This window comes from Parambassis ranga, chromosome 7, assembly GCF_900634625.1.
Source record: "Parambassis ranga chromosome 7, fParRan2.1, whole genome shotgun sequence".
Taxonomy (NCBI): Eukaryota; Metazoa; Chordata; class Actinopteri; family Ambassidae; genus Parambassis; species Parambassis ranga.
Window position 1 is genome coordinate 198,649 of NC_041028.1, and position 71,861 is coordinate 270,509.

A 71,861-nucleotide genomic window follows, 5' to 3' on the forward strand; every position below is an offset into this window, starting at 1 on the left:
CCTGAAGCCGTCAGGGCAAAATGTCCAGCTAGCTGTAACTTGTAATGTAAGCTGAGGAGTCATTTATAAATGACAGAAAATAATTTATAATAATTGTGGCTAATAATTTATTAGCCACATCAGTTATGAGAGATTTGGTAGCTACAGTAGCTCCGGGCTCTCAGGTCTCACTCACTGAGCATGAGACACACACATTTCAGCAAGGCCACATGCCACAGAGAAGTTATTAACTTCACTGCGCACACATTCCTATAGACTATCCTGATATAATATAATCACTGTTTCATCTTGCTGCATGTTTGTTCCTCTCTCTCTCCTTCATCCTCTCTGTCCTGTCTCCCTCTTCTTCTCTCTCTCTCTCCTTCATCCTCTCTGTCCTGTCTCCCCCTCTTCCTCTCCTCTCTCTCCTTCATCCTCTGTCCTGTCTCCCTCTTCTTCTCTCTCTCTCTCCTTCATCCTCTCTGTCCTGTCTCCCTCTTCTCTCCTCTCTCTCCTTCATCCTCTCTGTCCTGTCTCCCTCTTCCTCTCCTCTCTCTCCTTCATGCCTCTCTGTCCTGTCTCCCTCTTCTCTCTCTCTCTCCTTCATCCTCTCTGTCCTGTCTCCCTCTTCTTCTCTCTCTCTCTCTCTCTTCATCCTCTCTGTCCTGTCTCCCTCTTCTCCTCTCTCTCTCCTTCATCCGGCTCTGGTCCTCATCCTCTGTCCTGTCTCCCTCTTTTCTCTCTCTCTCTCCTTCATCCTCTCTGTCCTGTCTCCCTCTTCTTCTCCTCTCTCTCCCTTCATCCTCTCTGTCCTGTCTCCCTCTTATCCTCTCTCTCTCCCTTCATCCTCTCTGTCCTGTCTCCCTCTTCTCTCTCCTCTCTCTCTCCTTCATCCTCTCTGTCCTGTCTCCCTTCTTCTCCTCTCTCTCTCTCCTTCATCCTCTCTGTCCTGTCTCCCTCTTCTTCTCCTCTCTCTCTTCCTCATCCCTCTGTCCTGTCTCCCTCCTCTACTTCATCCTCTCTGTCCTGTCTCCCTCTTCTTCTCCTCTCTCTCTCTCCTTCATCCTCTCTGTCCTGTCTCCCTCTTCTTCTCCTCTCTCTCTCTCCTTCATCCTCTCTGTCCTGTCTCCCTCTTCTTCTCCTCTCTCTCCTTCATCCTCTCTGTCCTGTCTCCCTCTTCCTCTCGTCCGACTAGCAGCAGGAAGGTTCTCCTTTAAGACACGGATCCTGCTCAAGGTTTCTTCCTGTTAAAGGGAGTTTTTCCTTGCCACAGAGCTCTTAGGGGGTTCAGGTGCTGGGTTTCTGTGAAGCGCTTTGAGACAACTTCTGATTGTAAAATGCGCTATATAAATAAAACTGAATTGAATTGAAATTAATAAAGGAGTCAAAGGCAGACTGCTGTGCGCTGGTACAGCTGTCTGGTGTTAGCGACCTATCGGCCAATCAGAAAATTCAGAAAAAGAATTTGGATTTTAGCAACAACCTACACCTGTGCTTCCCTCAGTGTGACAAGATGTCCGCCCTAAAAAAGGATCCACTCTGCACAGTGATGGTCAAACACGTTTTAGATAGGAAGTGGAACGTTTCCACTACAAAATGTACAAACACACACACACACAAAACAGTTGCTGTGTTGTGTTTCATAATGCAGTTGGACAAGTGGTGTGTGTAGCTGCTCAGACCTCCACGGACAGTGTTCAGTTTGCTGGCATGTCATTGTGCAATACATAAGGAATCTGATTTCCTTCCTGCAACAACTGGAGATCCGTGGAAAAGACTTTCTGCCTTTTTCCAAATTGTAGAAATGAACTAATATGTTCCATCAACATGGAAACTATAGGCTGCATCCACACTGGATGGAAGCGCCTGATTATGTAACAGGATTTGGATCAATACTCGAATGTTTGTAGAAAGAATTCAAGTGTCTTACGTTCAGTGGAAAAGTGGCAGACAAGCTCAGGGATTTTTCCTCTTTTCAGCACCACATTATGAAATCCCATGAAACTGTACCCCCCCACCTATGTTGACACTATTTTCTGCCTCGTCCAGGTTTCCTGCAGGATCTCATAACATCAGCATCTGTCTGTATTTGTTATCAGTGCAGCATCGATGCACAGAAGTCAAACTCTGGTAGTCAAAACAAAGTGGGAGAAACTTATTCAGCATCTCACTCCTCCTTCAGTCACAACAATCAGTTTGGGTACTTTTACTCATGCTGAGAGGAAACAGGCTCAGAGTGATTTGGGCGGTTTGGTTTCGTTGGCTTTTGAGGCATTAGCTGCTGTCATTAGAGATGAGATGATGGGGAGCGGCAGGGAAACACACAGGCGGCACTTCGTTAACAGTCACGGCTGTTAAGACAAAAATCAAAGCATTCCAGGCTCACTGTACGCTACAGCTACAGCTATAAATAGTAGCAGAGGAGGGTGTGTTTTCATGCTCTGCAGTGTTTCTATGAGGGGCCTGTCAGTGCTAAAATCCTGTGTTTACACAGAGCATTAGCAGCATGTAGTAAACAGTTCATCTGCAGGAGATGGTTATTATTGTTTTCCTGTCGCTCCAAGTCATGCATCAAATGTTTCTGTTATTTCAAAACAGTTTCACCTGCCCGATTCATCACAGGTTAATAAAAGTTTAAAACAGTGAAGCATTAACATTACTCGGCCTGTGTCAAGCAGGAAAAGCCTCAAAGTAGGAGCTTGTCAGCCAGACAAATGAAGCCCATGCTTAAGAACCAAAAACTGCAGCTCTCTGTGCGGCCTTCGGGATACAGCCTGGTACAAAAACCTTTATTTTTTAATGACAAATGTACAGGGGAAATTTTAAATGGCTTGTCATATTGAGCTCCCTGCTCCTGCACTCCACCTCTTTGCCTGTATTTGGATTAAGTAGGAGTTTAGGCAGATGCTTCCGACATAGTGAGTAGTGGGAGCCTCCTACGCAAACTATGGTGAATATCCCATATTTATTTGCCGTCTCTGCTCTGAGCTCTACGTTTTGTGTAACTAACCTACCAAGTTAGCTTAGTACCACATGTAATACCAGTTTTTACCAGAAGGTGGTCTAGTGAGAGTCAATGTAACATCTAGCCTGCCCCTCAGACCAGCAGGTGAGAAAGAAGTATGTCAGAGTTGTCCATGAAATAGAAATAAAAATCCTCCAACAACCAACCTTTATGATGAGTGACACATCCTCACACATGAGCGGCATGTTCAGCTGAACAACACATTACCTACAACAAAATGTAACAAACAGCTAGTTAAAAAATATCATGGTTTGTATTAAAACTACATTAAAAGTATTTAAAGAAATTCCATTATCTTTCTGCCTCCCTGAACAACAGTATGCACTATATAGAAATGACCACAAGGGGCACCAGTTACAGTGGTGTTTCCATAGCCTGGCATAGTAAATAAATCATCCAAAGACCAGCTGGACACAGCTGGTACTGTACGTCAGCTGCAGCTCTGCACAGTAATACTCACAGTGGTGGCAGCTGTGTTTACATCAGCTCCAGTTTCTAGTTATTTCCTACTGCTGGTACATATACACATACATCGTACATAATTGTATGATATGAAAACACAAATATGCGTAATTGAAGGGAAATGTACTACAAAACACTACTTTAACCAATCAGGTGGGACCTGGTGCAGACACAGTGACCTCGTCAATGTGGTGGCTTTGGCCTGAAGTTTGGGTGTAGGTCCCACATGGGACTGCTGGTGTGTTCCTCCATCATGCACCAGATTCATCATAGTCTGGTCTCTCCCTCTTCCACTGCATCTAAGCTGTTTCCTAGCTGGAAACTACCTCCTGCCTCAAAGTGCCAAAGATAAAATGTGACAATTAGCCTGGATATGTTATGTAAGAACCTTTAAAAAAATCAAACCTTGCAACATGCAAAGTAAAAGTGGATTGTGCAGTTGGCAGAGAACCGGCAGGGGCTTCACCACGGGGCGTAGGAGGAGGCAGATGTTGAGGTTAGCAGGCAGCTCTGTTGATTCTGGAGTGGAATTTCAGTTTACATGGGAATGATTAAGTTAAATGCTTTCTCTAAACGGTATAACTTACGCATTTTGGGAAGTGGAACAAGAAAAAAAAAAGTTGGACCCAAGCTGTAGTTTTAATCTGAACATGCAGCAACGAGGGGTTCAGCTGAGTTTGAACCTTCTCTGGGCTGAGAATGTATATTCACTACATCACTGTTAAAAACTAAAGTTGATTTAAAATGAAACAAACTCAAAGCTGTTAACCTGAAACATGAGTGGAAAACACAGCAGCGTCTCCGTCGGGGGAATCAGGGACTCCCTCCTCTGGTGAGAGCGAGCCAAACAGCTCACACCTCATCAGGAAGCCGAGCGGCGCCGAGCCAGAAGGACCGGGACGGCTTCAACAAACAAACTGGATGATTTTTTTTTTTGTGAAAACACAGCTGGAATCTGCTGAGAAAATGAAAAGATTAGTTTCATTCATAAAAAACATGTTTCCTCTGATTAGTGTGTCTTTAAGACCACTTACTGTATTATAACTATAACTGTGTTTAAGAAGCCCGTTCCTTCCCCTATAAGTAGGTACTCATGTATATGTGTCAACAAATCCCCCTGAACAGCAAATTCAGTAATTTACTGATAAAAAAAAACAATTAATTTTTGAATCAATTCAAATAAATAGGTCAAATTAATAAAACAAAATATGGATAGATTTACATCCTCTTACATCCTGCTAACTTTACAGGGTTAAAGATTTTCTTATATTGAAAAAAAGAATAAATCAAAAATATTAGTACAAACAACAGACTATAATTATGGATCATATTTACTGGACTGCTTTACTGACCTGACAGATATAAAGTCCAACCAGCCATGAAAAGAAAAATATTTATTAATCACAACATTGACATCATCACCATTCTCCCTTTTTGTTCTGCTCCTTTGAGTGCAATCATTAAATAAAACATGTTAATAAATACAAAACAAAGTTATTTACAGGCAAACAGATCACTTTAGCATCATTTATGCACCCCACCTACAACATAAGAAAAATAATGTGCAAAACAAGTTGCTGAAATGTTCCAGAAGGGGATTTAAACCTTATTTTAACAGATAGGATTCATTATGGCACCCTGGATGCTTCTGCTCGAGTTCCCTTAACACATTATTGAAACCAAAAAGTGACAGTGTGGTTATTTACAGTCCGTCAGCACACCACTGGTGAGATCAAACAGTGTAGAATCAGCAACACTTATTGTTTTTAATGTCACAGCTGAACTGTGGATGTTAGTAGCAGTGAGAAGTGAGGGGGCTCCGGCCCAGCCACCGTCTCCAGGGTGTGTATTTTTAGTTATGGCTTTAAGGTCACTGTTACAACAGTGAGTCATCATGCAATGCTGAAGCGTGGCCACATTAGAGGCTCCGCATTCCCCCTCGTGGACGCACGGCCAGTCGGCGGAGGAAGGCTTCTGCTGCAAATAACCGACGCTCCGTTGTGGCTGTTTTGACCGCACGCTCCACAAACAACTAAACAACTCAGGGTCCACACAAAGAGACAAGGACGGATTTAACATCAGACACCACGGGTCATGCTAAAATAAACTACCACCACCTCCGCCGTGCTGCACCGCGCCACGCCACGCTGTAGCCTCGGGGTGACGCATAAACAAATACACAAACTCGCAGACGTGTGTTTTATGCAAAGTCAGTAAACTTTTTTTAACCATGTAATTCTCAAACCCCCATTTAGACATGTCTGTTTGAGGAGAAAGTGAATCAGGTCCTGAGCGTCACCATCAGATGAAGGTGGAACTGCAGATTAGTTTGCTTCATAATGAGATTTCTGAGGCTTACTTTTAGGAATGAATGAGATGAATCTGGTGAGTTGATCCCAGCTCACAGCTCACTGCAGGTGGCTTCCACACAGAGATACTGGTCTTAGCATTAAACACAGGAAGCAATCTGAGAGCTTCTTTTTTTCTTTTTAAATTGGGATGAATCCATGTTTACTTCTCTGGTCAGGCTGCGCAGGATGAAGACGGGGACATTCCCCTCTGTAAACTAGGCCGGAGACTCCTCTCGGGTTCTTAAGAGGTCAGCTTGGAGTAGTTGGGTGGAGAGAAGCGTCTGCGCAGGTACTTGAGGATGTACAGCGGGAGACAGCTGACCAGCGTGATGACGGTCACCTTCCACAGGAACGAGACTGTCATGACGAAATGTAGGTCTGGTGTGGATGAACACAGACATCATGTGTTAGTCATTATAACTTGTTATATTTTGTAGGCTAATACAGAAACTGAGACTCAGTGCAGACAATAAGTTCTGTTACAAACATTTATTTATGGTTCTCATGTTTTGTTCAAAAAAGCATCACTTTTATGATTAATGAGGGTAAAAATCACCACTACAAGTGAAAGCTTTGTTTGCTTTTCTCTTCTATGCCAACCCTGGCATGCTATTTATCATCCCAGACAACTTCTCTCTTCCCATTTCACCTCATCTGAACAGTATGCACAGCAGGCAGGGACAAAGATATCTAACCAATGTTATTGTTCTATTATATCGTTGTTATTTTGTGTTATATTACTTGGATAATCTGATTCCAAGAAGGAGTCTGAACCTAAATTAGACAAACTGCCATAATTAATAATTGTTGCATCACAACTTTACCTGATCACCATGTTCCTGTTGTTTTTAGAACCACGACCTGTCCCTGTCACCTCACACCTAACCCTGACCTGAGCTTCCCTCTGACTCACAGACCTACTCTGAATGTAGGAGAACTTGGAAAAAGTCCAATTAGGCGTGTAAAGTGCACATGCAGCAGAACAATAGCCTTTAAAATCTATTCCAGTCCCACTTCAAGAGGGAGAGAATGTGTCCAGAAAGGGTACATTTGACCACACGCCAGTCATGATCCTCAGTGGTGGAGATTGTAGGCTGAAAGTGGAACTCCACACCCCACATAAAGCTGAAAATAAAGCCCTGAAGAGCTCTTGGTCAGAACACTGTATATGTCACAGGTCTTAATATGGCACAACTAAAATAAAGAGGCGCAACTCTGTTTGTCAGCTCCAGTAAATAGATGGAGTGAAAAAAGTGACACCAATGATCCTTTTTAGGCCACTAATGGGTCTAAACTATTTTTGTGGTTGTCAACCTAAACAGACACCTTTGCTGTGATAAACAGAGAAGCCCCAGCAGTCCACAGGAAACTCAGCAGACCGTTGGCATTTCCTCTTTGATACCACAGTGTGCCTGAGCCTCATCCATGCAGGAGCATTTGTCAATACACTCACCTTTAGACTTCCTAATATCCAGCATGCCACAGCTTATTGTACACTGGAGACACAATAAGAATGAAGAGGTCCCCCTTTGCTAAATGCTGACGCACTATTTCAAGGTCGGCCAAAGCAGAACAACATCAATCATTCTGCAGTGAAGTGAAGGCGTTTGTTTTCTTGTCATGGTGAAATATGCTGCTACAGGCTCACCGTCCGCATGCGGCGTGTGTTCACGTACCTATGTACTCAGGCAGGAAGACGAGCGAAGCGACGTAACACGCCAAGCTCAGCAGCTCGCCGACCATCATGAGCCAGTGCCACGTCTGAATGGTCAGGGCCACCATCAGCAGCTCTGTCAGGATGAGCGAGGTGAAGGAAATGGCAACAATATGGACGAACTCGGACTCGAAGAGCAGCAGGGCGCCGTACATGATGATGCTGCCTGTGGAGGGAAAGGAATAACAAGAGACCACAGCCTGAGCAGCACACACACACAAAGCAAACTTTAATCCACCATTACATTAAATCTGAATCTGAGAGGGAAGGATACACACAGAAATTTAATCTCCCTATTTTCATTTCTCCCACATTACATTCCAAGCAAAGGTCAACATGCTGAACATGCTGAAGTTTGATTCCCATGTAAAAGTCACTGCCTATTTAGCCATAAATATAATGTCTCCATTGCCATGGCGACAAATCTCCACCCATATCTAAGATCTGATTTCTGACGTTTGAATATGACAGACACCTTGAAAACGGTCTCATGACATCTATTTGCAACATTCTCTTGAGTTCAGGCTACAGTCAGAATCCAGTTTTAGAATTTCTTTCAGTTAAGTAACTCTATTACTAACTGAGGGGTTTGAATGCATGTTCAGGGCTTAAATCAGAATATAATCAAATCTCCTTGAATGGAGGAGCTAAAGGCCGCTCCTGTTTTGACAGAAATGGTAACAAAAAAACAAAAAAAAGGTTTCGAGGTGTAGCTCGGGTTGACCCTGTAAACAGCTTTTCAGCACAAATGGTCCGTGTCGGAAAAGCTGCTGCAGGTTTAGGTTTAAGGTTCTTACACAGAGAGCGTGTGGGCTGTTGATGAGTGACATGTCAGAAAGCAGAGCAACATATAACTTCTTTGTTTGTCAGCGAGTGATTCATCAGTCGGCCAGATTAAACCACTGCGTCTGATCTGATAAGTGTACAGTCTGAATGATGATTCAGTGTGTGTACTTACCCTGATAGATACTTATTAAGACCCATATTAGAAACGTCTTGAAAGACAGCGGTCGACCCTGTGAGAAGAAATCAGTCAGTCACAGCCTGTATTCTCTGTAAAACAGGGGTCAGTCAGTGTGAACGCCACGTATCAAATACCTTCAGGAGATCTTTATATAATTCTGGGTACAGCATGGCAACCTCCGACTTCACATCTTTGTCCAGTACCAGAGAGAAGACGGGGAACATGGTGTAGATGGTGGAGTAGCTGAAACACATCAAATCAAATGTGGTGATAAGTTTGTCCCAGATTAAAATGGCACATGCAGCAGCAGATGCTTTCATTGTATGATTATACATATTTTCCCCTTCTAGCATTTCAACAGTGCTTTAACACAGAGGAAATGCCAGGGAGACGAGGCAGCCACATGCTCTCTCCATAAGTCATCAGCATTCAGAGCTTGAATCTCACCCAATAACCAGGAATCCTTGGTAGAGTGGGACTGAGGCAAAGTAGAAAACAGAGGAGAATACAGCCTACGAGGGAAACAGAAAGAGGAACACACAAGTTCATGAATCATTTATCAAATGCTAAAGTAATACAACAAAGTAAGCACTTGCTGTTAACTTGGCATACTGCAGTGCTGTGCTGCACACAGTCACACTGACTAGCTCTAACTCGTGGATGATACTCAGTTAGTCAACTAGTCAGCTAACCAAGCAGGCAGCTCTGAACCAGACAGGTCCCAGCTGCAGTGGTGCTGTGGTCGGTGTTAATGTGAGACATGTGGAGGAGGGCCTCCTTGAAACCCCAAAGGTCCACGAAGCAGTGAGTCATGGGCTGTCCCATCCACAGCGAGACTGAGGTTGGACAAGGACATGGGAATTGGACAGTCGGCTGTATGTGTGTGTCCGTGTGTGTGTCTGTGTGTGTTAAGCGGGGGCTTGGCTTAGAAGGGCACCACAGGCTTCCTCCTCTGACTCATCCAGCACCCCACCCTTCTCCCATGATGACCACCCCTGGAACTTATCCCTGCCTCACCCCGCTCACTCCCTCCTCACCCCGCTCACTCCCTCCTCACATGCAGATTGAAGGTGCAGAGACAGATTATCTCCCTGCCAGATATTTGATTGATGGTTTTGGATCTCATTATGAAAATAAAAACCTCCTTAAATTCACAGGGTAAAATACACACCTAAACTTTCTGCATTGTTTCTAACTAAAACAGATGCTTGTCATTATTTCACCTTGTTTCCAAAAACCTAATCATCACTTCTTGTAGCCTTAAAATTTTACCACCAGGAGCAATCGTCAGATTTCCATTCCAATTGTCCTTGAATGCATCATGAGTGACATACAGTCACTAATCTGTTAATCTGCTAATCAAATCTATAGTCGTGCACATTTCAATTTTTTAAATATCTTATATAAACACATCGTTTGCACAACTAAGATACTCTGAATAAATCTGCATGATTACTGTTTTTCTAGCTGTGTAAAACTGCAGAGACATGTTTGAGTTCTGTCTGTGCTGTTTACATAGGGGTGCAGGACTTATTGCATGTACAGTTAATGTTTGAGGCCTTGATGAAGAACAAACTTTGTGCATGCATTATAGATAGATAGATGTACTAATCTCAAACTGGGAAGTTGTACTGTTGCAGGCACTCAGCAAATTATACATAGGTCAATAACAGTAAAGAATGATAAAGACATATAAAAAATATACACAAAATAAAGTTGTGCAAAATACTGCTCTCAGTCTAGTCTGACACATACAGAGGGGGTGTTGTACAGTCCTAGGGCCTGAGGCAGGAAGGATGTAATATTAAATAGATGTTTTCATAATGTAAAATGAGTTCAACAATTTATAGTAACAAGTTTTGCAAATTGAAACTGAAACTTGAGCCAAAGCAAGTAGAAAACATGCAAACATCCAAAGCCAGAATTGCACCATGACTCATGAGCGCAACCTTAAACGGCGGCGCTGTGTCTTAGCCTCCACTGTACCTGCATGGTGCTGATGCATACGCTCCTGTGGATGACAAACTGGCTGAGGGCTGCAGCCCTTTTGTAACTGTTCCGACCGTGGACCATGAGGAGACGGCCCAAATGTTTGAACTGAGTCACTGAGAAGTCGGCGGCCAGAGAGGCCTGTTTTCCTTCCTGTCAAACACACAGCACAGAGGACAGTGAGGACACGCTTCACATTAGAAAACCTGAAAAACACCTAACTTGGACTGACTGTAATAACAGGAACAAACTTAGTATAGTAAGTATAGTGTAACATGGAAACAAAAACTGCCACAGCGGGCCAAGTCTGCTCACTGCTTCCTCTATTAATTAATTATCAAATGCCCTTGTTGACTTGTTGAATTTGCATGCTTGGTCTGACCTACAATCCAAAAGTAGTTAAGCTTAAAATCAGTGAGTGAAAAATGCAACTACTTCTTTTTTATACATATTTAAGAGTGAGCTGGTGTTCTGCCAATCAACTAATAAACCGAGCAGCTGTGCTAAGCGGCCCAGGACTGCTGCAGCATTTGACACTTGCGTGTTCATTCGACTGCTCTGAGCCTTTTGCTGTGCTGCATCCTCTCTAATGAAGGCTAAAGAAGACATGTCAGGGCTGCTGTTTGCTTATTGTACAAACCTTTGTGTGTGTATCCAGATACCTCGTGCACAGTACCAAATAGCCAGATTGAAAACTACTTGTCACTATTTAGATAATGTCCTTAATACCAGCATATATATTTGTCTTCTTGTTGGTTTGCTTTGCTCATAAAAACTGAAAATAGGTGAACAGACTGACTCCAAAAGTACCTTGGCAGGGATTTTAGAGAGAGAACCATTAGAAGTATGTGCGGACATCTATTTAAGCACAAAGGCATCCTGTCATCTTTGTTTCCTCTGCTCTGGACAATGGCTCCTCATAAAGAGGAATCATCTGTGTACCCGTCCCCCTGCAGCTCTCTGAATGTGAGAGAGATCTTGACAGGAAACGCAAAGCAAAAAGCTGTGAGAGCGGCACGTCAATGTGAGGCAATGAGATGGACAGAGTCTTACTTTTCCCTCCACTCCCACGCCACAGTCCGCTTCCTGGATCATGCTGACATCATTTCCTCCATCCCCTATGAGAAAACAAAAAGCAACGGAGGTGTCAGGATTCACATTAGTGACTCACCGATGCAGACTGCGGGCCAGAGTATTGTGTGCATCTGTATTTCATGAGACCCTCCCTTGATTTGGCCTGATTAAGAGAACCGCCGCCTCAGAAAGGAAAATGAAATGTCTATTTAGAAGTTTCCCAGACAGAAGGTTTGATTAGAGGGAGGGGCTGGGCGATACAGCTGCAAATATCGTTCCAATAACACATAAAATTACACAAAATGTTCACGCTGATTACATTCAATTCAGTCAGCTGTATCACACAGTAAAAGCAGCAAAAGAGATCGGGAGACAAAAAAATGAAAAAGCCCCAGTCCATCCATTGTGTGTATACCTCCCGGTGGTTTCTGATCCTGCTCTCCAATGTTTGCTGTTCAGAGTCTAAAGTTCGAACAGTAGAGTACAGTTTTGCATAGTCTTCAGACATATGATCAATACGGCTGATTAACAGCTATAATAACAGCAAAACGCATTATGATGAATGCAGCATCGTCTCAGGACTATTTTAACAGCTTTTGTGACAAGATACCACAACTTTTACAAATCATTCCTTTCCGAGTTAAAACCATGCTAGTAAATATTGATCACTTTTGAACTTAAATATATATTCTTATTGTTGATTTTACATTACTTTTGCACTTTAATATTTAAATATACACTGCTGTTCAAAAGTTGGGAATGTCTTTATTTGAAAAATGACTGTTCTAGTTATAAAAGGCTGATTTTAAATAGAATACATACAAAGGTGTACAGAGGCCCTTTCCCAGCAGCCATCGCTCCTGTGTTCTGATGCTACATTGTGTTAGCTAATCCTGTTAGAAAGGCTAATTGATGATTAGAAGACTCCTGTGAAATGATGTAGAACTGGCCTGGAGACCCCACACTTTTGAACAGTAGTGTACCTACTACCCTTAAGCAACTTGTGTGTGTTAAATATAAAAAAACACCAAAAAGATGAAAAAGCTGTGCAGACTGAATCTGTCCTTGCAGTTAGCAGTTAGGGCTGCTTCTATTTTCCACTCACCTACGGCGCAGGTGAGCTTGCCTGTGCGCTCTTGCAGCAGTCGCACTATCTGAGCCTTCTGAGTTGGGGTACATCGGCAGCAAACCACAGCGGGGCACTGGCATGCAAGCTCCATGAACTCATATTCATAATACTTGAGACAGACCTAAAAGAAACCCAACAGAGGAGACAGGTGAGACGCTCAGGCCGCCACATCTAACTGATTTCTGCTGTGCATCTTACGGTTAAACTACTGTTGTGGTGGTCGAGATAGACTCTAACCACAGACACCACTTCCAGAGGTGCCTCAGTGGAAGTGATACTTATCAGGCTAAAGATGTCAGACTTTCATAAAGAGAGATAAGTAAGTGGAAGGATGGTTCGGCACTCTCAGAGGCGTACTTACCTCGAGCGAGTCCCCTGATATCACCAGAGCGCAGTCATGTTTTCTCCTGAAAGCGTTGAGCTCCAGGTGGGCTTCCCCTCGTGTTGTCACCTAAGGCAATAGCAACCACAATTTCAGATGCATGCACGCAGTGAGAAATTATCAAGGTGACGATCTGTCAGCCTTTGAATGTTTGTTGTTTATCAGACAGAAGAACGGCCGCTCCTTTTAATCTAGCTGTAGTGATGATTATAGAACAAGACAGGAACAATACCAACTGTAGATCCACCAGTCTGCCTGTGAATCTGATTTTATCTCATTATTTAAAATCTAATATTTATGTATGTAAAGCAACAGATGATATTAAGTGAACTCTATATTAGTTGTAATTAGTTGTAGTTAATATGAATGCATGCTGTTCACAATGATACCCAATGAGAGAGCCACCATATGGTGACCTGGGGTCATCACAATAGAAGTTAGAAGTAAAAGAAACATCAACTTAAATCTGCATATAACTAGTTGATAAAGTGTAATACAACATGTATTACATGTGTATCTCATTAAAGCTTCATGCTATAGAGTGGGGTAATCTAATTTGGAAAGGGAAACTGGGAAACAGGAAAATATACTGCATAAAAAATCAACCGGGTTTCCTAACAATTGCGTCAGCGTCAAATATAGACTTAAAAAATCTTCAAAAATGCAGCCCCTGACAAGACATTGTGTTAATCTGTCAACAGGAGCCATGCTCTGGTATGAATATCCTTCAACCGCTGACTATTCATACGTCAATCCAGATCAGGCCATTGGTGGCCACCAGGAAACTAATCCAGATGTATGTGTAGCAGGCCCAGTCAGCACTCCCTCATCCACAGGGACGGACGTTTTCAAGCCCTGCCAACCATTGTTATTCTCTTCCAGTAACCGCAGTTGTACGCAAGTTGTAACCTTCCTACATGGCAGGCGCTCCTTCTGCTCTGGCATGGCTCCAGAGGGGAATGCTGAGGGGGACTATCAAAGCGGCGAGAGAAGCCTGAAAACCTGCAAAACACATCAGGAAGTGAGCCCTCTGCATGTTCCCTCGGGGAGTGGTTCAGCTGGTGTCTCCTCTGCCTTTGAGCGAAGGGCTGTTTGTTCTCTTCGACAGTGGCTTGGATGCTTTCGCTGGTGGGAGGTGATTTATTCAGCTGTGGATGTTGGTCTGGGCTGCAGGCGTAGTTTTCGTGTGGTGATATGACCACTAGCTAATGGGCATTGGTCACACAGTGTGGATGCCCGTGGGCTGACGGAGTCAGGCATTGCACTTTGATGATCTTTATGGTAAAATACACAGCTTTTCATGCACACACAGCAGGACTTACTTGTCTGAAGATGTGGATGTCCTGGTTGCGGGTAATCAGATGGGCATTCTTTGCAGTGCAAGTGGCAGTTTCAAGCTTGTCTCCGGTCAGCATCCAGACCTACACAGACACCAGAAATATCAAATGTTTTTTAAACTGCTGTTTCAAGCTTATGATCAAAAACTACAAGTCATCATACAGACCGAATATTACATTTGTTAACAGTCTTTTAGGCTTGGTTTCTCAGGTTTTAAGATTCTGAGGTTTTAGACTCCACCCAAATTTCAATGGAGATGAATTTAACCAAGCAGTTTCTGTGCATTTTTCACATTTTTACTCACTGTGGACTCATTTGTCACAACAATATAATGTCCTGCACATCTTTAAAGGCAGTAAATCATTGCAAGACGACACATTTTTGTGCAGTGTAACAGTTATTGACATACATTCTAAAAAGACAATTTCTTTCTTCGAGAGCTCCACATGCAATGAAAATTTAATTCTTTGCCTTTTTACTGACAATATAAACCAGTTTTGTTTCACTGACAGTACAAACAGTAGATAGCCTGCACATCAGCCAAAAAGAAACGGTCAAGGGGAACAAGGGGGTGGATCAAGGCCTCCTTTTTGCAAACTCCTTATTTTGAGCAAATGTTTTGAGACAAGCTGTGATGAAATATCATAATACAATTGCTTAAGCTCAATCTCCAGTGTTCCAGCCTGTTTTTATAGTTCTATATTTGGTTACCGGTCACTGTTAATATCTGCTGTTGACACACTGAACATTTTAAAGACTCGGTAGTGACGCGACTTCCCAGAAACAATGATCTGTTCCTGTTGATAATTCCCAAAATGTGCAGTTTTTATTAGAACTTCTTTCTGGGAAGTGTTCTGGCAGCATGCTCTATGGTTTATCAAGAGTTGCAAGAAAACTGCAGAGCTACCGAATTCATTTTTAAACACTTGTCAACAGAGGATATAACAGCAGAGCCAGGCATAAAAAGAAAATAAAAACTATTTTTAACCAAAAAGGAAGGACCCGACTGAAGCTTCCTAATGGGGGTAGATATAAACAACACATGTACGTGTGTTGTTTCCATGTTTTGTTGCTACTGTGAGGTATAACCATCTACACGCCCCCAGACCTTGATGCCTGCATTGCGGAGGATCTCCAGTGTGGGCCTGACATCCGTCTGGAGCTGGTCTTCCACGCCAGTCAGACACAACAGCTCCATCTCCATCTCCAGACTCTCAATCACTGTGGCCACCTTCAGAGAGCGGTCATGGACGCTGAGCTTGGCCTGGACGTACCGTGCCTGGGGATCAGCAATGGGAGGTGGGAGAGTGGGAGGATATGAAAATAGAACAAATAAGGTAAAACCATTGCAAGACACAAACAAGGGAAACAGACGAGGACAGAAGAAGAAAATATCAATCTGGGCACCAGCTGTGGAATCATGACAAACACTGGACGAGAACGATGAACAACTACACCAGGAATGCCTGTAACCATGTGCATGGACAAGTTTTGAAACCTACGTGTGCACACACACCTCACCTCAAACACACTGGACCTGTATCAGACACCACAGTTTGAGTATTGACATACATGCTCAGCCCTGAAAGCCAGTATGTTTCACACAGCTGTAAATACAGAGCAGACATGATCAATTGGTTAACACCCATCTTTAGCTCTCCAGCCTTGGGGCAATTTGCGAGTGAGATAAAGCAAAAACAATCTGAGTGTGACTCATACAGGAACACAAACTCAGTGTGTGACTCAGTTGGTGACTCACTGCTGCCCACCAGCTCTGCTCACTCAATTATGCACTTCAGTAATGGGCCTGGGGGGCTGACAACTGCAGGAGAGACAGTCCTGCCCTGCTCCAACAATGAGAGGGGGCCTGGTCTGTGTGTGTGGGAGGGTGGGGTGGAAGGACTGCATGAGGGTCAGAGGTTAGTCTCATTACCCAAGAACGCACTCTGACATTTAGAAATTCTGCTCAAAATTCAATTTTGGTTGGCTCTGTTTGTCAGTCTGCAGATGTTACACTGAATTTCAGCATTTTGGAGATGTTTACAGATGTTTGATAGCGGCTTTACGAGCCTCAGAACCATGGGCAAATCTCATGAACACAAGTTCCCACCTCAAAATCTTGATATTGCTCCTCGGTCAGTGACTTCTTGGAGACCACAAGGACCCTCAGACCTTCTCTCGCCATATTTCCACACTAGAACAGAGAGAGGACACTCTGATTCAGGAATGTATTAGACCATTTCTAACAAGAATAAAATCACGCATTATATCTGCATTATGTATTGTGAAACGTGGGAAAATACCTCCTCCTCCAGCCAGTCATTGTACTGAACGATGCCTGCCATCACAACATCAGCACCCTTCATGTAGAACGTTATCTCTCCTGTTGATTCATCCTAGAAAAGAAGTTATTTACAGTTTACGAAGTGTAAAAAAGGTAAAACTGATAAGTTTGTGGCCTACTGGAGATATATTTAAAAAATACAATTTTTTGAACATAGCTCCCACATTTACACATTTTATCCAGCAGTCATGGAGCACACACGTCCCTTCTTTTGAGAGGTTCATGCCTTGGACCTCAAATTGCAGAAATGTCAACTACTGAGCTACTTCTTCATCTTGGGGAATCGGCAGTCTGATGGGGCAAATCAGGATGACATGGCAGTGGTTGGTTGAAGGTAAACATATTGATGCAGTGCTCCTCCTCTGAACCACATTGATTTCCTCCTGAAGGTGTCTCAGAGATTAGTGTAGTTGGTGTCTGTGACCCTTTTCCACGTCGTCCACCAGCAGTATTCAGAAAACAGAAGCCATCTCCTTGATGCAGACCTCACTGGAGGACCCCAGTCTCATCCATGGGTACAAACTGCTGCAGACATCTCTCAGGATCCGTCACAAATGGCAGACCGTCTCTTGACATATTGTGAGCTGACACTGTGGCACAGCTCTATGCCAATGTGCTATGTTATGAAATCATGTCATGGATCTTGTCTGCGGTTCCCATGTGGTGGCGGTGAGCGGCCTTCTTCAGTATACTGTCTAGTTGCCATGTCCTTGTGGGCCTTCTGGCTGTGGACCCTGAGGCTGAAGTAGGGGATGACTGTACATACTGGTGATGTACACTCAAACAGTTCAGACCAGAGCTTTAAAATGATCCTAAAAATAAAAACCCAAAGACTGACTGACTTAAAAAATAATTGAAATAGGTCAGCTGCATGTGTACTCCATTGTGTGTGTGTCTATTATTTTATGCCGTTGTGTTGCCTAGATACATGTACCTTATTTTGGAATCCTCAAGTGGTTTCAAACGTGTTTTAAAATTTAAGCATGAGGAAGTTTGAAAATCCCAGGCTTCCTGAGTTCAATCTCCGCCAACAAAAATAAAGTTACTCATCTGACTTAGTCAGAGGTTATAAGTTGGGGTTTTTCTCACATAATAGGCTTTAATACTAAAAAAAATCAGTTTTTCTTTTGTTTTTCTTGTTAAGACCAGCTCCAACTTAGAATCGACATCCTCCAACATTTCCAACTAATCCCTCTGACCTAAACTGATTAAATCAAAAGCAAAAACACATTCAGAAACCAAAGCAACGTATTTGAAGCACATGAAACCTCATGTCGGTATCTGATATCTTGGCACTCACTCGCACTATGATGCCCATCCTCTTGCTCTCATAGGTGAAGGGGAATATCTGCAGGATGGTGAAGTTCAGAATTTGGCCAGTAGGGGTCCGCAGCTGCATGGAGGACTGGTCTCTTCCCACCAGAGTGAGTCCAACACTCTCAGTCCACTGCACCAGCGACACCTATCACCACCACATTGAACAGGGATTAGTGCCGCTGACACTCAATAAAACAATAAGACAAAATAAGAGGCAATATTTATCTAAGATTCCATACACTATGATCATCATTCAGGAACACACAGGAGAACAACATGCACATTTTATTATTCTCATGGAGAAACCATTATTTCAATATGATGCTCGATTACTTTTATTACACAGAACACAGTGAAGGCCACTTTAGAGAGAGTAAGCTGTCAGAGAGCGCAGCCTTAATCAATAGCTCAGGCATTTTCAGCACTTAAGACTATTGATTGATAAGCTGGGAAGATGTCCATTTCTAAACTGAAAACACAGTTTCTGAAGGACGCAAAAGACGACATCCATTAATACAATAGTAACCTGTGTGTGTGTGTGTGTGTGAGGAGATGACATGGCCCAATAACTTCCAGACCCGAAGCCAGATCACATACTCAATTCATCATTCATCTCCTGACAGGACAAATAGCAGAGGAGCCAAATGGACGCAGATGAGAGAAAAACAAGGAAGGCAGCCATTTTCCAACAATAAAAACACTGATTTTGTGGTTGCTTACTTTGGAAATATGTGCCATGTTGTTTGATTAGAAGAACTTTAACGTCAGAGCAGCTCTGACTACTGTCATGTTTGGGAAGTATGTGCACAGGCTAGAAATATTCACTGTGGGGGGGATTCATGGATTTGAGATCTGATAAATCCAGCTGGTTTCACTTCATAGACTGTTTTGTTGAACTGAATTATATGCAATGATGATAAGGATGTTAAGATGTCCGTTATGACTACAGCGGTAAAAGCCGTGCGTTCAACAGTCACAGTCGAAACCAGATCTATATTAAGACTTCCTGAAAGCAACTGAAACTTGTCTTATCAAGTGAATGAAATGCACCTTTCAGGTCCGAGTGACTCAAACAAAAACTCCGGTCTGTTTTCTACCAACAATACAAACCACCAGGACAGATTTTTTATCACGCCGGGCTCTATTATGATGTTCTATCAGAGAGGAAATTCAGAGAGGGGTAAAGTGCAATGGGCTGGGGAGCACATTAAGGAAATCCGTATTTACACCACAGGAAATGGATCAAGTTGAAATCCGCTGCCCTCTTCCTGATGTTCAAAGAATTCATACTGATCAAGGACATAAGTGTGGAATACAGATCTGTGTGACTGTCCCCCCTCTAAGCATTGACAGCACTGTCTAACACGAGAAATAACACTGTGAGTTAGAGAAAACAAGACTTTCTCTCATTCTGTGCTTCTTTTGATGACAAATAACAATAGTGGAAGTGTGGTTCCATCATACCTCATCCGGGCTGGACGCCTGGTAGACTCTGCATGTGTCTTCATAGTGTTGCTCGGCCTCAGCCTGGTCCGTCACGCCATTGGACTCGTACACGGGCGTCACGTTGTGCACCAGGGCGATGGCCTTCACGGCCTCGTGAACTCTGCTGCTGATAGTCTTTCGGACCTTAGTGGCTGCTGGAGCCCTGGAGGCTGGTAGGTCATGGGTGGGCTGAAGACAATTACAGAAGGTACTGTTGTTAAAACAGGAGGCATCTGAGAAAAGTCTTTTCTAACAGGGGTTGTTCGATAATGTCAAGATTTTTCCTCAAAGTGCAGCTTTTGTAGCCAAGAGAACTAATTATCTTTACAAGCATCAAGAGAGAAGACCTGTGGGGTCAAATTAAAAGAGCTGTATTAAAAAAATAAATAATAAAAAGCAACACACAAGCCTGAATTCCAAAATATATCAAAAATACATCTCTGAGACACGAGCTAGTTCCCTCCCCCACTTTCAGTCCTTGCTGTGATAGCGGTCTGTAAACATAACCAGATGTGCAGAGTAAACATGCACAATTAGCTTTTGCATTGTGGCTTTGCTATTTTTAGAAGGCTGTGCGTTCCAGGGGTTAATGGTAGCGTCATTAAAGGAGTGCGGTCAGTTCTTCGCTTGTGGCCTAATCCTGTTTCCTGCTTCAGTAACCTCTGGTGTCAAGGGGGACAAAGAGTGTCATCTGAGGTCAGGAAGCACTCAACCAAACAATAATCACAAACTGATATGTTTCTTAAAACAATGCCCGTGTCTGTTTATGTTCACTTTTCCCAAGCTTCAGGAATTTCAGTCTTTTATTTTCTTCTGAATGTTTTTGCCTCTGGCATGTTTATCTTTTTACCTGTGTGTAGGCACTGAACACGTGACTCTGTACTTCATCCATAGAGTCCATCCCATATGCCACAGTTCCAAGATGGAGCCGTCTGAACACCATCTCATTCAGGGTAAGAGTTCCTGTTCAAAAAACAAACAATACATTGCACACATTTAAATAGTAAAAATAATACATATAATATTTCTAAAACCAGTTTAAGCATGTGCCATGTCTGACACCTTTGCATTAAGACTGACAGCAATTAACTCTCTGAATGAGAAGCATGGTTGAACTCCAGTCACTTTTTTAGTCACTGCAATGTACAGTCCTGCACCTCTATGGAAACATCACAATCATGGCTAGAAGCAGAGAGAACTTAAACAAAGACATAAATCATAAACAAGAAAAGACAAAAGTTGGATTTCTTCAATGATTGACTTTAAAACCAGAACATTTATTAGAATCAACATGTTTTTAGATGTTAGGTGTTATCAATCTATTAAAACGTGAGCTGCACACATCACTGCTGCTGAGTGCATTTCTTAGTTTTCTTACATACATTTGTATAGCAAATATCTTGTTTTGATCCAAATTATATATATATATATATATATATATATATATATATATATATATATATATATAGTTTTTAATAAACACATTGCATGTAACATCTGGTAAATGGAGAAAAAAACCTAGAAGAAGCCTTTGACACTACACACAACCTTTTTCCCCTCACACTTACTCTAGAAGCTTTTTCTGCCTGTATATCAAACAGACTTCAGGGGCCTCGCACTACATTAGCCCGACCTGCAGACCCCACTGGCTTATCGCACTCTGGATGTGGAAATGGCCGATCAGTTTATTGGGCATGAAGGCTGTAAATCTGACGTGTAACACCTCACGCCTGAGGAAGTGCACTGGTGGAGGTGTTACGCTCTAAAGGTGTGTATGGATGAGAGACATTTTTATGATTGAAGGGTCCAATAAGTAGCTGCTCTGTGGGAGCAGAGACCCCACCACAGAGCAAGCCCCCCCCCTCCCCAAGAAAGGAAACAACTGAACTCTGTCTTTCAGAATACTTCCTTGGCAACCCCCTGTTTCAGTGTTCCAGTTGCAGCATGAGAGCTGATTGATAAGCCTGTAGGAGTTTTAGAAAAACTAACAGTTATTTTTTGTCACCTCTGCAGTCGAGGCAGTTTGCCATTTTTCAAACAGAAACACAACAAACAGCAGTGATTTCTGGTAGGTCAGTGGCCTGAGGTGATTACTTAAGTCAAAAAACAAAAGGTATGCAGTGTAACCTGTTTTGTCAGTCAGCAGGTAGGAGATGCGTCCAAGCTGCTCAGGTATGGTGCTCGCCCTCACCACCGTCCCCGGGATCTTGGAGTCTTTCTTAATCATCCAACTGAAAACCATCTTTCCCAGATCAAGATTTACACGCAAACTGCAGCAAATTCAAAGCACAGTTTCCTTCATTTAGCTCCTTAAATATGGACACAAACCAACATAACAATTAAAGAGGGCTTAAGTCGTACCTAATGGGCACAATGCTGGAGAACAGCAGCAGGAAACGAAAGATCTGGAGGTACCACAGGCCAGCGAAGTGCTGCAGGGCCACCATGACCAGTGATAACACCACCAGGGCCACGAACAGGATCTTAGTCAGGCAGTTCACTTCCAGGTCAAACAAACCCACCTATCAGGAGCAGCAGGGAAAAATGCAATGAGTGAGTCTCTTAATCAACTAAATAAATTAATTCAAAGCTGAGCTGGTGGTATTTTCTCAATTAAGCTTAATTTTCACAAACATTACTACAGCACAGAGCACAGCTTTCTGTCATCAACATGATGCTGTCGCCACACATGAACATGTATAGTATGCAACAGGAACAGTTCTATAGAGGGCAGCGTCACAAACTAACGGAAACATGACAGAGTATGTAGACTGTGGTGCAAATCAAGAAGAAAAAGCTGCTTTTAAGGGTTTGATCGGGGATAGAAGAAGGATGCAAGAAGATTGGCAGTTAAAGGCTGCTTACTGCCCAATAAATGGGCTTTTTCTGTCTGATATATATCTGATCACTGATATATGTTTTGAGGTTGGTTAAAAAAAATGCTTTCTGATCTAGCAAGCTACTTTGAGTATGTTTGTAGCTTAGATGTCATTTGGTGTAGCTCACTATACTCCATTTAATCAGTATTTAATCAGATACTGGATAAAAGTCAAATTAATGACTATATATATATATATTTTAAATGCCTTGGTAAGCGATCAGGACTTCAGGCTTTAGGGCCACTCTACTGTACCTTGTGTCTTGGGTTGGAGGTGTTCATGACACTGCGCAGTTCCTTGCCTGTGTAAACCACAACCCCCACCACTGTGCCTGGAGAGAGAGCCTCAGGTCAATACAATAAAGGCACAACATAAAACACAGTATGTCAGGAAGATGTTTCCCAGACTTATAATCTTGACATGAATAGACTTTTTCAAATGAAGAATGTCATTTGGAATATAGGATGCAGATTTCCAATTGCTTAATGGATAACACATGCTGGTGAAGGTTAAAGTGGATTCAGTCTCCTGCAGAAGAAGCGCACGTTCAATTATGTTTAGTTGCCCCACAGCTATTTATAAATGAGCAAACTGTTTGGCTGCCTCATTATTTTTCTTCAGAGTGCATGTGTTCACTTAGACTAGTCCTCAGATCAACGGTTACGAAGGAAGCGACGCTTCAGTGCAGCCGTGACTGGTCCTGGTTATTTCCTGGTTATTAGCTGCTTTATGGTAAAACCGGCAGTTTATTTTTACCAGAAGCAACAACAGTGCTGGCCCAGAGAGTGTTTTCAATGCTGAGACTTTCATTAACCGGTGGGTCCCCGTCCTCCTGTAAAAAACAAATACACAAAAAGTTGGTCAAACAATACGTCTTAAATAGAGGTTAAACAGTTTTATTAGGGTAGAGCGAATCCATTTAATATGAAACATATTCTAGTTCATAATTTTATATTATAGCTATAGACACATAATAATATTAATGCTCTCAGAAGATAGTAAACATGTCTAAAAGAGGAATTTTCATTACTGACCCTGGTGAAAGTTCCAATGAAGTTGTGAATGTCGATGTTCGGTTCTTCTGCGTACACGTACGATCTGATCTGGAGAAGGTCCTGTGAGACAGTGACAACAAGAAAAACAAACATAAAAAAACAACTCCTACCTGGGTATTCGGCTGAAATAACAAAAACAAAAGTCAACCAAATGTTTGCATATAACTCACTCACAGTTTACGCAGCTGCTGGGTTTATTCTGAGGTGTTTAATGTTACATTTTACAGAAACGTTGCTGGAGGCTATAATTAGTAGAAGTGCTGCAACACATTCCAAAAATAAATACTCCCAGACTGGATTGACAAATATGGCGGTTGTATATTGTTTATACTCCAAAAATCACCAGAGACTCAGAGGGTGCACAGATGGGAGCAGTTGCAGTTCAATGTTGTGTTAGACGCAGAGTGGCAGCTAACAGGTGCCTGCCTTTCTAAGTTTTGTTTTTTTATATTGTCTATCGTTTCTGTGAACTTATTATAAAGTTATTAATATCATATGAAATAAAACTGCATCAGACTGAAATCCAAATGATTTTGGACGAAAACTTCTCTAAATCTTAAAATAACTCTGTTTGTATTTGTCTTTGAGACATAAAAAACACAGCAGTTTTCCAACAAATCTCCATGTACACGCTCTGACTCACAGCAGCGGTTGGCAGTCTCTGTGTGCAGGCCACTGGGAGGCGTAATTTCCAGTCCGTCTCACCGTCCAGCTGGTCAGTCCGCAGGAAGCAGGAGCCTGAGAGAAGAGAAGGGAGGACAAAAGCTGCTACTGATGCCAGAATGAAAACACATTCACCCCTAGGGGGCAACAATAGATAGCCTTTTGGTCAAATGAGGGACCTCACAAGATGGCACTGATAGTACAAAACACTGCATTTATATTTGAAATCATACTGACGGTTATAGTGTTTTTGTCGTGCTGGTTTTACAAGTAAATGCATCAATTACTAAAGTATGTATCTAATGTCACAGATAAACTGAGAATGGGACTTCATGTCAGTGTTGGGATAGAATTGGAGACATCCACCAAACGCCCATCCCCCCGCTGGCCTGCATGCGTCACCCTGCCCAAAACTCCCCAATCCTGGTCCATAATTGACCTAATGGCCTCCACATGGACGAGAGATAACCAAGCACTATTTCCAGTAAAACAAGGTTGTTGTTTCCCCTCCCCCAACAGGAAGGCACAGCGACAACTGGCTTTTATTTCAAATTAAACAATGGCTGCCTGTGATGGTTTTTTGTGTGTGTTGGCTTCTGGCTGTTATGTTAATGTAACTTAGTATCATCACTGACAAATGTCCTAATCCAGAATTTGATTATTCAGATGAAGCATCCTCCTCTCACGGATCCTGTCTTGTCTCTTGTTGGATATTTATGCGTCCCTTGATTTTCCTTTTCATTATCTTCTCATTTGAATGACAAAATTCCTGAAAGGCGAAGATGACGAAGGAACAATGCCTTTGTCCAAGTGGAGTAAGCCCACACTTCAAGTGATGACTTTAAGTGGACGCCGTCACAATTTATATACATTGTAAGGCTTCCTGTCCAGGCTCAGGGGCTAATCCCTGCACCTCAGCGCCTTTTTTTTTTTTTAAACAAGGCCCTTCCCTCAGCCGGGCCTGTTGTGGATATCTGGATGAATGACCAGCAGATGTTTACCATTTCTTTCAGAGGTCCTTAAAAAGATCATGTCAGCAGGAACACGCTGGTTCTACAAAGAAAGGCAGAAAGAAAACCATGAGTTCAAAATCACTTCCTGATCCTGCACTTTTCCCTCCTCCCTGCCAGGCTCTTTGACTGTATAAGACTTTTCATGTGCCACATTAGCAGCAGTCAGTCAGTCAAAATAATAAGCCCTCCAGCAAATCATCCTGTCGTGGCCAGGGCAGGACCCCGGCACTGACCTGATCCCTCCACTATGCTGCTGAGCTGTGGACGGAGTTAAAAACAGATCTCCTCCTTCGAATTCAAAAAACTCCAACTACTGGTTTCAACTTGGTTTCTACATTGGAGCCCACATAGCTGTGAATCACTCAGTCATATTAGCAAAATGTGCAGGACAACATGTGTGACCCTTCCCTCAGCTCCCCTGAAATGAGTGATTCAGAAAGAAACCTTCAGCTGGAAACTGAAGCCAGGACTCACTTCTCATATTTCATCTACAAAGACCTCAGAGAATCCGGAGGGGAGCAGCACAACAGATCCCCTGAAAGGCTTTAAACAGAAAAAAATCTTTCCATAATAATAATCGCACTTAACTGAATTTGTTGATCTTATTAAATGTGTTTTAGGTTCACATCTGCTGTGTATGTATTGAGTGTGACAGGCTGAAACTGAGCATTGATCACAAGATTACAAAATCTTTACTAACTCCTTTCACCTCAGTCACCAGCGGAGCACAGAAGATTAACAACCCCCTCATTATTTGCTGTCATATAAAGGGTGACTTGACAGTCCTAAAGAGCAAAACTATTCACAGATGTGGTTTAAAAAAAACTTCAACAAACCTTTTCCACAATAATAAGATCACCAACTTGGATCCCGCTGCTTTTAACCTTCACCGTGCCTGAAACACAGAATGCACATTCAATTATTTTATTATCAAGGTTTATCAAACATCTGTGGGGTAAAGTGTTGTCCCTGCATGCCTGTCTCTGCAGTTACCCCAGAGAATCTGAGAAAGTAATTCTCCGTGCAGATTGGAAGGAATGCAGGGGGAGTTGAGCCTTTTCTCTCATTCCACTTGGAATGAACGGGCAAAATTGTTTGGAAGAGATCACTGACCCTTGAACTCCTGCCGTGACCTCTGGGCTTTGCATATGTAAGACATTAAAGCACATTAATATTGCTCTGCATCAGGATTCTTGAAACTATGCTCCACTAATGCAGCACTATGGTACTTTGAAAGAGACACCAGCTTTCAGAAATGATGATGGTTTAATGTGAAGAATTGTTTTCATTCCCTCACTGAACAAAGCACCCACGACTGTTTTCACACTCGGTTAGAAAAACGTCACACCACGTTCTGACACCATAAAGTTTCCATAAACCACAAAATATGCACAGGGGTCGCTATCATGGAGGCAGCCAGTCATTGTGTTTATGGGTAAAACAAGCTGCCACATCAAAGGGGGAGAAGTGATGGAAACCACAAGAGGTCCCCTGCTTTTTATTGCTGGTAGCACTTTATACCAAAAGCCTCTTATGTACACTTTTACATCTCTGCTTTGAATTACCCGCCATTTCCCCTAGCCCCAATAAGTTTTAATAGGACCAACCTCCTACAGTTAATAGACGCTGATGCTGAGAAATAAGTAACGCAGATAGCAGCCATGTTGTTTACCTCTGGTGGAGAGCTTGCTGTAAATCTGACCGTTGACTTCTTTGTCTCGAAGGTAGCATCTTATTTCTTCAACTGCCTCTCTGATGACAGTGATGAGCAAAACGAGAGCCTGGAGAGTGAAACAATTAAATGAATAAAGGAGGAGGAATGTGTTAAGAAAAAAACAGACCAATGATTAACAGTGAGTGAAACGCCACATACCAAAGGGACCCAGTAGGTGTAGAGGGCGCCTAAACGTAACGCATCAATAAACTGAGAGCAGGCCAACAGCAGAAAGTACAAGTTGAAGAAGTACTTGAACTGATTAAACAGCACCTGCAAACACAAAGCAAAGACAGAGACAACATTTAAATAAGACTTTTAGGAAGGACAGACACACTGTTCCACCACAGGAACTTGTGGGCTGTTTCAGGGTGGCCCAGCGCACGTTTTAGTGTCCTGCTGCAAGCAGCACTTTTTTATGGAGGTAAACAAAAGTCAACAAGTGGCATTTTAAAAAAAATTTACAAGACAATGAACAGCGGAACAAAGGAAGAAGAGATAAAATGAGCTTTGTTGGCTCAACTCAGCACACACAATGGCCATCCAGGTTTCATTCCACTGTGTGTTACTGTGAATCGAGTGTGTCCTCTTCCTATGGGCACCTGGTCCACTCTAATGCAATCATCACTGTTCTTCATCTCAACAATGATCATAAGTGAAATATTTAATATTATATTTTTCACTGTATGCTGACACCTCATGAAAATATATAAATATAAAGTATGACTTAAACTACATAAAGGTTAAGATTGTGGCAGCAGAGGCTCAGTGGTAGAGCAGGGTTGTCCAATAACTGGAAGGTTGGTGGTTCGATCCCAACTCCTCCCTAGTTGTGTGCATGCACTTTACCCGCATTGCCTCCAGGGTGCTCACTGGTGTGTGTGGTTCTGTGATGGGATTATTAAAGTGTTTCAAAATTCAAAATGGCTTTATATTTCTAGAATTACTGTTGCACAAATTGTGTGCAGTAAATACATGAATTTATAGCACGATATATATGACACCTCTGTTCATAAATCAATACATATGGAACCATGTGCAATGCTCCATCAGCGTCATCGTTTAAATTTGACACACATACTGCAGCGTTGCTCAATTTCATTAACACCAGCATGTGAGATTACTACCAGAAGAAACCTTGTGTGTTCCTTACCAACACACACACACTCATAATGCTGTATAGAAATGAACTTCTTGTCATGAAGCAAAGTAAAAAAAACATCCCAATTTGCAATGCAAAAAGCCTTTGCTCTTGTCTTTTGCTTTCCAAACAAATCTGAGCTACTTTCAATATCTGAGGGCCATAAACAAAAAGATCTTAAGACAACCGAATGACTAGAACACAAATGCATATGGAAATCAGTCAAAAAGTGCTGTTTATGTCAGAGAACGCACATCTGTCCCTTATATACTCCAATGACATTTGAATGTGGTCCTCTGAGTCACGCAGGTGTTTGTTACATTATCATTTAAAAATGAACTGTTTATAAGCAGCTGTGTGTGTGTGTGTGTGTGTGTGTGTGTGTTCAATGATAGAGAATGTTGTTTTCTAAAACACACATTAGGATTTGAAGCAACCAGCTGCTCACTGGAAACAATCAAATTAATTTTGTAAATCATTAATGACAATAAATGCTAACCCTTTACGGGTCCCTCTTTTTTTTAACTCATTTTTTTGTTTTCCCAACAAAAAAGTGTTTTATAGTCACCAGTTCTATATCTATAAGCAGCAGCCCTGACCTGCCATGTTGACTTTTATTACAACCAGCAATAAGGGAGGAGCACAAAATCAAGATTAGAGGATTCTTTGTGACAGCCAGGCTGGGTGGTGTGTTTTTTTTTGGTGGGCGGGTTTAACAGAGAAAAAAGGTGAAGTGGTGACCTCTGACTGACACTAACCCCGGGCAGGAAGGTGAAGAAGTTGTACTTCTGGTTGTTAATGACATTCCTAGGGTACCTCTGCTCCCTCTTTTCTGGGTGGCCGAGCCACACGGTGCGGGGACGGAAGTCACCCATGCCACAGCATCTCGACCACGGACACCACCTGAGAGGAAGACAGATTGGAGTGTTAAACCACTTCATGTTATCTCCCTGTTTGGCTCAGATAGTTTTACTTCAGAAGCAGATGAGAAAACTGTTTTTAATGAATTTCCTGTCACAGCTCTCTGTTAATGTGTTGCTTATTGTGCCACAGACAGGGCTGAGCTAAAGGTCCATGACCAAAGAGCCTGAAGAGGTAATAAATATTAACTTTATGTGACAAAGGGAGTACAATTCCTTCACTCCACCAAAACAAAACATTTCATATCAACGATCCAGTGACCCTGGAAGCAGCTGAGCCACTGTGACACTCACTGTAAAGCGACTTTAATGACAGATGACTCAATTTTCTAAATACTAGTAGTCACTGCTCAAACTTTGCTAATGTATGACAGAGTCCCCTTTATGTGCTAGAGTTAAGATTCATATAAGCAAGTTATTCAAAAACAAACAATACAAAGAGGTGAAGCCCAAGAAAAGATCACTTTAATGGGCTGTATTATGATTTAAAAGGCCTCAGAAGCCACAAGGCTTTAAATAGAAATCTTTAATATGTACTTGCTGTTCAGGTTTCACAATCATGTTGACCATGCTGACTCACTGTAAAGCTGCTGCAGCTTATTAAGGGAGCTAGCTTCATAAAGTTAGCCAGCTTGGTAACATGTATTCAGTAGTGTAGATTACTATCTGAGCACATAGGATACTTATGTTTTTATACCTTCATGTGTCCATAAACTATCTTATGTGTGGATTTTACCCAACAAAGAAAATTATTGATGATTTTTCTTCTAGCTAAGTGCACTACAAGGCAAGGCTAGCTGCAACTGAGCTATGTGGCATGGTGGCTATGTAACATTTAATGAAAATGTATTGTCATTATATAAATGTAAAATAGTGCAGACATGTACATGTTTCTCAGCTGCAGCACAACATATACACATATACATCAGGGCAACATTGCAAAAGCTGGATTAATCAAATGCATGTTCAGTGGTGGAGGAAGGACTGAAGCTTGGTACTTAAGTAAAAGTACAAATACCCAGCAAGATACATACTCAAGTAAAAGTAGAAGTGCTGCATCAACAATCCTTCTTAAGTACTTTTAAATGTACTTAAAGTATTCAAAGTAAAAGTACTCACACACTGAATATATATGATTGATTTCCAAAGGATGTGAACAGGTTAAAATAATCAAAGTAAAATGGAGCATGTGTAGTTAATGTCCATGCTCAGTCCAGAAGCAGCTGTGGACAGGTCTGTGTGTCATGAGGCAGGCTGTGGGCATCAAGTGAACAGAGAGGCTGCTGATAACAAACAGGCATTCAGCATGTTTACTGTGTCAGTGTTCCTGCTGTAGATTCATGTGATGATTCATGTTCATCATTCATGGATGGACCTGTGTTAGCAGACAGCAGCTAACTAGTTAGCTCACTGAGCCAGAGCACCGGCATCATGACTGAGGCTCATTATAGAAACACAGCTGCAGCGTGACACCACCTCCATGCAGAGTCTGACCTCACATCAGTCCACACTGTGTTCATCACATGGAACAAGGAACTACAGACACTGGAGACATGTAGTGGAGGAGAAAGGATGAGCTGTGATTTTTACTGAAGTAAAGTAGAAATACGTAGAGAAGATTGAAGCAAGGCGTCTGGACTTGTAGAGTTTTCTAGAAGACGTTTCGCTGCTCATCCAAGCAGCTTCATCAGTTCTAACTGTTTGGTGGGGAAACATGGTTTATATGTGGTTACAGACCTATGTGGGTGGGTCTGGGTAAAACTTTAAAAAACTTACAAACAATAGCACTAAATGTTTCCATACTTACCTGTGATGTTCTGGCTGACTGGGCCAGGTGTGTCTAACGACTGGCTAACGACTATGAAACTGCCGGAGGGGGACTGGTTGACAGCCCTTTGTTCTTACTGTGAGTCTGTGCAAACTTCCTGGGAATGGATGGAATCACTGCATTGTATGTGGTGGAAAGATGATGTCTGAGGCCACCACCTCTGTTAAGGAAAGGTTTTTCCAGCTTAACATAGATGGCTTCCTTGACTCCTCTTTTATACCACCTTTCCTCCCTGTCTAAAATGTGGACATTGTTGTACTCAAAGGAGTGTCCTCTGTCTCTGAGGTGGAGGTGAACAGCTGAGTCTTGTCCTGAGGAGGTGGCTCTCCTGTGCTGAGCCATTCTTCTGTGGAGTGGTTGTTTAGTTTCTCCAATGTACAGATCAGAGCATTCCTCACTGCACTGGACTGCATATATCACATTGCTGTGTTTCTCCCTGGGAATCTTATCCTTCGGGTGAACCAGTCTCTGTCTCAGTGTTGTCATCGGTTTGAAATGGACCGGGATGTCATGGTTGTTGAAGATCCTGCGGAGTTTCTCTGATACTCCTGACACATATGGAATGGAGATGTTCTTTCTCCGCCTGGTGTCGTCCTTCTTGTTGTTGTTGGGGGGTCTTGTTTTTGTGGCTTTGATGAGTGCCCACTTCGGGTAGCCACATGTTTGCAGGGCCTTCCTGATGTGGTGTTGCTCCTTCTTCTTCCCCTCTGAGCTGGTGGGTACAGTTTGTGCTCTGTGCTGCAGGGTCCTGATGACTCCCAGTTTGTGTTCCAGTGGGTGGTGTGAATCAAACAGCAGGTACTGGTCCGTGTGTGTGGGTTTCCTGTACACTTCCACATTGAGGCTCCTGTCCTCCTCAATATGTACTGTGCAGTCCAAGAAGGCGAGATTGTTGTCCTTGGTGTCCTCGCGAGTGAACTTGATGTTGTTGTCCACTGCGTTGATGTGTTCTGTGAACTGTTCCACTTCGTTAGTCTTGATTTTGACCCAGGTGTCATCCACATATCTAAACCAGTGGGTGGGGGTGGTTCCAGGATAGCAACTCAGGGCTCTTCTCTCCACTTCTTCCATGTAGAGGTTGGCCACAATAGTCAAGGAAGCCATCTATGTTAAGCTGGAAAAACCTTTCCTTAACAGAGGTGGTGGCCTCAGACATCATCTTTCCACCACATACAATGCAGTGATTCCATCCATTCCCAGGAAGTTTGCACAGACTCACAGTAAGAACAAAGGGCTGTCAACCAGTCCCCCTCCGGCAGTTTCATAGTCGTTAGCCAGTCGTTAGACACACCTGGCCCAGTCAGCCAGAACATCACAGGTAAGTATGGAAACATTTAGTGCTATTGTTTGTAAGTTTTTTAAGTTTTACCCAGACCCACCCACATAGGTCTGTAACCACATATAAACCATGTTTCCCCACCAAACAGTTAGAACTGATGAAGCTGCTTGGATGAGCAGCGAAACGTCTTCTAGAAAACTCTACAAGTCCAGACGCCTTGCTTCAATCTTTTCTACGTATGATGACCTGGATGACTGAGAATCTTCATCAACATAAAGTAGAAGTACATAAAAACTACTTAAGTACAGTAGCGAGGTACAAATACTCAGTTACTTTCCACCACTGTTCATGATGCTAAAATTTGCAGGAACATGGCTGCAGTTCACTTAACAACCACAGGTGTCACTATAACCAGGGTTTGAACCTTTAAAAGTGTCACAGGACACTATTTCTTTCTCTGTTAGTGCAGTTTATTTTTATTTTATTTGACTGGTGTCTTGTGGTTCTTAAATATCTTCCGTGTCTCATGTCAGGTGAAGGTGATACACAAATAATCTCCCTCTAATGTGCATTCCATCAACTCAGAATGGAGGCTGAAGGATAATAAACACACTGACTCTCATCTGGACTGACTGAATGTTAAACGTGTGTGTCAGCAGCAGTGTTTTTAGCATTCGCATCGCTCCTCTCCATCTGTAGGGTCTTTTAGGGAGGTGACATCACCATGGCAGCCTGGCAGCGCTTCAGCACAGTGTGTCTCCATCATCATTTATGAGGCCTGTCCTCTTTGTGCCGGCTTAAAAACCCTTTTATTCAGCAGCATGTGCGGAGGTTTGACGTCTGCATTCCGTCAGGTTTCTGCTCTTTGACTGAAGGAGCTCACATCATAAAACGAGCAAATATTGACATGGGCGTCAAATGCACTTGCTCCAACTGTACTCTGGAACCAGGGTGTTCCACGGAGCTCCGGCTAATGTTAGCTGTAATAAAGCTACAATGAACGGCCACACGTTTATTGTTGTTAATATTTATACGCGTACAAACGTCTGTTAGGCGTCATTTTATCCCCTGAACGCATTCATTTCCTCCGTGCCTCGGCGCCGTGTGCCCGGGCTTGAATGTCGCCGTAAACAGATGAACAAGCTAACGCTGACGAGCGGAGACAGACGGCTTCACCCTCCGTGTGGTGACGGTCTTACCCATTCCGGTACTTAGCGTCGTGTCTTTTCGGTCGCCTGACGGGTTGTAGCGGGATATTATCGGTCATTCCTGCAGAACCCGGCAGCGGGTGGAAGCTGGAGGTGGTGTCCGCCTGTCTGTAGCTGTTGTGGGCGGAGGCTTCCGCAGCTGTCATCCACAGCACGGTTCAACAGTCAGGGGTCAACTTCGACTCATGAGTCACTGCCGTACGGAATAAAAGCTCACTTTAAGTTATCTTTACATTACTTCCGGGGTTTCTGTCGTTTCTTCTTCTTCTACTGTTATTTAAATGTATATAAATTATGTTTGTTAAAAATGATCATTATTACAGTGGTAGCCTATTAAAGTAAAGATATATTTCACCCTCACATCGATGGAGGTATATATACATATACATATGTATGTATATATGTATATAAATATATTGTATGGGGATAAAATTATGGGAAACCATCAATAAACAAAATGTAAACAAAACTCTATGACTCCAAAAGTTCTGTGTTGCATAACATTCATTTTCCTCTTAAGACACAGACAACCCTCTTAAAATTAAAATACAAATAAAATAAAAGTCGCAAAAAAATATCAGCTTTAATCTTTTCTGATTTCTCGCGACATGGCTGAAATAAATAAATAAATAAATCTGCAAAGCTGCATGAATCTTGGCAGCTAGCTGCTTATACAGCTTTGTCCTTTGGAGAGAAAAAGAACATGAATGAATGAGAAATTAAAAATAGAAACATGTTTTTTTCTTGTAAGTTGGTCAATTGACAGAATAAATGAACCCTCTAGTGTAATATAGTATAACAGTGATAACAGTGACTCTTTTTGAGTACATTTTCTTTATTCAATTCACTTTAACGATGAGTAAAGTTTTACCTGTGAGGTAGTAAAGAGCTGTGAGCAGCTAACTGTTTACTCCACTGGTAGGACACAGTCTACTGGATTTCATGATACTTAATCATTTGATATATGTATTGAATGTGATGCACAATTTTTAATGACTGGTGTGGGTGATGACCTCTACTCACCTTTATAAAAACTAACATCCGGTCTGTGCCTTTAAACAAACACTAAAAGGTTCCATTCTGCATCCGGGTCCTTCAGCCATACTACAATAACAGAAACATGTACACAGACGTTTTTTAAGTTGTTTGTCTACAGACTGGACATCAGGCCATTTACAGGTGTTATTGTGCAGACTGATAAATGGAGATTTCAGCTCACACAACACGATGCAAACATTTAAGTTAATAGAGCAGACAGAAATGTGCATTACTGTAGAAAAGTGCACTGTTTGTTTAATGAGTAATACCTGCGATCACGACCATTTGCATGCCAAAACATCGACCCCAGTCTGTGATATAGGCAGAGGCTCAGCTGTATTTGAGGTGGCCACCATTATGAAAATCAGCGTTAACGTTAATATTTCCTGCATCACGTTTCAACCGGGTGTGGTTTTTAAATTGTCTGGTGCCTTCATGTCCCATAAGAAAGATTATAATAATGTGATGCATCGTGCCAAAATGATCATAGGAAGAGGCTCCTTGGCCTGCAGAGGAATGTCAACACATATACTTCAGTTTGTGGATGCAAATAGTTTTTCCATCGACGATGCAAAAAAGGGGAAAGGCAGAGGATTAATGGCTTCTGATGGCCAAGGAGAGCAAAAAGAAAAATTTTACTATAGTCACATCCAAAGGTGAATCCATGTAAATGAAGGATTCTTATGTACATTCAGACTGGCCCCATATGTGGTAAAGGAATTAACATGGAGGTAAACATACGATACATGTCTGAAGGAACAACAGGACCAATGTTGAAAAAGTCACCCTGATTTTAATTTTTCAAAAATCAGAAAACATTTAGGTGAAGGGAAAACATTTCAGAAGAAAAAAACATTTACATTGTAAACAGATCAAATTGGCTCAACATAACTTGGAACTGTAGAGACAACTTGAAAGCAGTTTTGACATGGTTTGCTAAAGAAAGGCACAATCTGGCAAATGCATATCGATAAGGAATGTACAGCAGGGGCCTACAGAAGTACTCGGACCATTCTGAGTTGTGTAAAGTGTCCAGTGATACATTCATTACTGTTCAACTCAGCAGGCTGAGAGTGAAAAACCTTGTCGACACTCAGAGAAAACAAAGAATGTATCAGGGGAAAAAAAGAAAACGTACGAGCATTGCATTGAGTGTAAGGGGCACCGAGGGAACAACTAAAATCTAAACGAGGTAGAAGCTACCCCCTAAACTCAAGCACATTGTGGATTATAAATAAATTAATGATGCTACAAGTTGATAACCTACAGAAAGAAGAAGAGAACAGCCTGACACCGAGTCTAAATGGTCATTTGTGGCAGGAGGGAAACGTTGACTTGTCGTCTTCTTCAACAATAAAAGCAGTGAAATGTAAATGCAACTAAAACCAGAAATAAAGTGCAGGCCTGTGAACATATTACAGCCTATAGAGCCCCTGATGGGGCTCTGAAGTCGAAAATATGGTCAAAAAACATGAAACGCACGCCAATGCTACACAGCAACTTATCAGTCCAACGGAGCCTTCTTAACAACCTGTTGATGGCATGAAAATGCAACGGTTCAGATTAGGCACTTGGCAGAAATATGAGTTTTCACCTATTCTCTGTTGATTCAAACTGTTGCTCCTGGATTTTAAGAGGTGAGGCAATTCAATAATCTGTCAGTCTGATCCAACACCCCTTTGAGAAAAAAAAAATATAAGACAAGCTAATGACATTTACCACTACAAAAACTGTACAATACCATAAAAATCTATGGCACACAACAGGAGGGAGAGTAGTCATTACAGACAGATACAGTTAACTACACCACTGAACACTGAGACCATGTCCTGACTCGTGTCCCTAAAAAGAGTCGCGCCCTGAAACCTTTATTTTATTTTTTATTTTTTAGTAAAGCTGAAAATCCTTCAAAAAGTTATCAAGGAGACCATCTGAATTAAAGCAGTTTCAAGTAAGTTATACATTCAAACTTCTGGATAAACAGCAAAACAAAAAAAGTCACAGGAAAGAAATACCCGCATATATTCTTATATAAAATAAAACTACAGTAGTTATATCAAGTTCAACTAAAAAAAAAAATTGGGGCCAATGAGGGGAGAGAGCTGCAATGAAGTTCAACCAACCAAAGTGGAATTGTACATACTTTTCTGAGTATTGATTGTACCTCATTAAAAGGAAAAAAAGGGAGACATTCACAAACCGAGGCGATGGCTAAAAAGGTCTAATTGACTGCGATTTTACCCTCCTCCATAAAATGTGGGAACTGTGATTTTGGCACGCTGTCGGCGCTCGTCTTCTCAATTTCAGCCATGGTGGCAGGCAGGCCAGAGTGGGAGCCATCCATCTTCATGAGGCCTCCGGTGGACCCGATCAGAGGCCCACCGGCGGGGCTGCCTGGCAGCGGGATGCCGCCTCCCTGGATGACTGAAATTTCATTGGTCTTCATAGTCAGGCCTCCGCTGAAGGCAGCGGCGGCGTACTGGTTCCACAGAGACGGGTCGAAGTTTAATGGTGAGGAGCCCATCTCTTTGGGAGGCTGCAGCATCTTTGCCTCGGGGCTCATCGCCATCAGTGCCATGGGATTATCCAGAGACAGACGCTGGCCACGCCGTGACGTGGTGTTCCACATGTGAGTGCCAATATGCACCTAAAATAGAAGATGCACATTTAGGTATAATCCTACTAACACAAAAGCTACAGAATCCACTTCATAGGTCAGAAAGAAAGCAGCAACCTACCTTCAGATTTCCCTTCGTGGTGAAAGCCCTGCCACAGATGTGACAGGCGAAAGGCTTCTCTCCTGTGTGAGTGCGCTCGTGGATTTGCAGAGCACTTGCAGAGGAGAAGTTCTTGCCACAGACATTACACATGTGCTGCTTGCTAGATCGGCGTGGCGCTGAGGAGACTGTGGAGGGCATGGCAGTTCCCTGAGGCATGTGGGAGCTGAACAAACCATGAGGGCCCAAAGGATTCTCTGGAGGGATCTTCATCTCCAGACTGGCCAGACTTGATGGTATCCTCATGAAAGACATGTTACCAGGAGCTGTGGAGACAAGAGGCGGAGGATTAGATCTATGCGTTCAGAAAGGAGGCTTTGAAAATGTTTTTTTAAGACTCACCAAAGTCTCCGTTTGTGAAAGGCAGGCCAGGTTCTTCTTTAATCGCTTTGGGGATGAAGCTGCTGGAAGAGGTGAGGTCAAGGGCTCCACTTGACTCTGTGCTGTCTTGAGTGCTGTCAGACTCTCGTTTTGATCCTCCGTGAGGCAGTTCATCAGAGGGGGACTCCGGAGACTTGCTGCTCATGTTGTTTCCTGGGGAGGAGGAGTGAAAAGACATGGCCGAGTCGGAAATGGCAGGACTCCGTCCGTTCTGATACTCCGGCTCTCTGGGAGCTGGCGGCGAGTCTTTGGATGTTCCCTCACTCTCAGAAGCGGTGCTGCTCTGTCGTTTCAGTGCAAGAGCAGAAGTGAGATTTTTCAAAACATCTAGGCTGGAAAACATGGCAGGCGCAGAGTTCTTCTGTGGTTGCTCCTCAGAGGCAGAATTTGAGGTGTCATTTGGCTTCTGGGAGTTCAGCTCTGCACTGTGCTCCTCCATGCTTGCCTCAAACCCATTAGTATCCATAAGCTTCTCCTCTGGGAGAGACGTCTCCATTGCTTCTGCAGCCTCAAACTGGTTTTCAGGCATCAGGGTGTTGGGGATCTGCCCACCCATGTGCATGCGAATGTGCTGCTGCAGGACCACAGCGTTGGTGAACTTCTTCTGGCAGATGGGACATGAGTGCTGCATTTTAAGAGGAGTGTTAGCCCTGTGAACTCCATAATGAGCCTTGAGGTTGCCCTTTGTGGAGAAAGCACGGCCACAGATTTTGCACTTGTAGGGCCTCTCACCAGTGTGTGTGCGGTAATGCATTTTGAGAGAGCTCTGGCAGCTGAGCACCCTGTGGCAGATCACGCACTCATTGGGGTCGTTGGTCCTCTTTTCCAGGCCGTCCACCATCTGCTGAAGTTTTGCGGTTCCAGAGCTTTGTTCTCCATTCATTTGATGCAGCGCTCCGAGCAGGTCTTTGGCATCCTTCTGAGATGGATCCAGTCCCGTTTCTTGGCCAAACACGGAGGAAACGGATGGGGAGCCATCACTCGTTGATGGGGAGGGTCTCTGGGAAAACGAATCCCCACCAAAGCCATCAAATGTTTTGAATCCTGGGATGGATGTTGGGTTGAACCCAGCAGCTGGATGTCCCAGAATAGGCTTCATTTCCGACTCATCCAGGGGCACAGACATGCCAAAGGGAATGCCGCTGCTGGTGGGAATACTATCAAGGTGCTCTGGTACCGGATGAGGATTCATGCTGATGTTAGGATATTTGTCTTTGTGCCTTTGGAAATGCACTTTGAGGTTTCCTTTGGTTGTGAAGCGATTTCCACAGATGTTGCACTTGAAGGGTCTCTCTCCGGTGTGAGAGCGCAGGTGAATCTGGAGCGCGCTGTCATTGCCAAAGTTCTTACCACAGTATTTACACTTGTGCTTGTATAACGACTCTCCGTTCTTGGATTCTGGTGGAAGGCTCAGCATCTTTGTTTTCACTTTTTTGGAGGACTCAATCCCTGCTTGGATGCCACTGAAGGTACCAGGCAAACCCATGACACCCGGGGACTGGGGCAGTAGTGCTGGTAAGCGGCCGGTCAGATCAGGAACTCCCTTCAAAATGTCTGTTTTAGAGCTCAGTCCTGCACTCAGAGAGGTAGGGATCCCTGTGGGCAGAGGTAGTTTACCTTGCTTTATCGTCTCGGTTGAAAGGCTCTGACTGCCAGTCCTTTTCCCGATCAGAGCTGCTGCAGCAGACAGCTGCTGAGAAAGATGTGCACCAAAGGCTTTCAGAGGGTCCATCACTGCACCCACAGAGGCCGGCAGACCCTGTGGTGTCATCATAGCTACCTGTATTCTAATCTGTTCTGTGAGCTGTATTTGCTGCAGCTGCTGCTGCTGGAGGCACACCAGCTGCTCCAAGATCACTGGGAGGGCCTGCACCGCCTCCTGGGATGAAGTCAGAGATGTGTTTGAGTGTTGGGAGACGGCCACTTTGGTGTCCGCCATAGTTTCAAGAGTGACGTTAGTATCTTGCATTTTAGGCGACGGATGGAACACCATATCAGGGCTAGCAGACAGTTCTCCGTCCTCTGCATTCATGCTGGACTCCTCCTCCGCTCGCTCCAGCTGGTCTGCGTTGGCATGCGACAGGGAATGACTGCTGGACTGACTGTCGTCGTGGTCGCTGGTGAGGCCTTCAGGGGAACCTTGTGAAAATTCCTCAGGCACTTCGTTGCCATCTCCATCTTTCATGATGACCACCTGCTGACTTTTAGTGCAATTTTTCTCATGCTCAATGAACTCTGCTTCATCAAAGAATTCGGCACAGCACTTGGGGCAGACTCTGATGTCTTCCATTCTGAACCGCTTTGCTTCATTTTCAACCTCCTCAGCCTGATCATCTCGAAGAATCCCTTAAACAAGAAAACACAGGAGACAAATTAATTCTCTTTATACAATTATGGCAACATTAGAAATGTTTTTGTAAGTATAGTCCCTTTAATCCCTTATTAAGGCATGTGAGGTATTTTTAGACTTCACTTCAAGGCGTTAACCTTGTGGTGTTTATCGGATTACATAATCTTGCAAGATGTCTGCCCCCTCTAGGTCACTGCACTGGGCTGAAATGATCCTGTTGCCCACAGGGCCAGCAGAGGGCAATCATCTACCTTTGACACGAACTCAGAACAATGACCACAAAGACAAAGAAGCAGATTTGTGCAAAAAAGTACTATGTTCTGCCTAGCTACTTAAAACCAGAAGCAGTTTCTACCGACACACCGACAGGTTATACTTCAATCCAAACATTTGAGTTCCACAATAAAAAAAAAACTCATGAATCTCAAAAAGGTGTAAAACAGAAAAAGGCAAAGCTGCACTTACTATGCAAACGAAAAAAGAAGGGGGAAGTTAAATGCTGATCACCTCCACAGCCTGTGAAAGGCTGATAAGTTCTGCAAGTGTGCATTTTAATTTGTCTGCAAACTGAGAGGCCATTTCACAACTGTGTGTATTGTTAAATGCTAATGCCTCACAGAGAGGGGGTTGACCACCTATTTGCATTTGCCTGTTGGACTTGTTAATTGCTCACCAGGAGGCATTGAAGGCGTCACACACAGAAAAAGTTGCACATTACATTCTGATCCATGACGAAAGAATCAGCATGGCTCCACACACACACACGCCTGTAAACGTCCACAGACACGCAGTGATTCCAGTCTTATTTTAATAATAAAATCATAATTTGGACATTATTAAATAGATGGCACGCTAAGTTTGCCACTTGTACAAACTAGTAAACATTCAATGTGTGTGCGCACAAACTCCTCACACGATGTCCCACAGCGGCACAAACCACGCCAGAGTTACACTGAAGCTGATCCAACAAACCCAAAAAGCCCTGGTGCAGAGGTGAGGTCTGTGGGCAGCCTGCACATGGCACCCCCCACCCAGGCTCCACAAAAAGGCCACTGCTCCATCCCCCACCTCAGCCATATGTAAAGGAAACAGTCATGCATTAAACTGGGATTTATTGCCTCCAGGCCAGCTCACTGCAGAGTCACATTTCATACAGTTTGGGCTACCTTTGTTTCCATGTTGTTTCTTAAAAAACACTCAACTTCCAGCTAGGAAATGATGAATAAGAATAAAATATTAAATTAACACAACCAGCCACAGTGTCCGCGTACACCAGCGCACAGAGGACAATTACGCACAAACATTCTGCTTTTAAGTAAAATGAACGTTTTATGAACATCAGCGGACAAAGCGACTAAAAGAGGAATGAATGCAGAGGGTCCAGGTCCAGCCACGCAGCGTGGGGCTGCGGTGGATCAAACCACGCAGGCAGACACACACACACACACACACACACACACACACACACACGCGTGGATGAATCAAAAAAAGTTCAAAGAGCCACGCCGCCTCCACTTCCACATAGAAACACGCTCCCAGACCCAGAGCCCCGCACCGCGACCCACGCACACAGCCGAGCGTGGCAGGCTTGTACCTGCAGCACCTGTGTGCTTTAAAGTCATGTCTGCCGCTTCGCAGCACCGCGGCCCAGCTTGGTTCACTTCAGAGAACAGCAACAGGTCGCCGTGTAAGAAGTCAGGCGAACTTTAGCTGAAATGTCGCTGTCTGCAGCGCAGCGTGGCCGTAAAACACTAACTCACCGTTCTCCGCTGCGCCGGGCTCGTCGGAGTTGATGTGCTGCGGCTTGGCTTGTTTGCGCCTCGACATGGTGCAACCATCCGGAGCAAAGACTTCCACACTATTTCCTGCGCTTCTTCCACAAATTCTTTCGGACTTGGAAAATTAGCCCCTCAAGTAGAAATGCGCACGTCAACGTAATTATTATGATCAATAATGCATTGCGATTTATCGCGGTCCTCTGACAGCTGATTGGCTCCAGTCCAAGCGGTCACACATTATTCAAATGTGCTCCCCTATTGATGAGCGCAGCGCAGCGCCGGGAGGGGCGGGAGGAGCCCTGCGAGTGGACGGAGGCAGGACGGAGGCAGGACGGAGGCAGGCCTAATAACAGCTGGCTCACCGCGCCTTCTTTCCTCACCGCAAATATATGATCAGAGATACAACTTTACCATCACGTCACACAGTCCTCCATATCATCCTACTTTGTGTCATTTCTTGTATTTACAGGGCAGTGTGTGTGTGTGTGTGTGTGTGTGTGCTGCTCATCCCTTTCCAGGAAACTCATTTTACTTAGGATGTTCCTGTAAACAAATGTGGTGGAAGAACAGTTCATGGTTCATATATGATGCATGATGATGTTAAACATCTCTCCAACATGTATCCTGCACAGGTTCATGTATTCATGCAGTGATGTGTACAATATGACAAAATATGTTGTTAGATGATGTTATAAAACCAGGAAGCAGCTGGTTCTCATCGTCCCTGAAATCAATGGGCTCCAATCATTAAAGCTGAAATCTGAAATTTAAAAAGTGGTTTGTTCAGATACCAAAGTTAGCATCATTAGCTTAGCAAGGAGCTCACTAAGCAGCTAACAAACAAACAGAAGAAGTAACCTGGACACTTGGACACTTTAAACATTTGTTTCCCTGTATTATGTGTTTTATTCTGTAGTGAAACAGATTTTAAAAGTTACCTTCCATCCACTGCAGAGCCTGAGGCCAGCACACAGGACGTTCACCTCACTAAGGAGGATTTAGAAAGGGGAAACCTTCATTAGTATGACACACAATGAAGTAAGAATCTGCATCGCAATGGTGACAGTACAGCCATGATATGTTCGTATCCAACCCTGTGAGATTATTCACAGATTACCATACACAGACTGGAATTTATTTTTGGAACCTGATGTACCGAGGACATGCAGACGGCCGCTTTAAGTGTTTCAGACTCCTTAAAGGTGTAGAAGTGAAGATAAAGAGGCACTGTGATGGAAAGGAGAGTAAAACTCCGGTTGGTGTTTAGAGCACAGGGAAAAAACAACACATATAATGTCAGAGGAATGTTTAAAAATATCCAAACTGCTTGCTAGATACCTAAAATGTAAAAGTATGTTATTAAAGTTGAAGACAGGACTGCTTCTCTTTGTTTTTATCTCAAAGATCCCAGAACATACATTAAATCCACCTTTTCACAGAGCTTTAGTCAAGAATGAATATGTAATACCAGCCTTCTCCAGGCTCTGTCTGCTGTTATATAAAGTCACAGCTGACAAAAGAGCCACCAATACATTCAGATAAACAAATGCCCTTTAAGGGGCTGGCTGAAGGTGAAAAAAGAGGGGAGTGCTGTCTAGACAGTTTATGGCCCCAATAAGAATCTATAGTTGAATACACTGTGTTCAATCTAAACAACTGTGCACTGTTGTAAACATGCAGTTGTGGGAACCAGAAGGAGATCAGCAACATTCTCCTTCTGAAAATGAAATAACACGACTTACAATTTTACCTTGACGCACAACTACTCCACTTAAAGAACAGAAAACACATAGACCTGGATCTGTCCTTCCTGGGTGCCGGCTGCTGACATCCATGCTGCTCAATGCCAGTTATTACATCTATACATGTATTTGACAAAAGAATGAGCATTGAGTAAATAAAGCCAACACAGCGCGGCGTCCTTGGCCAGGTCACCTGTGTGACAATAGAGAATGCACATTTGCAGCAGAAGGTCCCATAAACAGGCCAGCAGGGCGGTTACTGACTGATTATTTTCTATATCCTGGTCCAACTTTGATCACACAGAGCTGAGGGAGGGAGGGACGCTGGCAGATGTGTCGCCGGCCGAGCTTTACGACGACCTTGCCATGGACAAACAATAACAGCCCCCAACACTTACTGAGGGCTTGTGAATTGGACATATGTCTTTTAGGACTCAGTAAAAGATGAAAGGAAGGATGAGCAGTGGCACTTCAGCGTGACAGTCAGCGCTGCTGTCAAAACAAGGCAGATTTTTGCGAAAAGCGTCTGCTTTGATCGTCTGCGTCCTTTGGATCAGCACTCAGTTGAAGACTTGTTGGACTCACTGTTGGAGGCTTGATTAGTGCGACATAAATGATGCCGAAGGTCATTAACACCGTTGGTGCTCGTTCCTCAGAGGCTGAAAGAGGGGGCACAGTCCTGGTAGACCTTCAACCAGCAGACTCAGAGGTGGTGCTAGTAGTCTGCCATTTGAACGCTGCGAAGGTTGCAACAACAACCAGCATTTAATATATCAGCTCTCACCTGTTTACAACTCTGTCCCTTCACCCCTTCCTAGCAGACTTCACTCCCATTCAAACTCTAACGATGGGCCGTCATCTAGTCCTGCACATGACCCAGACACAGTTTCTGGTCGTTAACTGACCATAACCAACTATAGGGAGCTTAGTCATGTGAGTTCCTGCAAGATCCACCCACAGAGGTCCTGAACACATAAAACTCAGAGTCCCAACCAGACCAGCAGCAGAACTGAAGAAGCCAGAAAGAAGGGGGAGTGGCGAAACGTCTTCAAAAAACAATCCCTGAGTCCAGTTGCCTCCATTTAAACTCTTGGAAACAAGCATTTAAATTAAACTTGTTTCATCTGAGATGAAACATTTTAGATATTTCTGTTGTGTAAAGACTCGATCCACTCCAAACGTTGGGCTGCTAAAGGTCCACCTGTTGCATCATTAGGTTACAGGGATACATGTACTCACTGCTTACCATGATTCACTACTGTGTCTGTGCAGACTCATTCACCCTGGTCATGTATTAACCAGGAATGTAGAGTCACCTCAATTTTAAACTCTTAGATACACCAACTTTCTCATTGTGTGTGTTCCTGGTGCTAAAGAATACATGTGACAGTATGTCACCTTTATTTACACTCAAGGCACGAGGCCTTCACTCTGACCAGTGCCCCGGTGTTTTACATCTCCTCTTTCACCTTTGTTTATCCATAATATGATCCATTGAGATCAAAAACCTCTTTTTGAAGGATGAGCAGCAGGGTACACTGTATGTGGAATTCAGCTTACTGGAGTTCGTTGAGTTGAACCCACCAGCAGTGAAGCCTGATCCACATCTGCATCATTAAGGCTGTTCAGAAGTATCTAACCTACACTGGTGTTACCCTGAAAACTCATGGGATGTTTGTTTCCTGCTGGTTCCTGCAGTAGAAACGCGCCTTCTGTGACCCTGCATGATCACCCATTGGAACAACAGGAACATTCTAACATCAGGACCTTAGACACAGCCGCGCTCGTCGTGTCTCACCCTTCCTGCAGGACACCACACACACTTTTCTTAATGGTTGACCAGTTTCTTGCTCGCTGACATCAGTGCGTTTCCTAGATCCTGTTTTATTATTTTATCCTCTGTTGGCTTTCTTCAGGTGCCCCCTTAAAACATTTCCTCCCTTGTAGTCATAAATAACGTCATTAAAACTTACACAAAGGACAAGGGAAGGTTTTTTTGTTCTTCATGGAAGACTTGATTCCCATGGAAAGGGTAAGTAATGCAGAGGACACGAAATGAAAACACTTCAGGTGACCTTTTTTGTTACCAGGTGTTTTCCTCCATTCATATTGGTCATATCACAACATAAACTCTGCTCGTACTCAATCATCAATGCACCTTTTCCGATGAGCGCACTCTTAAGACTATGCGGCCGTTTTCCACGCCCACCTCGCCTTTCCATCATCCACACATGGCATTATCTAGAAAATACAAGTACAGTGGCTCACAGCAATTACTATAGTGACTGTTTTCATTATTGATCAGCGAACACCCGGTGTCACCACGTCCTCCTTTTCACAAACATGTGTATTTAGTTCTTTTGTTTGGTAGCATCAGCCTAGAATAGAGGCTGAGGGCACTGAGGTGAAAGGTATTGGATGTTTGGCTGCTCTGCCAATATTGTTTTTCCCCGCTGAATGTTTCTCTTTTGAAACACATATACAGCCTGACACATCTACCACCGGGTCAGCTGCACACATACATACACACAGAGGGCTTAGAGTTTCTCTGATGAACTCACAGTTCTGAAGCTGTTCACGGTTTGATTTTGCTGGTTGTTTCACCTTCACTGTGCAGAAGAGTATGATGTAATCCTATGTGGTGTTAATGGTGTTTTCCAGGATGTTTTTATTTATGAAATATTTTCACCCCTAACGGTCACCATCTTGGCTACATAGCAGAAAGGCCGGGGCCAGAAACTCATTTTCACCATAAATGTCTCAAAGGCACGGCCATGATCACGTTTATTTGGTTAATGTGCTGAAGGTAGAGTTGCTAAGGGAGGCTGCAGCACCTCTCTGCCAGGGGATGTTACTGCATGGGAGAAATGGTTAAAATATATCATTTACTTTTTATGTTTTCTTACATTTATATTGATTTATTTTCAAATTCAAAGACAAATAATGTGATGTAGTTATAGGCAATAATTATGGATGGCTAAATGTGGGTCACCACGGCAGCAGGACTCACAAAAGAATCCCAGAGTTCTTTAATAAGGGCTCCAAAGCCGGACCATAATAAAAAAATAAAATAATAAAAAAACGTCTAGAGGCCCCTAATTTCTATGTAAAATTTGGTGTCACATTAAAATTCATACACAAATGCAATCAATTGCATGAAAGGATACTTTAAACCGCTGTATGTTTTGAGCTTAGCATTGCTAGCAGATAGCTTGCCACCAATAGCGTTCCAGCTTTGCAGCAGATTTATTGTTTTCCTGCTATGATAAAACACCCGACTTTTCTGATGCCACTTTTATTTTAGCAGAAAACTAAATTTATATATATATACATATATATATATATATATAAAAATAAAAATAAATCATTTTTCTTTCTGCCAGTAAAATAAAATAAAATATGATTATATGCTGATGTTAAAATGTAACAGTAAATGTCAAGACTTTTAAATTAATATATTTTAAAACATGTAGAAGAAGAATGTAGAAGAAATGTTTGCATAATGAAATTTAGGAGAATCTTCTGAGAGTTCATCCGGAGATGGTTGTAACACCTGGGTGAAACAGGAAGTCAAAGGGACTCTGTATTTAAACTACATCTGCACCTCCACAGATAGCAAGATGAGTGCTTATTTGTCTCACACCACAGCCTGTGAGGATGGGGGGTTGGGGGCAGGGGGAAATAATGTGCCACAGCATTCCACAAACAACTTGGTCAGGGGTCAGGGACAAAGAAAAAGAGTTTTGGGTCATAACTCTCATGTTTTTAGGATCATGTGTGGCTGTGATGATGGTAAGTGTCTAATATCCTGCTCAGCCATGAGTGTGTGATCTGTGTGTGAATGTGTGCTGGTGGGTGAGGGGAATGGGAGGGAGCGGTGTGGCCCACACATGGCTGTAATTTAATGGAGAATTGCCCAGTGGTTCCTGTGCAGAGGTAAACACACCAATAGTCAGGCTTTTGTTATTGCATGACTATGACAACTGCCTCCATCAATAAACAACAGAGTGTTGGGGGGTGGAAACAAGGACTGACTGTATGAAAAGAACCCCACTGTGTCCCCACTCTCCCTTCTAATCATGCAGCAGAAAAAAAAGACAAAACTGAAGTGTGTGCACAATGAAGCACATGGACAACATCACATTCAGAGGGGTGTTCTCTATAGAGTAACAAAAATCTTTCATTGATATTATTTTACTCCTAAGGTAGTTATGGGGGATGAGGAGGAGGAGGAGGTCAAACTTGAAGAATTTGAGGCACAATAAACAAAGAGATAGGGAGAGCTGGGCAGTCACCGTCAAGCTGTGAGTCAACAGGGGGCCAATCCTTCAAATCTGAGATGCAATCTGGGTCAGGGCCATAAACATTTACAGGGTGGGAAGTGCTGAGCAGAGGGGCTGCTGCATATCAGCCACCCTCACTTCTAATTAGCTTATGAGAATCAAACAAGCAGAGGGCTCAGTTTAAAACCTCACCTGCACTTTGATGGACTTGTTTTCTTGTACATCATATCTAACAAATAGAGCGGTGCATGGAAGCCAGGTGTTGGTCCCATTCATGTTCACACTGATGGATTTAATGTTGTAGCGAGAGCTGCCAGATGGCAAAGTGACCAGAGTATGAAGCATGGAGCTGATGAAACATGGATGATTGTAACAGACTAGTGTTGAACATGAAATGAAATCTGTGAAATAAACACCAAGCACTCCTGCACAGTAACTTTACTGCAATTCTTAAATGGTTCATTTAGCGTCAGGGGAGTTCAAACCTCCCTGAACACAAAGGAGACACGCAGCATAAAGCACTTGACAGTGAATGTGCATGTTCTTGTTGGGGGCCCAGGAACCATAAGACACCTGGTGGGTTTTCAGGCTCTTCAATGTAGGTTTACAGCAGCCATTGACCAAGACAGCCGTGGACCTCTGAGGTACTGACTGCCTCCTGTGACTGCTGAAAGAACCTCCTAATCCCTGCTCCCTGGCCTCTGCCTACTGTATTCAGGCAGGCACCTGGAGTCTGTTCCTGTAAGATGAGGAAACATTGTGGATTTCTCATTGCTTTAAATCGGGTACTTGTTGATCCATATATATCAATATCAATCAGATTAAAAAGTAAACAGGACTATAAATACTCCACTGTGGCCTCAGGCCGTCAATACAGTTTAAAGAATCTGCACTCTGCTACAAGTGCTGCACACAGGCATAGATAAGAGCACATTATGGTTGTTATAGCAACCTCAGAAATGGCTTCTTTAAACCAAACAATAGTCAGATGGGCCTTTTTTTTTTGGGGGGGGGGGGGCAACCCCCTCCACACCCACATCTGCTGCCCCTGCATTCAGACTTATGGGATGTTCTGCCGATTATTTTCTGTCCTGCTTCCCCCTTTCAGACCTGACAGGCTGAGAAAATGAGAATCAAATTAGGAATTCTGCCAACATCTGTCTAGGAACTGTGCAGCGCTAAGCTCTGCTAGCAGATAGGAAGAAAAAAAAAGAGACACATAAGAGGGTGTGCAGGAGTTATCCAAGTCCATGGGGTTGAAAAAGTGTTTTGTGGGCTTTATAATGGCGAACAAGTTCAGAGGAAGAGACAGAAGCACACAGCTGAAAAGAGCTGTAAATAATAACAGTGCATAGCAACCAGGAAGGTATGCAGGGCGCCATTCTCAGACAGTCTGTCAGGTGTGTAGCAGTGTGTGCATCGTCAGTAAATGTGTTGTTTATGATATAATATCTGCGTCATGCTAACACTGACTGGTGGTTGTGTGCTGGATGCCACTTGTTTTGCTGCAGATTTGTTGAGCTGGTAACAATGTCAAAGCACCTCGCCCAATTTCCAATACGTTTTTGAATGGGCTAAGACAGAATGTGACAGTAACACACAACACTGCTGCTTACCACAGAAGAAGAAGCTGAACCCCACATGAGCTACGAGCAGACTGTGTGGCTATAACTGATGAGTACACTAACTGGAAAACGTTTGGGATGAGGCTGAAACACTATATCTGCACCTGTAGGAGGGCTTATGCAGAGACTGTATGTTGGTAGGAGGCACGCCAACCAGCAGGAAGCACTGCACGTCTGTGGTGACCACATCAAAGAGGAGAGACGCAATTTATTCAGAGTATGAACATCTTCTGATACTGAACAGACCTAGTGTTGTGAAATTTAATGCCATTGTGGGTGATTAATAGAATATTAGTCTTTGAAAGGCTTCATTCAAGGTTGTTTTATTGTATTGGACTGAATCTATCTGCACGTCTGCAAAAAGCCAAGAGGGAGAATGAAGGAGACTCAGACTCCTGTCGATACAAACATGTCAGCTTGTGACTGAAGCAATCATTTATCAATAACATCTTAGAAACACTAAAAATCAACATCCCTCAACTAATCCTCACTGAAGTCAGGTTGTATTTATCACAGAGGAGTCTCAGAGGATGGAGACCTATGAAGCATCCCAACCTGTTTTTCTGGTTTGCTGTTCAGCTCTCCTGATCAATAAGCTCTTCCTCTGCATTGTTTTTTCCATTTTTCTGATGTGTACTGACCACTAATGCAAGAACAGAGGAAGAAAAGAAAGACTTCTGGCCATCCAAACCCCCGCATCCATATTGATTAAACAAATTTGCCACAAATCATTTTACAAATGCCCAGTGGGGGGCTATAGAGCTCGGTGGAAATACCCCATTCACGCTCTGTCCTCCCCCGCAGGGCTGAAGCCTCGACTCTTGGCTCGTTTAAGCGTGCTGACAGCCTCTGATCCTCCAGCCTACTGCAGGGTGGGCTGGCCTGCGCTCAGGGCTCTTTGTGTTCCAAACTTTAGGAGATTTAACAGTGAAAAACTTAAGGTGAAGGAGGATCTCACCCACCACTCTCCCCTTTCTCCCCCTCCTCCCCCCTCACACTTCTGGTTCAAGCTCATTTGGTAAAACACACAAATCACACTGTGAAGTCCGAGTGGCTATGAAGGAGGCGCCGTTGTTGTGATGGACATTTTGTTTCGGAATCTGTGGGGTGAACATGTGACTCTGTAGCAGATGCCTGTTGTTGTGCTCTTTCATACACATTTGTGCAAACATGAGCTCCGCCCCCTCCTCTCCAAGCTTCTCTTTGTGAATGGAAATGGGTGGAGGGAGCTACATGGAGAGAGTCAGTACTGCTCAATGCAGGTGGGGCTTTAACTTTGGATTTCACCAATAATAGAAACACAACTTCTCATTTTTGTGCGCTTCTTTTTGCAGTTAAGATTCTCTTAGACGTATAGTGTTGCTGGTGTTTATTGTTTGTATACCTGTATCGTCTTTTAAGATGGCGTGCCTCCATCTGATGGAGGGGACAGAACACGGTCGGATCCAGTCCTCCACCGCACCTGATAAAACCCTCTCAGCTGTTCCATGCTCACATATCACATGGAGGTAAAGTGCAGCCATCTCCTCTGCTGGCTGCTCCATGTGAGGAGGCCATCCATCCATCCCTCCCTCCCCTTCCCATAACCTCAAACACATGGTCAGCTCCTATTATTTTAACTGCTTCCAGTTACTTCAGATCTTGCTCGACCTTTGAGTGCAATCAGGAGAAGGAATGGCCACATTAAAACAGGCAGGCCGGCGACAGCTTAGGTTACTCCGGTTATAGAGGATTACTTTAAAAGCTGCAAATGCTCATAATGACCGATCAGTGCCTGTTTTTTCCTTGATAGAGAGGAGCACCGATACAACAATGTAAGCTAAGGTATCTCAGTATTAGCTACACGTGGTTCTTTACTGCTTTGGTCTTATGAAGTGCCAAAAACTGCAGTTCCTCTAATGACCACTAGAGGTTGTCTTGAATATAAATCACCAGAAAAACACAGACATCCACCTTTATGGACAGTCTATGCTGTTTATACAGATGAATCTGAGGGTTTGTGAGATGTTGAGATAGTAAATTATTTATTGAAATAACACCACATAAGTTTAGAAAAAGTTTAGAATAATGACCACTTTCTAATACACAATGCTCTCCAGGAATGATCAGCTATTTCCAGAGAATCTTCTGCTATTGGTGGCTCTTTTTTTGTGGCCTTTTCATGAGTGAAGCTGTCGAATCAGCAGTGGAGCAAGCAAACAATAAAGGTAAGAGGGCTGTCCTCATGTCCATCTTTTCCTCATGTCCATCTTTTCTTTTCTTGGAATGCAGAAACTGGACTAATCCGTCGGAGGTGAGGAAGAGTGCCAGCTCAGTGCGACGCTGAGCCTGGTTTGTGGACAGCTTGTAAATCTGCAGGCCTCACTGTGCGTGTTTCTCCAGTTTTTGGTACATTTTTCTTAAATATTATATATTGATTGTCGTAGCGGTGCGTTCAAGTGCAACTTTTTAGCCCCACACAGTTGAGAAACCTAAAAGGTTTTATCTTTTTGTTGTGTATGAAGCAGGACGAAACAGAGAAACTTAGAGTAGATGTTCTAGGTTACGCAGGTTAAATCATCGTCCTTGACTCCTTTGAATCTTTACATGCATGTAATGATCAATCTGGTGCCCCGGCTACTTTAAAGCTCTCGTGTACCCCTCCTTCCACCATCACGTGTAGCACATGTCTGGAAATTATTTTGCCCCTGTTCATACAGAAGTCAGAAGATGTATGATGAGTGGGCTCAGAGGGAGCAGCTGAGGAGAACAACAAACACATAATGCTTACAGCAGCTGTGGCGACTGTTCACTGAAGTGTGCAAGAGAAAACACTGCGGTGTTCACCACTGAGAGAGAGCAGCTAATAATCATGTAAATACACATCCAAACACTCACACACGTCCTATCAAACATTCCCTGGGATCCTGAACCTTGAATGCTTGTATGGCAGTGCTTATGGAGACAGGCCCTAAATGCTTCCCCAGAAACCCAATCCAACAAACCAGACCATCGCTCATAAAGACGCCACATGAGTGATGTGAGCAGAGCGAGTTATAGCGACCCTGGGACACACAACTCTTCCCTCTCCCAAACACAGAGTCCAACTGATTTGTACTCATCTGTGATCTCCAGCAACTGTCACGTCTGCTTCAGGGTAGCATTTATGAAATGTGTTTATAGACAGGTTTTACATTACCTGTAAAAAAGAGGGGCAGAAGGAGCCGTTCAGTTCTGATTGCTGCTATCGACATGCAGCTGCAAAGACTTAAAATCAATACCCTTTAGTCTTGTTTGCTGCTGCTGTTAGTGTTGAGGATGAAGGACCGAGATGCTGATAATGGAGATGAAACCTCACTTTTTTAAAGATCTGATTCAAACTGTTGCATCACGCTGTAACATGTATGTTTGTGAGCGTTTGAGATAAATATGAAACTGGAGCTGAAGCCGTTTATTATAACTGGCTCGTAAAGTTTTCTAGCGGTGCTGAGTGGGCACATGCACGCCCCTCTGTGCATCCTATTCGACCCACCTCGTCGGAAGTTACAGAGGCTTGGCCCTCCACACAATGAGATAAATATACTACTCCACTCTTGCCTGCAGATTTTTCTCATAAAAAACCCTTTGATAGTTTAGCCATCTGGCCGGAGCCGAAAAAAGTCCTCATAAAAGAGGCCCAAATAAGGTCAGGGGTCACTCCCTCCCTAGGTCAGGGGCCCTGGAAGGTTGTTATAGTGGACTTTACTAAAGTTGTCAGCTCAGATCCCCTTGACAAATTAAAGCACATTCTTCTCTTTTTAACAAGTATTCCATTACAGTCAGGCTTCCCTGAAGGAAGCAGAGATGAGAGGGTGGTTTCACAGATCAGGAATATGAACTCCAGTCGTTGGAGTGTAGAACTGAAGGGATGAAATCATTCGGTTTTCATCAATATTTGATTATCGGAATCCTTTCATGTACCAGACCTGACCTTTCTCTTATCAATGGAAAACCATTGTCCACATGTGGACGAGTAAGCGGCTTTTACTCAACACGTAGTACATTAAAGGTGCAATGACAGCCTGTCATTAACCCTGACCTGTCTGAGTCTCTGTCCAAATGTCCAGAGGATGAAAGGGCTGGACTTATCTCACAGACGCATTTAGCTGGCTGCTGTCTGTATGTCAACGCACAGAATCTGCGCGCTAACACGACACAGACTCTGTGAAGTTTGTGATGGTACAAACACAGATTCCAAACTACTGTCTCCTGGGTTCAACCTGAAACTGGATCCACATGTTGGACTCCAGTTTGGGATTGAGTTCATGTCTCATGTCTGAACGGTCAATATAAGGCTACAGCCCATTAGCTTAGCTTAGTATAAAGACCGCAAACATGGGAATTAGCCTGCTAGTTCCAATATTTTCATGTGTTTTCATGCATAAATGCATAAGAAGTATGACAGCAGGCAGAGCTGGATGTAAACAATGGCTTATTCTCACCCTTAATGTTTGCTATCACTTCAAAACAGCTGTTTTACTTTATGCATGTGTACATAAAGTGTTTATTTTCCACTTTTCCATTGACACATAGAAGCATCAGCATGTTATGTGGGTTCATTCGGCGGTCTGCACCTCAGACTGAGGCAGCTGCTCAGGCCAAGTGTTGCTGTCATCATTTCCTGTGGGCCCAACGCTCACAGAGATCAATGCTAACGAATGAATGGGAAAGTATCCAAATCAGAGAGCTAGAGCTTTTAGCTAGCATGTTAGCTTTACAGATGACTGAATAAGGGAACTGTTGCATGCAGACAGAGCCATGCTATTATCAATGTGTGTGAGCTAATGCCTGCAGATATACAGTGTTAGGAAGAATACTATAAAGTATCCAGTTACAGAATACAGATTACAGGCCCTAAAACATCATTTGTAATGTATTCCGCTACATTACTCAGTCTGCGTACTCTGAATACTTGGATTATTATAAAACATTCAACAGAAAACGTCCAGACTGTTCCAGCTGACTGCATTCAGTGTTATTAGTTATTCTAGAGAAACAGAAACAGAAAGTTAAGATGTCAGAATAATATATTTTCTAAACAACGTAACCAAAAGTCATTTTACACACAAAAAATAGTTGAATACATAAAACCGACTCATTTTACCATATAAAACCAGCTGACTGCAGAGACACGTTCATACTTAAATGTTAATCAGCCTCCGTTTTGGACGGAGCTAGCTAGCAGCTAGCAGCTAACTAGTTCACTCCTTCAAGTGACGCTCACAGTGAACCGGCATCATGACTGAGGAGCGTTAAGCACGCAGCGCTTCAGACTCTGACCCCCATCAGTCCGGCTGCTCCATCCTCAGACTCTCACCCCCATCAGTCCGGCTGCTCCGTCCTCAGACTCTGACCCCCATCAGTCCGGCTGCTCCGTCCTCAGACTCTGACCCCCATCAGTCCGGCTGCTCCATCCTCTCTGTCTCCTGCAGCTTTCTGTACAGTTTGCCGACATGAACCAAAAACTTTAGCTTTGATTCGTTCAGTGACAGACTGATCCCTCCTAAATGCACCACTGAGCGCCACAGGAGGCCCTTCCTTCCTGTGGCCATCAAACTATACAACACCTCCCTCTGAGATCAGATCTAACACACTGTCTTGTAATCATATCCATATTGGATTTATTTAGACAAGATTTTACTGCACACGGTACAAGTTGTCACTTGCCAGGATTTGACTTGAATGTTTATTAATGTTTAGAATTTATTAGGTTTTATTTTTATTTTACGCTTACTACTTTACCTTATTTATATTTCTAACCTGTCTTTTTTGAGTATACATGGAGCATCTGGAATGAAAGCAATTTCCCCCTGGGATCAATAAAGTATTTCTGATTCTGATTCTGATTGATCAAAGATGTTGTATTAACGGTAAGAGCTCTCACTCCAATGAATATTTACTGTCATACACACGTATATGACCACACAATGAGACCAGCGATCAGGAGTCAGACATCTGCTGTATACAGGATCTTTGTTGTACGAAGACAAAGATTTTTTACGTGACTTGTTTCATCCAGCAGAGTGAAAAATCACTTAAAGTACCGTTGTGTAATCCACTGATTCCAACAATGTAACTGTAACAGAATACGGTTCCTGTTTTTTTGTATTCTAATTACATAAGGTAATAAGGTCGGTACATGTAATCCATTACTCCCCAACACTGCAGATATAACATGAGCATGGCTGCATCTGTCTGTACATCCTGGGTCTTTCACACACTTATCAATGTGTTTGGTTTCACCCCACATGCATTCAAAAACCCATCTAAAAAGAGTCAAACAGATGCAGAGCATATGACAGCCCCTATGTTACTGTGGGAAGGGACCGGACAAAGGCGAGGGCTTTCCAACACACAGCTGCTCAGCTGGAAATGTGTCTTGTGTTCATTGTCTGGGCCTTTAAAAGAGGTGTTAAAGCTCTCGCTCCATGCTCCAGTCACTTCCTAAGAAAGGTGCCGCTGGATGATACATGGGCCCAAGTGTCCAGTTTCAGGGGAAATGGTGAGAGAATTAGTAGGGGACGATGAGCTCCATTAAACACCGCTGAAGAAGTGGAGCTCAAGGGGGCTTGTCTGAAGCAATCAAACCTGCACAATCTACAGGTGGGGTACTGTGGGAAAGGAAAGGAGGCCACGCTGCAGGACAATTAGTCACAAAAAGTGTAAAGCCGTGAGATGTTTCCTCTTAAAAACACACAGATTTATCAGTTCGTGATGAATTTAACCAGACAAACTTAAGAAAACAAGTTCCCAGAGGACCATACAGGCTCCAACATTTCTTATAATCACTGTGAAAGGTGAAAACAAACAAACACCTTTCTTCTCACAGAACTTTTGCCTGAGGGAGCCGCTGTGAGGAGGGCCTTCATCACAGCGCACTGGTATTAATCTTACCTAATTGTAGGCTCCTCCATTCAAATGTCCCACAGCAGTATTTTTCATCATTAGGCCTGTGTTTATAGTGGCAGGAAACTCAAGTGATACATAATTAAATCTCAAGAAAATGAACTGCCTGTGTTTTTACCACACGTGTGTCAAACCCCCATCTTTTTTTATTTACATGCTGAACATGCAGCACAAAGGCTCTAAAACATGTCCTCATCTGTGATTAGACGCATTCACCCACATATTAGGAGCAGTGACATTTTACTTGTAAGATTACGGCCCAAAAATATAAAACATTTGCACAATCTGGGATCCAAACTGAAGTTGACTGAACTGCGTGTCTTTATACTCTGCATCTGAGCATCATTTAATACTTTCCTTTAATGCCTTGATTCATGCTGAGTTACAGCAAGCTCATTAGCTGCAGCTGCCTTGACTTGTATTTGGCTTGGAGAGAACGATACAATGCAGCAACATACACTTTATTCTACTTAAATCCACATGGCTGGAAATGATGTGTCTGTTTGCTTGGTAAGAAAGTATTTATCTAAGAGACGGAGCATCAAACTAAGCTGTAGGCCAGACTTAGGCATTGTTACTTCCCAATATTAGCTGACAATGCAATCATGTTAGCTGGTTAGCTTATTATAATAACTGACATAGCATAGTGCTAATGATAACTGTAGCAATCAATCAAGTGAAGCTTAGCCAGCTAGCTGTAGCCTAGCTACACTGTATAATTTGGGGCCCCTGTTACTTATTAACATTTGCTATCAGGGACCTACAGCCATGACCAGCCCGGGGGTTGGAGATGCTTTTATCCCAAGACAGTGCTACTTTAATTAGGCAGCAGTTTGTCCACTAGTTCACCTAGAAACCACCATAATGAATATTATTCATGATACATTTGTCTATCCTTTGCTCGTCACTGAGCACCTGTGTTGCTGTGTTCTGAGGGAGGATGCGTTCAGTGTCCGTAACACAGCTTGCATTCCATGTGCTGAACAGTGATAGTATCCTCTGTTGAAAAGGAATGCATCATGGTGGAATAATTGCCCTTACTCCTCTTAGGCCACTTAGTTAAAAGGGATTCAGATGGTTTGGGATCCTTCTCCACCACCACCCCTCCTCCCATGGGGCAGGGAGGGAGGGAGGGAGGAGGAGAATATGAAGGGGGATGGGGATTTGACTTGGGAGAGGAGAATTTGGAGGGGGGTGTGCATTTACATAGGTTTTTTTTGTTCTTACCTCCATTTTAAATTCATGGACACTTACAGTTTTGCTGGCTGGCATCCTGCACATGCTGACAGAGCCCCGTGGCACAATAGTCCCCTGCACACAGCAGACATGGATGTTGGATTATAGTGGCTTTTTAATGGTCACATGATCCTGAATAGACCTTGACTGGTCACCTCTTGTTGGCAGGGTGGACTAGCTGCTGGGAGGTCCATACATAAAAAAAGTGTGATGGTGATTGCGTGTGCTTATCTGACCCAAACACAACAACACACCTACACTGCCTTTGTTTAGTGAAGGAAGGACCAGCAAGCAACAGGTCCCAAAGGGTTAATCAATCAAACAAAGTTCTACAAAGTCTGTTGTTATTAATAAAACCAATATATATTCATATTCATATTTTCAGGCACTCAGGTCTTGGACTCATATTGGACAGGGTCTTATCAGCCTGTCGGTCTCATGTAGTTTTGTGGATCCTATTGACTGGGCCTTATGTTTGCTGCCCCAGCCCCCGCCGTGGGGCTAATTAAAACAATTTCAAGCACAAAGGAGGAGACCCTATTGTATCACACAACCAGCAGTGCAACGGATATGGTGCCAGAGGGGCACAGTTGTCAGGGATTAGCGCCCCTTTGCAGCCACAGATGGATATATCAGCCTCCCACCGCTGCCGATGGCCGTCTAACAACTGCAGCCAATCAGCTTGTGAGCAGGAGTTCAGCTGCAGCCAGACAGAAAGTAAAAGGGTCGATTTACCTGTTGCAACTGCATAGAAAAGAAATCACGAATGAACCATCATCAGCAGCCGCCTCTGCCTTCGGATGAATTTACTGACTTAGTTATGGAAGAAAACACCCAACACCCAGGGCTGCCTCACATTCCGGAGCTGTACAGAGAGCCCCCCCCCCCTTTCTAAAACAGATCTGATGGTGACAAATCTTCAAACCTACTTCCTCCTCTTCCTTTCAACTGGAGTAATGGCCCAGTGAGCTGGATTCTGTGTCCTGACTCACATCCTCTGTGCTGTAGTGTTTATTCTGCCTTTTCAGTAGCTGCCCTCATGAGTCACAGCTCAGATCATTCCATCCTGACTAACAGTCTGATATTAGTCTGGGAAAATGTTGGAATATTAGAAACAACAGAGCTACTACTTTATATTTCTTCAGCCGCCTTCCTGCACGTGGATCTGGGTGGGAAATGTGACAAAGTGAAGTGTTGACAGTCGTGTCTCATCCAAGCTTTTAAGGCATTGTTGTTATCTCTGCGGCCAGGCCATACTTATCTCACAGAAGGAACTGTATGTGAACAGAAACAATGGGCCTGATTGAGTGCATTCCCTAAAAGGTGTTGGGTTACATGGGCCTGGTCTATTTAATAGATGATATCCGTCTGAGGGGGACCACGTGATCTTTATCTCTTAGCTTTTTGAGAAATGGTTCATCATTCATAAGGCAATTAATTTTCTGTGATGAAGGTGAGATAACAGGAAGTACCCTGAGGTGACATCAACCCCACATTCACGCCTGGACCCATCCAGTTTTCAGCCACTCGCAGCTTCATTAACATCTGAAGAAATTCATTCATAAGTGATTGTACATTCATACATAGGCTCACATACCCCCTACTTGATTTTTCTTTTAGGAAGCCACAATAATGCAATTAGCCTAACAAAGGGGATGGTAATCCACGGCTGCGATGAGTGAATGGGGGGGATGCATCTGTAATGACCTGAGAATGACTCTGAGGAATGTTCACACCAATAAGCTGCAGGAGTGCCGGAGCTGAAACAGCATCATAATCTCTGAGTGGTGCAACTGAAAAAACAGCTAAGCCAACTTCCTCTGTCTGTGTCTGCACGGCCATTATTGTGAGTTCTGCCAGTTTTAAAGTTTCAATTTAGAACACTGCATTTTCCAGAATTCACCACTTTAATATAAAATTGTTTTTGACAGAATTTTTTTCTGAGATGAATTAATCAGATTTGTGACAACTTCTGTGAATTTTTTTTTTTTTTACAGAATTAAATTAAATGAAATTAATTTATTGGTCTTTCAGATTATCAAATTAAAATACTGACCTGAAATTTGCTTTTATTTTAGACACCCGGTGACTTTTCTTTTCAGAAATCTTACTTAAATCTTTGAATTATGACAAAAAACTCATTTTACAATTTCTTTGCTAAATTTAAATTAAAATGAATGAAAATGTATTTGACTTAAAAAAATCTGAACTCTGTGATTTCCATCCATCATCTGAACCTGCTTTGTCACGGTGAGCTTATCCATCCATCAACAGGTCACCAGTCCTTCTGTGAGTTCAAACATTATTCTAATAATAGTCCAAATCCTGGATTAAACTTTTTTTCTCAGAAGAAATTAGGATTCTGACTGCAAAAAAATTAGCTATAGTCAGGAATGTGACTGCTCAAAATCAAAAATTCTGATTCTGAATCTAATATCAATGAACCTTTTTTTGAGGAATTACTAAAGTCCAGATTATGATGGGAATATTCTAGACTCATCTCATGAATAAAATATCTACAAACCAATCATTCAAACTGTATTCAGAGTATGATACATTATCAGACCACCAACTGATCCATAGCTGGGGGTGCATTCACATATGCTAATAAAGCAGATGTCCCCGGTCCTCAACACATTCCAGGCAGCCTATAAAAACAAAGCATCTTTTTTTCCCCCTCAAGGAGCAGTGCCACATCTCTGACTGCCTCCAAGCCACAAAGCTTCATATTATATATAGTTATACCCTGATGCTCCGGTCTCCCTGAAACAGCCCCAGCCATCTGATCCCGTCATGTTTAGGAGCACGATGTTTGTCCAAGGTGTGGTGTGTCTTTCCTGAAAACTTTCCATGACACTGGAAGTTTCTGTCCACTGTGCCCCCCCCCCCTCACACCCCCACCCACCTCCACCAACCCACCCCCCCCCCCCTCCAAATTCATCAGCCATTGTTTTCTCTGCCTAGGCATTTATGATGTCACTGCAAACATAAGCTTTGTCCTCAGATGAAGGATCAGACAGGGTTCACGCCCTTATGGGGTCAAACAAACAGCAAATATGGACAGACTATGACTCAGATCACAGGGTTTGGGGTGGACATCATGGAGGCTGCTTTAATTATAAAACAAGTTTTCCCTTTGCAACAACTTAGAAACTAAAACACACACATGTCTTATCTGTATTCAGAGCCCATCACCATTCCTGAGAAACACCCTATCAAAATGAAAACAAGCACATTTCCTGGGTCTAACACTGCTCGAGTCCCTCAGTGTGGTGAATCATCAACAATGATGAAAAGGCAGGAAAGTAAAGATACCATAAAAAGCCCCTCAGGGATCTGCGATAACTCAAAATACAGCACTTATGATAATAAGAATTATATCTCCAATGGCTGCTTGAGGGAAAAAAAAACAACTTTCTGTGGCAATATTTGAGGTAAAGTCACATTTCTTCCTCCAAACGCATGTAACTGCAGCCGTGGTGTCTGTGTGCATTAAGGACGCTGAAAGCAGGCAAGGCAAACACAGAAGACTGAAGCACATACACACACAACAATGGCTTGCATGTGTAAAGATCAGATTTCCATCATGTTTGTTGTTTTTAGGATAAGGCATGTGTGAACAAAGAAAATCTTTTGCTTGCTCATAGCCATCTGTTGAAAGCGGTGGAATTTCTAAAATTGTAAATAGGCTTGTTTGGCCTTGCAGGAGGGACTATATTTATACAAAATAACAATGAGTATTGATTTAAAGGTTGAATGTATTATCTCAGCTCTAAACACCTTTGTTTGCATTTACAGCTCTTTAACTCTTCAGATTATAGAACAATCTAATCGCTCTGTGATGATGCCACACGCTGATGAAAACAAGCCTGCATGTCCCGCTCTACAAGCTATGAGAGCGAAAAAACCACACACACAAAGCAACATGCTGACGTGTGAGAATGACCCATCACAAAAAAAACGGATGGCATAAAAAACAAATCTGCACAGAGCCAAACCTGCTGGCCCTGAGGACCGACACTTCACACACATAACTTGCATCCCACCAAATATGGAATAAAAGAAAACAATTGAGTGATTGTCCCCCACCGCCCCTCCCTCCTCCTCCTCTTCAATGCATGGCACCGTGCGCACGGTAAAAAAAAACCATGCAAACATTCATTTGTTCAGGGTTAGTGGCACAGAAACAGGACAGGACAACAATGGCCAAATGTCTTTGTCACTGCATCACAAAAGCTGATAGCTGGTTATTTGCATTCACAGATCACACTCACTGCTAAATGGTGAAACCAGCATTGTCATAAAGGAATAAAGGGCATTATTATAGAAGCACTGGCTGTGTGTTGGAGAGCAGGAGATACTGTAGCAATCTTCTTTCCACTAAAAAGGACTTTTATGGGCTTCGCTGCTGCAGCTGTGCCTTAAAAATCATACTTATGTTTCTGCCCCCTGAGGACTGGCTTTAAACTCTGACTGCTTCCAGTCTTAAAGAAACAACAACAACAAAAGGAGCTGTCAGGGTAAAGCTTCCTGACAACACACACACAAAAACAACACCATAAACACTCAGAGGCCAGATGAATCCCACAAACACAGCAACAAAGCTTCCAAAAAAAGAGAGACAAAAGAGAAACCAAAATATGAAGACATGAAACATTCCAGCACCTACAGAGGCAGAGCTAACCCAGAGTCTGCCCTAAAGTGATACTATTGATCCCGGTCCAAGGACCTATGGCCTAATAAGGCCTCAGCAAATAATCACATTGCATTCAGAAAGGCACATTAAGGTGTCTGTTGTTAGTCGTCTTTTAAGCGGCTGATCAAATTTCTATCACATGGACAGAAAAAAAAAACCATTGACCACAGACAAGATAAAAGCCTCCCAGTGTACTCAAAAATCCAAACTCACTTAAGATGTCAATACTGTCACAGCAAAAAAAAACAAATCCATATCAATACTTCAATCAGTTAATTTCATTAAGGCATCCAGTTCCATCTACTGATGGGACAGCAAACAAAGCAAAGGTTAGACATGTGTTAGAACTGAGGTGTGAACGCCCCCCCCCCCCCCCCCCCCCCCCCCCACACACACACACACACATCTGATCAAATCAATACCCTGGCACTACTTTAAGCCCTTACATGTGTGTTGTTGTTGTTTTCCCAGCACCTGGTGCATTCTGGGTCTGGAGGAATGCATCACAACGTCACATTTCTTTAAGCAGCTGTGAGTGGAAGTTGCCTTTTTTTGGGGAGACATTTACGGCCCCATTCAAAGGCTGACATGTCAAACACAGGAAGGAAGGAAGTGCCATACAGTATCATGAGGCTCCTTAAAAAACCCTGCTGCTTAACCAAAGCAGAACTTTGGTGAAAGAAACACTGGAACACAAACGTGTGAAATCAGGTTTTCATCGGCTCTGTCCGAGGACGACACGCTGCTCCATATCACAGTTCAAACTCTTCCCACACAAGCAAAGCTCTAAAGGTGGTGTCGCCCATAGAAAAAGCTCTTAACCCAGTCATGATGTCACATGTTGAACAGGGGAAAGGGGGGGGCTCTCCACCTCGAGGGTGCTCAGGATTATGGCCTGGAAGTCCGTTAGATAATAGATCAAAGAGATACACAGAGAGCACTCCTGGCTTTTCCCACAGAACGCTCATCTTCATGCATAATGGAATTTCAGGATTCTTTTTTTTTTTCTGCACTTCCACCTGAAGATGAGGTGACTAAAATCACACACAGTGTTCAAAAGGCCACAGCTGATCCCTGGGATATTATCACATAAAAGGAGTGCAGGAAGTATTCCAGTGCACGATCAATGACAGCGTGGAGCTCTTTATGGAGAGTACCAATAAATAAGAGCAATACTCCATTACATTTCTTTTAGACCTTTACAAGTTAGCTTAGCTTGAATACAGAAACCCCATGCAGTCTGGGGTTAAACAGCCAAATAACCCCAGTAAGTAGCCTGTCTCTCTTGTTGCACTACAGAAATATAGACATATATCTTTATCTGTTGGTTAGCTGATCAGAATCAGATGTACATGCAAAGTCAGGCAGACAAAGACAAGAAATGGTTAACCCAAATGTGTCAAATGATAAAAACGTACTTTTCTGAGAGTTTAAATTGAGACAACTGGACTCAAGGATTTATTTTGTAGATGTTTCCCCACTCCCCCCCCCGCCCAGTGGCTTCTCCAGTTCTGGATGAATGAGGGCATCCAGACTAACTGGAACACACATTTTTTTATTTGCTCAAAAGGTTTATTAGCCCGTCTTCCTTCAGGACAGAACCAAGCCAGCTGTTTTCTCTTCAGCATTTATGCTAACTGGAGCCCATCAGTAACTCAGCTTGACTAGCCACATTAGCTTAGCTTAAAACCTGGAAATAAGCTTTGAAAACAATTAGGCTGAAAATATAAAAACTTAATTACACATGCATACGTCCAATCAGTAAACTAACCATGTACAGAATGTCAGGCGTCATTGAAAGGGTGCTTGCGTGCATGCATTGGTGCAGTGTGATTTTCACAAGAGGACCTTTACTGCCACCCATGTGACTTGTGGACATTATAATCACAGGTTCAGAGGTGCTGCACAGAACATGGGATATTCTTAGTCACTGTTTTCTTTTTGAAACACAAACCTTCTGTGAGGTTCTGGAAGAAGTCTTCTCCATCCAACAGCTTGTGTCAGTTTGTGGCCATGCTGAGCGGGGGACACAGGAGCCTGCCTCAGTAGAGCCATTAGTGCCAGGAGAGACGAGAAAAAGAAATCAATGGTCAAACGTACACTTCTATTCAGGTGCAGCATCCACTCACCGCAAACACTAAGTGCTGAGGTCTGTGTGTTTAAAATGGGCCGAATAATAGACCGCAACAAGCAAAACAGGCACTTTATTGAAAAATCTATTGGAGGAGCAACTTGGCTTTTAGAAACTAAGACCTTGATATGTAGACTAATGTTTTCTACCATTGACATCTATGTCTCAGATTCAGAAGCCTGAAAATATTTCTTTTAAAACAAATTCACATACAGAATGTTTAATCAATGCTGTGGGACTGAAGGAGCAAACCATTTACTCTGCTGCCACCTAATGGACAAACACAATAACTGCATGGCACAAACATTCAAGATGCTTTATTCTTTCCTTCCTCATGATGTTACTTAAAAAACGGAACTAATGCATGTGTTTATTTTAATGCAACTCAGATTTTCGTATGTAATGAAATTCAAATATTAAATGTTAAACATGGCAGAATTCTGGACTCTGCTACAACAATGAATTATTCTAAACGCAGTAACAGTGCCATTATTTCAGTGGTTACCCTACATCTATGAGTTCTTACGGGCGAAGAAGTAGCTTATGATGCCGTTAAAGTCTTTTCAGTCCCAGAACAGCACGCTCCATCACACGCTCACTGAGGGATGCCTTCCAATGTGTGTGAATCAGAGTAGAGTGTGTGAGGAGGGAGCTCCTCCACTGCGCTCTGCGTTGGCTGAGTGGACACCATCAGCGGAACGCCATGGATGACCACATTCTGGCCACCAAGGCTCATGTCTGGCACCAGCAACGCACTCTCCTCACAGGGTAAGGCACTCTCCTCCACCGGCTTGGACATGTCCAGGTCGGGTGGAGCTGCCGTGGAGACCAAGGCGGCGCTCGCCTCGGTCACCACAGTGACCTCAGTGCCACCCTCCTGAATCAAGGCGTTGAGGCCCTCCAGCTCAGAGCAGGTGGTGATGAAAGTCTGTGTGCTGCTGCTGCTGGAGTCCTGAGCAGTGATGGCTGTCTGCAGCAGGGCCTGGTGGAGAGGGTTGTTGGCATCTTGAAGCTGGGTCAAGAGGACCGTCTGGGGTTCGAGGGTGGCTTCTGTAGCCTGGGATGATCCAAGCGGTTGCATAGGTGCCAGCAAGTTGACCTGTTGAATCATGGAGTTGACCACCATGTCATGGTTTTCTGGGCTGAGCAGGACCATATTGGTCTTACTCTGACCATCCCCACCGGCTGGGAGTACAGTGTTCTCCTGACCCAATGAGTGGGATACGATGATTTTGAGCTGTGCATTGCTGTAAGGAGCTATTGAGCTAGGAACTTCAAGTTGAGTGTTACTCTGCGACACTGTAACAGGAACCAAGTTGACCGTATCTGCAGGGCTGGAGAGCTGGAGCTGCAGCACATTCTGAGTGTCTCTGTGCTGCTTTTTGTGGCTCCGCAGGGAGTCCTCCCTCACAAACGAAGCGTCGCAGCAGTCACAGCAGAAGGCTCGGGCTGCATCTAGCTTGGCCCGATACCGAGAGCTGACGGGCTTCGGAGACTCGCCACCTCCACCCTTTACTCCACCCCTGCCACCCTTCCTGCCAGTGTCTTTCTCAGGCTTATCTGAGTGGCACTTCTTTTTGTGGATGACCAGACTGCCCCGCTGTTTGGAGGCAAAGCTGCAGAAGTCACATTTAAAGGGGCGCTCCTCGGAGTGGATCCTCTCATGGACTTTGAGTGCCCCCTTGCTGGAGCAGGAGTAAGTGCACTTTGAACACTGGATGGGCTGAACGGGTTGGTGTTCTCTGGTGTGTTGCCGCAAAGCAGTTTTGTTTGCACACTTAAAATCGCAGTGCGTGCAGTGGAAGGAATTCTCGGTGCCGTGTTTGATCTGAATGTGAGACTTCAGGTTGCCTTTCATGGCGCAGCGATACTCACAGAAGTCACACTTGTAGGGCTTTTCACCTGAGTGGATCCGGATGTGCCTTTTCAGGTCAGAGTTGATTTTGAACTTTGCATCACACTGTTGGCACTGGAAAGGTGCATCCCCTTTGAAAAGAAATCATAGAATAAAAACACTTGATGTTCAGAAAACAAACTCATCGGGACACTTTTAATACCTACCAGTGTGCGAGCGGAGATGCACGGTAAGCTGGCTGGAGTTGCGGCTGGCGTACGGACAGATCTGACATTTGAACGGCCGCTCATCATAGTGGATGCGCAGGTGCTTCTTCAGGCTGCTGCTGTCTGCCGCTGCATAGGGACAGTGTTTACATTTGTGCGGCTTCTCGCCCGTGTGCGAGCGGCTGTGCATGTTGAGCTTGTCCCGCCGGCTGAACCGCTTGTGGCAGAGTTCGCATTCAAACGGCTTCTCGCCTGCATGGTAGATGGAGAAGAATGTGTCAATAGACCCGGTTCTAAAAAGGACTTTAGCAAAGGAGAACTATACAAACAGGACAGCAGCATACCCGTGTGTGTTTTGAGGTGTCGCTCCATGTCTTTTTGGCCATACTGTGTCTTAAAAGAACAACCTATGAACAAACAAAATATGGTGTGTTACCAACCTAACTAGCAACACAGGCAGGGAGCACGTCCTCCCTGTTTGGAGACTGTGTCACAGTCAGTAACAGTGAGGCACCAACCTGAGAAACAGCAGCTGTGTCTCTTTGAGGTCAGGGCGGGTTTTAATTTTTTGGAAGGTGTTTTCTGTGCTTTGGTCAGGACCTTTTTAACACCTCGCATAACATGTGCCTGGTAAGTTTCCTCAAAGACAAACTCAGTGCTGGAGTCTTGACAGGAACAATAAAACAGGTGCATGAGACAAACTGAGACTATAAATTATTGACAACAGCAGGAAGGGCCGTGCCATACCTGTGAGGGGGGCTGCTGCTGGTGTTTCAGATGCTGGCAGAGAACATCCATTCTGCTTGTGGGCGAGAAACACCTCGAAATTATTGTACTGCTGTTTGCAGAAGCCGCAGATGTGGATGTCTGGGCTCACCTCCACCACCACAGAGTGCCCTGCAGCGACTTCACATCAGCAGAGAGCAGAAAACAGGAAACTTCAGCTACGCGTTACACAGTGCAAGTGTTTGTGACACCAAAACGAGCATCACTGCAACATTACATCCCCAAAATAACAATGATTTAGGGTTATTGTGTAGTTAAGATAAGAAGGTGGCTAACACACTTACCTTCTACGTTGTATGTTGCCATTTTCGAGCTTATTTTGCTATGGATCAACTCATTTTCTGGCTGTTTTTCAGCTTACAGGACGTCCATCACGCTGTTAACTGCACCGAGTCGACATAAAAGCCAGTCCGTAACATTATTACATGTTTAAAAGCAATAAATGTACATTATCGATGGAAATAACACTTTAATTCACTCTACACCGATGCAGAGACGTTTTACGACATGCTGCGTACAGTTTGCGGCAGCCACAAGCGTACGTTACGTGTTGCATTTGAAAATGTGGGAAAATCAAGCTCTAGCTCAGCAATGTAACGTGTCTTAAAAATATAAAAGATTTGATCTTAAAATTAATCTGGCTATTATCTTACCTGTACAGAGGCTATATGTCTTCACATTTTTAATAATCATATGCTAACAAAATAACATTTAGAATAATATGATAAACATTTGTGTACATTGACAGAATTGAGACCTCCGAACACATGAATGCATCACTGGCAATTTAGTGCATTTCCGGGTATGGAGTTCTAAAATTGTGATTTAGTTGTTTAAAAAGAACACGAGAACAGAGATACTGAGGTGACGGTTTAACACATAATATTTAAATATAAATTTAAATAAATTGCAATATCTACTTTTAGATAGAGAAGGTAGGCTTTATGTTTCTATAAACTCCTGGAAGCTACACCGCCACCTGTCGTGCGGGAAGTCCTGTAAAAACGGGCCTCCAAACCATGCGTGCTAAAAAAAAACTAGTAGTTTGTTTGACCACGTGCATTTTAATTTTAAGGGAAGTTGGCAGACAAAGTTGTCTGTTAGCTTCGTTGTTTACTTTAGCCACTAGCATTAGCACAGAGCAGCATGTGTCGTTAAAGGAGAGGTAAGCTCTCAGCAGTAGCACTTAAATACACTCACTGTGCCATTTTCAAGTAAGGGCAATTTACTGGGTTGTTGGGGTGAGTGAATGAGAATGCCTCTTTTTATGCCAGAGTGGTTGTGCTAGTGTGAATAAGCCATGAAAGTGACTGACGTACAGCTCCATTTTCCCTGGCAGGTCCTTAACTGCCTGATTGCCACTGTGAAGCTCAGGAATTTCCTTACGCTGACTTTCCTGCATGGCAAAGGCACAGGACTGATTCCTTCCCTGCTGAAACAGCAAATCCAGGAGACAGACAGGAGGTACTCACACACTCACTCACACACAGACAGACACACACACACACACACACAGACACACACACACACACACACACACACAGACACACACACACACAGACACACACACACAGACACACACACACACACTCACACACACTCACACACACACACACACACACACACACACACACACACACACACACACACTCACACACACACACACACACTCACACACTCACACACACTCACACACACACACACACACACACACACTCTAAAGTCTTTCATGGTTCTGCACACTTGTATGTGACTGCTTGATTATCTCTTGAATTACATTTTGTCAGGATATTTGCAGCATTTTTCTTTTTAACAGAATTGATGACTGAATGTTCAGAAATACATGAAAAGAATTTATTTAAATAAATAATTACATTTGACCGGAGAGAAGGTGCAAATCATATGCACATAAATCTGCCACACACACACACACACCTTCAGTGTAGTTAAATGTACATCAAAAGACCACATTTACATGCGACAGTCAAACCAATGTGGTAATTAAATGTTACCCCTCACAAGCAGTGGAGACCGGGCCGGCATGCTTTGATCTAGACCTGTTTTTTTTCTTCCACTTGAAGCTTCAGATTCTTGTTTCTGCTTGTGAAGTGACTGAAACAGTCGTTTTGCCACTTTTATTTTGTATAAACGCTGCACCAACGGTGATTCAATGACTTAGATATGAACAATGAATTCAAATATTGTGAGAAATGATCATTATACTTAACCAGAAGTATTGTTTACATATTACAATTGTAAAAAAAATTGGGGCCGCCGTTAATTTTTGGAGGGATACATTTTATTTCCCGTGCTGTAATTAGGATATTTGTCTCAGAAATGGCAGAAATTGATGAAATATGTTATTATAATTTTCCAAAAACATTGTTTACATATAAAATTAGTAATTTAAAGAATTCAGACCTCACAAATATTCAGTTTATTACATCATAAAAGAATGAAAATCTGCAATTTCTTGCTAAAAAGGATCCAAATTGTTGATTTTTCAGTCCTTAGTAAAACTCTGCTTCTGGCTCGGCTTCTGTGTAATATTATAAACAATAAAATCTTTTTCAGTTGTCACACTTAGAGGCAAAGTATCACTTGGACATCCAGCTGTGCCAGTCCTAATTTGTAGACATGCCCCTTTTCCATTCATGGAGACACCCGTGTATTCAGTGAGTGATGTAATGTCCCTCTTTTCCCCAATGAGACAAGGGCAACAATAGGGGGGAGTGCCTCTGTCACATTATTTTCCCCCACCGAGGCACGCCAGCTGCTTACAGTTGCTTAATGGCTACGAGCTGTCACAAGGCATCACAGCCCGCTGCCACACAGGAGCGGCAGATGCTTTAATTGCACAATGACTTGTAGGTTGTCAACAGCAATTATAGCAGGCTTCCACCTGAGGGCACCCAAAGAACACCGTCGACTCACTTCACTGACACAAGCCTCAAAAAAGGCTGGCTGCTACACACAAACCTGATCCCTGAGTCGGCCCAGACAAGAGCCAGATTCCAAGTCTTGCTTTTTTTTTAGCATTTAACAGTTTAGCAAAGATCTGTGCAGGATTGTCAGACAGCGGGCTCAGGACCCCAAAATCATATTTAGACATGAAATATTTATCCAGTTCTGTCACCTTGGGGCCTGGCGCTCGCCATGCTGCGGCAGGTCGTGGTGTGCAGAGTTTGAGTAATTTTGCTCATTATTAATTCATGCAATTTTTTTCCTTTCAGGGTTAGGCTCATTCACCGCCGCCGCTGTCGCCGCCGGTCCTAAGATTATTATCATTAAGAGGAGGCTAATAAATTGGTGAGTTCAAAGCTGCGATGCTGCAACCTCCTTCAACACATTTGTTTTAGTGTGTTTGTGAACATACTGCTTAGATTTGTGGTCCACTTGTTTGTGTCCCATCAAATTGAATGGTTAAAAGATGTCCCCTGTTTGTTTTGAGCCATAAGACAAATTATACACACATGTATGAATTCCTTTGGTCAACAGCTGCCATCTCAGCAGCAGATAGACCAGAGCCAAAGTCTGGGAACCATCAGATGCCTCCCGACACTTTATCATATACAGAGACACTGTACACACAAGCACACGCAAGCAGCAGCAGCGCCGTGCACAAAAGGCGCACATGCTCAGATCAGCGCTGTGCTCTTTGTATCTGCCAACTGATGCAGATGACGGGGCTGCAGATGAGTGCATGTGGCTTCAGAGACAATAGCAGGCCATAGCCTTAGGAGGAGAGCATTCAATCCCAAGAAGCGTGCTGCCATGATATAAATTAAGACCTTTATTTAATGCATCATAAAATGGAAATATTACATTTTTGCTGTTAGTAATGGCAGTAGTTGCTAGTAAATTTAAGTAGTATTTTTTAATGGAGTCTGGTGTTGGAATAGGGTAGTGTGAGGTTGTTGTATTATGCTGTAGTGTCAGCAGGGGGTGTCCAAATTCAGGCTAGAATAAGAGAGAGAGAGAGAGAGAGAGAGAGAGAGAGAGACCCTGTGCTTGTTTGAAGCAGCTTACAAGGCAGTGCTCCAGTTTGTAGCAGCTGACATTTTGGAACCAGTGGGTCAGCAAAATGGAGAAGCCGCAGAGATGTATCAAAACCAGTGAGACTTTTGATCACAGGATTGCCGTGTGTAATTTATTGCAGGTCGTTTTGTTGTTCTGTTTTTTTTTTTTTTGGTCCTAATTATCGTCGCTGGGAACTGACCATTAACGCACAACTGGGTTTCAGGTGTTGCTTTGCTTCTCCCAAGTAGAGCAGGAAATGAGGCCATGCATGGGCTGAATATTTTTGGACAGATCTACAGAGCTAAACTAAACAAAAGTGTGTGTGTGTGTGTGTGTGTGTGTGTGAGGACATTTCTTTTCCTGTGTGAAATTGTCAATGATGTCATGGAGGAGGGAATCTAGATAGTTAGACAGATAACAATGAGGCTGGCTTATTCATGGCCTACACACACACACACCTACAGACACACACACAGCATCATCATCGTCACAGAGGGAGCAAGGCTCATAATTGGACAGAGGTGTCTGTAGATAATGAAGCCAGACCTCACACCTGCCAAACCTTGGGGATTTCACTTGACTGGCCACTTAAATCTTCCTCACTCTGTGGGTCTGGAGGGCAAGAGACTGAGTAAGGAACTAATGGAAAAAAAGCATGCGCTACAGGGAGGATCCCTGTCAGCACGAGTGCAGTGTGGACCCCCCCCCCACCTCACCCATCCACCTCACCCATCCCCAGCTAACTCAGCCCCCACATCTCGTTCCATACGGCACCCACCT

The 71,861-nt window shown here is 43.3% G+C and overlaps 3 protein-coding genes across 3 annotated transcripts; all 3 read right to left on the bottom strand.

Moving 5' to 3' along the window:
- Window positions 1–4,843: 4,843 nt before the first annotated feature.
- Window positions 4,844–33,435, bottom strand: atp9a (ATPase phospholipid transporting 9A). The gene is made up of 28 exons (XM_028410051.1): window positions 33,245–33,435; window positions 28,777–28,921; window positions 27,037–27,150; window positions 26,836–26,944; window positions 26,000–26,058; window positions 25,152–25,203; window positions 24,131–24,225; window positions 23,467–23,547; window positions 23,189–23,264; window positions 22,687–22,763; window positions 21,915–22,075; window positions 21,681–21,823; window positions 20,404–20,516; window positions 19,533–19,742; window positions 18,052–18,213; window positions 16,711–16,803; window positions 16,518–16,601; window positions 15,516–15,686; window positions 14,392–14,490; window positions 13,049–13,138; window positions 12,664–12,808; window positions 11,538–11,602; window positions 10,482–10,637; window positions 8,943–9,007; window positions 8,630–8,738; window positions 8,490–8,547; window positions 7,494–7,697; window positions 4,844–6,195 (listed from the first exon to the last, which is right to left on the bottom strand). Exons 1-28 carry the CDS (start codon window positions 33,397–33,399, stop codon window positions 6,059–6,061), a joined length of 3,228 nt encoding a protein of 1,075 aa, XP_028265852.1. The 5' UTR covers window positions 33,400–33,435; the 3' UTR covers window positions 4,844–6,058.
- Window positions 33,436–35,286: 1,851 nt separating this feature from the next.
- sall4 (spalt-like transcription factor 4) lies at window positions 35,287–41,683 on the bottom strand. The gene is made up of 4 exons (XM_028410032.1): window positions 41,560–41,683; window positions 37,411–39,795; window positions 37,030–37,334; window positions 35,287–36,938 (listed from the first exon to the last, which is right to left on the bottom strand). The coding sequence occupies exons 1-4, from the start codon at window positions 41,624–41,626 to the stop codon at window positions 36,513–36,515; spliced, it is 3,183 nt and encodes a 1,060-aa protein (XP_028265833.1). The 5' UTR covers window positions 41,627–41,683; the 3' UTR covers window positions 35,287–36,512.
- Window positions 41,684–64,600: 22,917 nt separating this feature from the next.
- zfp64 (zinc finger protein 64 homolog (mouse)) lies at window positions 64,601–67,557 on the bottom strand. Its single transcript, XM_028410214.1, has 6 exons — window positions 67,346–67,557; window positions 67,023–67,181; window positions 66,794–66,940; window positions 66,620–66,682; window positions 66,276–66,527; window positions 64,601–66,200 (listed from the first exon to the last, which is right to left on the bottom strand). The coding sequence occupies exons 1-6, from the start codon at window positions 67,365–67,367 to the stop codon at window positions 64,810–64,812; spliced, it is 2,034 nt and encodes a 677-aa protein (XP_028266015.1). The 5' UTR covers window positions 67,368–67,557; the 3' UTR covers window positions 64,601–64,809.
- Between the last annotated feature and the right edge of the window lie 4,304 nt (window positions 67,558–71,861).

Excerpts from the sequence above, each read along its gene's own strand:
- atp9a (XM_028410051.1), bottom strand. The coding sequence starts at position 33,399 with ATGACAGCTGCGGAAGCCTCCGCCCACAACAGCTACAGACAGGCGGAC. Across the intron at positions 19,743-20,403 it reads TGTTCAGTGCCTACACACAG|CCCACCCATGACCTACCAGC; the intron begins GTAAAAAGATAA and ends AATTGTCTTCAG. Across the intron at positions 14,491-15,515 it reads TCCGCAATGCAGGCATCAAG|GTCTGGATGCTGACCGGAGA; the intron begins GTCTGGGGGCGT and ends GTGTCTGTGTAG.
- sall4 (XM_028410032.1), bottom strand. The coding sequence starts at position 41,626 with ATGTCGAGGCGCAAACAAGCCAAGCCGCAGCACATCAACTCCGACGAG. Across the intron at positions 39,796-41,559 it reads GCCCGGCGCAGCGGAGAACG|GGATTCTTCGAGATGATCAG; the intron begins GTGAGTTAGTGT and ends TTCTTGTTTAAG. Across the intron at positions 36,939-37,029 it reads CCACGAAGGGAAATCTGAAG|GTGCATATTGGCACTCACAT; the intron begins GTAGGTTGCTGC and ends CTTCTATTTTAG.
- zfp64 (XM_028410214.1), bottom strand. The coding sequence starts at position 67,367 with ATGGCAACATACAACGTAGAAG. Across the intron at positions 66,683-66,793 it reads ACACAGCTGCTGTTTCTCAG|GTTGTTCTTTTAAGACACAG; the intron begins GTTGGTGCCTCA and ends GTTTGTTCATAG. Across the intron at positions 66,201-66,275 it reads GCATCTCCGCTCGCACACTG|GGGATGCACCTTTCCAGTGC; the intron begins GTAGGTATTAAA and ends TTCTTTTCAAAG.